The sequence below is a fragment of the Triticum dicoccoides genome, chromosome 3B (genome assembly GCF_002162155.2).
Source record: "Triticum dicoccoides isolate Atlit2015 ecotype Zavitan chromosome 3B, WEW_v2.0, whole genome shotgun sequence".
Taxonomy (NCBI): Eukaryota; Viridiplantae; Streptophyta; class Magnoliopsida; order Poales; family Poaceae; genus Triticum; species Triticum dicoccoides.
This window is the reverse complement of record NC_041385.1, coordinates 8,451,172-8,523,260: the sequence shown is the minus strand read 5'-3', so window position 1 is coordinate 8,523,260 and position 72,089 is coordinate 8,451,172. Positions and strand designations below refer to the sequence as shown.

Genomic DNA, 72,089 nt, shown 5'->3' with positions numbered 1-72,089 from the left:
ACCACCGAGACTAGATGACTGATCTCTAGATTTTAAAACGCACGAAAGGCCCTCTGCTACAAGCAAAAAGAGGTATGGTAAAATAGGATCTCCCTGACGGATTCCACGTGTAGGCTTAAATTCATCAAGCTTCTATCCGTTAAAAAGGACCGAAAGGATACAGAAGTTACCATGTCCATCACTGCGTGGAATTAACACGTCAGATGTCCTCATGGAAGGACTTAGTCGTGGAGACATCGCAACGTGTTAGCTTGAAGGGGTTAAACCGGACAAGGGACACGGGAGTTTATACTAGTTCGGCCCCTTCGATGAAGGTAAAAGCCTACGTCTATTTGTGATGGGATTGATTGGGTTTTGATGACCAGGGAGCGAAATACGCTTGCCTGAGTTTCGAGTTCTTGTCTGTGCTCCCCAAACCGCCGCCGGGTCGTCCCCTTATATACACAGGTTGACGCCCGGCTGGTCTACAGAGCCCCGAGGCCGACTCATACAAAGTGTCCGGCTCGATCTCTCCTTTGCTAACTTATATTACAAGTTTACATAGTCATGGCGGTTTACCACTATGGGCCCTAATCCGCCTTTGGGCTGCGGGCTTCTAAGCTTCGTTAATAAAACGCCATCTACTGGATCTTCATGGGCTTCAGCATAGTCGAGGGTGAACCGGGCCCTCCTGGCCGGTTTACACTCAGTAGCTATATCCTCAACATTAGGCCCCAGATTGATTTGAATTTGTTCATGTCAATCTTCAATACTTCAAAGATATCTTGTAGGCGTCCTCTTGTATTTTCGTAAACCGCCATATTGTCTTCTCCTGTAAGTTTTTTAAACCGCCGTGACGTCATCTTCTGAACACAGCAACGGTCCATCATGACATCATCTCTGTATAAGAAGATTAAAAAGATTCCCTTCACTTAATGGCTATCCCGAAAATCAAGGCGACAGGCGCACCCATTCTGCCACTTCAGGCTCCTTGATTCTGGCACCTGCCATTTATTCTTTCCTCTATAAATAAGGCCCGAGGGCCCTTCTCTCTCTTCCCCTTCTGTGCCTTCTTCTTCCTCGCGACGCACAAGCTCCGAAGCTCCGCCGCCGTCCATGACCCTTGAGAACTGCATCGACAAAGACCACTGCATCAACCTGAAAGAGATCAGAAACTCGTCGCACCCCTCCGCAGTAAATCTACAATGGTAAGTTTCCTCTTTCCTTCATCTTGAGATCTGTGTTTAGGGTTCGCGAGCTCATCTGTACAGTTCTTCATTCTTGCTCTTCGTCCTTCCTTCTGCCGCGGTAGTTTTGATCCAATAGCGGTGTAGATCTCATGCGGTAGTTATTCCGCATCCATTTTTAATGCTAGCAGATCTTCCTTTTCTTCTGTAGAATATACGACCTTCCCTGTTCTACTTAACGCCTTTAGAGATCACAGAAAAATTGCTTTACAGATGTGCGGTAGATCCAAATAAATTTGAGCATTGTGTGAAACCTGTTTCTGTCAACACTTAGTAGAAATTTTGAATCTTGGCTCTTCTGCCTACGGGCAGTTTAACCTTTGATAGCCACTCCGCCATATATCATTAGCCCTCTCTTAAACCGCCAACTGAACCTTGCATTGTATTTTTCCCTGGTTTAACACTGAATTGTACACCTTAAACCGTAAATTGTAAAATGGGCACTTGTTTTTCCTTTCAGTTCCCCCTTTCCGGAATGGCGAAACAATTCGCTGCTTGCAATTGGGTTCCATCCCGGATCACGGAAACACATATCAACGGTTATGTTACCACTGGTGTTTTAGCCTCAAAAAGGGTTCTCCACTGGCGAGTTCCGGAATCGAAATGTCCACTTGAACCTCAAGAAGGAGAGGCGATTGTTTTTATGCAACACTTAGACCGGGGATTCAGTCCGCCTGGATCAAAAATTTTCCGGGATGTCCTCGCAAGCTTCCAACTCCATCCGCAAGATATTGGTCCGAACTCTGTGTCCAATATATGCAACTTTCAAGTATTATGCAAAGTTTATCTTCAAGAAGAGCCAACCGTGGAGCTATTTCGGGACTTCTTTCATTTGAACCGCCGTACGGAATTCTCAGATGGTCCCAACACAGAGCTTGGCGGCGTTTCAATTCAGAAAAGGAAAGAAGTTGACTTCCCTCATGCGAAACATCATAGCCATCCAAAAGATTGGAATCAGACCTGGTTTTACTGCCGGAACACTGCCCCTGATGGAGAAAATCCTTTGCCGGGTTATCGCCCTCACCGGCTTAGCAACGGCCACCCATTACCTTTACGCTTAACCGCCGCAGAACGGAAGAATTTTGCACCTCAACTCGCCAAGCTCCGGGCTCTGATGGCCAATGGTTTAACTGGCATTGATCTTGTCCGCTGCTGGGTTTCTTGGGGCATTTTACCTTTAAGCCGCTGCCCCGGATTGATGCATGAATATACTGGTGATGTCAAAGACCCTCAACGATATCACGAAATAGTAATAACCTATCTTGAAGTTACTGAATCGGTGAAGAAAATGCTTGATGAACCGATCTCTGCATGTAGCCAAACCCGGTTGGCTCCGTTTTGCGTCTCCAATAAACCGCCAGCGGTAAAGTTCACCTAAATACTTTACTGATTTGCTTCCGTATTGACTGTATACTAACCTTTCCTTGTCTTAATTTCAGGCTAACAGCTCCTTTTGGAAATGGACTAAACCGGCCTGGGCTCCTCGTGCAAAGACCAAGGTGTTGGGGAACGTAGTAATTTCAAAAAATTTCCTACGCACACGCAAGATCATGGTGATGGCATAGCAACGAGAGGGGAGAGTGTTCGTCCACGTACCCTCGTAGACCGTAAGCGGAAGCGTTAGCACAACGTGGTTGATGTAGTCGTACGTCTTCATGATCCGACCGATCCAAGCACCGAACGTACGGGGCCTCCGAGTTCAGCACACGTTCAGCTCGAGGACGATCTCCGGGCTCCGATCCAGCAAAGCTCCGGAGATGAGTTTCGTCAGCACGACGGCGTGGTGACGATGATGATGCTCTACCGGCGCAGGGCTTTGCCTAAACTCCGCGACGATATGACCGAGGTGGAATATGGTGGAAGGGGGCACCGCACATGGCTAAGGAACGATCCGTAGATCAACTTGTGTGTCTATGGGGTGCCCCCCCGCCCCCGTATATAAAGGAGCCAGGGGGAGGAGGCGGCCGGCCAAGGAGGGCGTTCCAAGGGGGGAATCCTACTCCCACCGGGAGTAGAACTCCCTTCTTTCCAAGTAGGAGTAGGAGAAGGGGGGAAAGAGGAGGAAGAGAGGAAGGAAAGGGGGCGCCGCCCCCCTTCCCTTGTCCTATTCGGACTAGGAAAGGGAGGGGCGCGCGGCCCCCTCCTGGCTCCTTCCCTCTTCTCCCTCGAGGCCCATGTAGGCCCAATAACCCCCCGGGGGGGGGGGTTCCGGTAACCTCCCGGTACTCCGGTAAAATGCCGATTTCACCCGGAACGATTCCGATGTCCAAATATAGGCTTCCAATATATCGATCTTTATGTCTCGACCATTTCGAGACTCCTCGTCATGTCCGTGATCACATCCGGGACTCCGAACAAACTTCGGTACATCAAAACTTATAAACTCATAATAAAACTGTCATCGTAACGTTAAGCGTGCGGACCCTACGGGTTCGAGAACTATGTAGACATGACCTAGAACCATTCTCGGTCAATAACCAATAGCGGGACCTGGATGCCCATATTGGTTCCTACATATTCTACGAAGATCTTTATTGGTCAAACCGCATAACAACATACGTTGTTCCCTTTGTCATCGGCATGTTACTTGCCCGAGATCTGATCGTCGGTATCCAATACCTAGTTCAATCTCGTTACCAGCAAGTCTCTTTACTCGTTCTATAATGCATCATCCCGTAACCAACTCATTGGTCACATTGCTTGCAAGGCTTATAATGATGTGCATTACCGAGAGGGCCCAGAGATACCTCTCCGACGATCGGAGTGACAAAACCTAATCTCGAAATACGCCAACTCAACATGTACCTTCAGAGACACCTGTAGTACTCCTTTATAATCACCCAGTTACGTTGTGACGTTTGGTAGTACCCAAAGTGTTCCTCCGGTAAACGGGAGTTGCATAATTCTCATAGTTACAGGAACATGTATAAGTCATGAAGAAAGCAATAGCAGTATACTAAACGATCAAGTGCTAGGCTACGGAATGGGTCATGTCAATCACATCATTCTTCTAATGATGTGATCCCACTAATCAAATGACAACACATGTCTATGGTTAGGAAACATAACCATCTTTGATTAATGAGCTAGTCAAGTAGAGGCATACTAGTGACTATAGTTTTGTCTATGTATTCACACATGTATCATGTTTCCGGTTAATACAATTCTAGCATGAATAATAAACATTTATCATGATATGAGGAAATAAATAATAACTTTATTATTGCCTCTAGGGCATATTTCCTTCAGTCTCCCACTTGCACTAGAGTCAATAATCTAGATTACACACTACAAGAAATATGTCGACTTATGACCTTCTGTCAGTGACCCTCGAAGAATTGGTCATAAATTTATGACCATTTTAGACCAATTGGTCAAAAGCTGTTCAGGGGGCTTCAAACCCTAAACCATTGCGACCATTTTGGTTAGAAAGGTCGTAATTTCCTTACACGAAATGGTCACAAAGCAAACAATGCTAGTCCGCTGCCTTATTTCTAGTTGTTAATGACCAATATAGATGGTCATAACCTTGTAGATTGTGGTGGGTTGTGATGACTAGGCGCCATCTCATCAGTTTTGCCTATGTGTCATGTCCATGTGGCAGTTTTTGCCCTAGGTTGTGAAGCAAACTATATTTCTATCATTTCCAAAATTCCCAGAAAAATCTCATAAATTCTTTGGGTCATATCTTCATCAAATATGTAAAAATCTTCCTTGCCTAGTTCAAAAATAATTCAAAAATATTCATTTTCCTATTCTGTTCAGAGTAACAGTTTGTGAAGGAAGTACCACTTTGGCATGTCCAAATAGTATCCATTTTCTATAGTGCTTTCCTATGACCAAATAACGATCCTCCACCAAATGCCAGCTCAATCCATTCATTATTTTGAGCCGAGCTTCAACATTCGTATTTATGTCCAATGTGGTGGTTTGCAAAGCAAGTACCACCTAGGCTCCTCCTTTTGAGCTGAAAATTTGTGAAGACGGTCTTCTTAGTAACTGATCATCCTCATCCCAAACTCACGCCCATTAGCCATGTACATTTCCTGTACCGCTAATCAAACACTTGGCTGCTAATTCATGTTTGAGCATCGATCGGTCTCCTCATGAGAATCTTATGTTGTAATTTTCTTCCTAGCACCAACCTAGGGAGTGCCCAACCCACTAGACATGCCTAGGCCACCCAGAACACATGGCAACGCCACGGTCACGAGGTGACCATGCGGCAGGCATGCGAGTTTACGCGCTCTAGAGTTGGGGCCCTCGGCACCGCCCAAACCTCGACGTATCGCCACCAAACCATGTATTTATGATTAAATAGGTCCTTATGTAACTACAAATGATTTTTGGAAAAAATAAATAGCAAACTATGAGGCAGCTGCAGTTCAAATTTGACCCGCTTCCACCTGAATCGGCAGAAATTTGTCTTTTTCACGAGAGGTGGATCAAAAACTTTTACACCCAACCATTTTGTTAATTGTGCATCAAATATGGCCTAGTATTTTATAAAAATGATTTGGTCCAATTTTGCAACAATTATTTGGTAGTTCCTTCACAAAAAAACCTCCTTTCGGGCACTCGAAAAATGGAAAATGGTTTTTTCGTCCAAAGAAAATGAAAACTTCCTTAGGCAACATTGTTTGCCATTCCAATATGCACCCTTGTGCACAAGATGAGATCATTTGGACAAACTATGCCATGAATGTGGCCATAAGATTGATCATTTGGCTCGAAAGCCATGAATCTTTAGAGATGATAGCTCATTTCTGAGAACACTTTTTTAAAATAATTGCTGTATTACAAGTTTGTTATTTTTCCTGGGAACTTTGCCACATATAATTACACAATGCAAAGGTTTCCCAATTTTTTGATTTTTTTTGAATTTTTTATGCCCGTTTCAAAATGTGGCCAAAACGGCGGGAATGACCGTTCCTAGCTAGTGGTTGAATCTTGGAATTTTTTTGGTGTTTCTCTAATTAAATAGATACTTATGTACCTAGAAATGAATTTTGGAAAAAATAAATAGCAAACTACAAGGCAGCTGCAGTACAAATTTGACCCGCTTCCATCTAAATCGGCAGAAATTTGTCTTTTTCACGAGAGGTGGATCAAAACTTTTTGCACCCAACCGTTTGGTCAATTGTGCCTTAAATATGTCCTAGTATTTTAGAAAATTGATTTGGTACAATTTTGCAACAAATATATTGTAGGTCCTTCACAAAAAAACTCATTTTGGGCACTCGAAAAATGGAAAATGAATTTTTCGTCCAAAGAAAATGAAAACTTCCTTAGGCAACATTGTCTGTCATTCCAAGATGCATTCTTGTGCATAATATGAGATCATTTGAACAAACTATGTCATGAATGTGGCCATAAGATTGATCATTTGGCTTGAAAGCCATGAATCTTCACACTTGATAGCTCGTTTCTGAGAACATTTTTTTAAAATAATTTTCGTATTACAACTTTATAATTTTTTTTGGTAACTTGGCCACATAAAACGAAACTATGCAAAGGTTTTCCAATTTTTTGATTTTATTTTATTTTTTATGCCCGTTTCAAAATGAGGTCAAAACAGCGGGAATAACTGTTCCTAGTTAGTGGTTGAATCTTGGAATTTTTTTGGCGTTTCTCTGATTAAATAGATAATTATGTATCTAGAAATAATTTTTGGAAAAAATAAAGAGCAAACTCCGAGGTAGCTACTGTTCAAATTTGACCCGCTTCCAACTGAATCGGTGGCAAATTGTCTTTTTCACCAGAGGTGGATCAAAACTTTTTACACCCAACCATTTGTTCAATTGTGCATTAAATATGGACTAGTATTTTAGAAAAATGATTTGGTCCAATTTTGCAACAATTATTTGGGAGGTCCTTCACAAAAAAACCTCCTTTTGGGCACTCGAAAAATGGAAAATGGTTCTTTCGTCCAAAGAAAAAGAAAACTTCCTTAGGCAACATTGTTTGCCATTCCAATATGCACCCTTGTGCACAATATGAGATCATTTGAACAAACTATGCCATGAATGTGGCCATAAGATTGATCATTCGGCTTGAAAGCCATTGATCTCCACACGTGATAGCTCGTTTCTGAGAACACTTTTTAAAAATAATTGCCGTATTACAAGTTTATTATTTTTCCTGGGAACTTGGCCACATATAATGACACAATGCGAAGGTTTCCCAATTTTTTGATTTTTTTTGAATTTTTTATGCCCGTTTCAAAATGCGGTCAAAACGGCGGGAATGACCGTTCCTAGCTAGTGGTTGAATCTAGGATTTTTTTTGGTGTTTATCTGATTAAATAGATACTTATGTACCTAGAAATGATTTTTGGAAAAAATAAAGAGCAAACTACGAGGTAGCTACAGTTCAAATTTGACCCGCTTCCAGCTGAATCGACGACAATTTGTCTTTTTCACCAGAGGTGGATCAAAACTTTTTACACCCAACCGTTTGGTCAATTGTGCCTTAAATATGTCCTAGTATTTTAGAAAAAAGATTTGGTACAATTTTGCAACAAATATATTGTAGGTCCTTCACAAAAAAACTCATTTTGGGCACTCGAAAAATGGAAAATGAATTTTTCGTCCAAAGAAAATGAAAACTTCCTTAGGCAACATTGTCTGTCATTCCAAGATGCATTCTTGTGCATAATATGAGATCATTTGAACAAACTATGTCATGAATGTGGCCATAAGATTGATCATTTGGCTTGAAAGCCATGAATCTTCACACTTGATAGCTCGTTTCTGAGAACATTTTTTTAAAATAATTTTCATATTACAACTTTATAATTTTTTTGGTAACTTGGCCACATAAAACGAAACTATGCGAAGGTTTTCCAATTTTTTGATTTGATTTTATTTTTTATGCCCGTTTCAAAATGAGGTCAAAACAGCGGGAATAACTGTTCCTAGTTAGTGGTTGAATCTTGGAATTTTTTTGGCGTTTCTCTGATTAAATAGATAATTATGTATCTAGAAATAATTTTTGGAAAAAATAAAGAGCAAACTCCGAGGTAGCTACTGTTCAAATTTGACCCGCTTCCAACTGAATCGGTGGCAAATTGTCTTTTTCACCAGAGGTGGATCAAAACTTTTTACACCCAACCATTTGTTCAATTGTGCATTAAATATGGACTAGTATTTTAGAAAAATGATTTGGTCCAATTTTGCAACAATTATTTGGGAGGTCCTTCACAAAAAAACCTCCTTTTGGGCACTCGAAAAATGGAAAATGGTTCTTTCGTCCAAAGAAAAAGAAAACTTCCTTAGGCAACATTGTTTGCCATTCCAATATGCACCCTTGTGCACAATATGAGATCATTTGAACAAACTATGCCATGAATGTGGCCATAAGATTGATCATTCGGCTTGAAAGCCATTGATCTCCACACGTGATAGCTCGTTTCTGAGAACACTTTTTAAAAATAATTGCCGTATTACAAGTTTATTATTTTTCCTGGGAACTTGGCCACATATAATGACACAATGCGAAGGTTTCCCAATTTTTTGATTTTTTTTGAATTTTTTATGCCCGTTTCAAAATGCGGTCAAAACGGCGGGAATGACCGTTCCTAGCTAGTGGTTGAATCTAGGATTTTTTTTGGTGTTTATCTGATTAAATAGATACTTATGTACCTAGAAATGATTTTTGGAAAAAATAAAGAGCAAACTACGAGGTAGCTACAGTTCAAATTTGACCCGCTTCCAACTGAATCGACGACAATTTGTCTTTTTCACCAGAGGTGGATCAAAACTTTTTACACCCAACCATTTGGTCAATTGTGCACTAAATATGGACTAGTATTTTAGAAAAAAGATTTGGTCCAATTTTGCAACAATTATTTGGGAGGTCCTTCACAGAAAAACCTTCTTTTGGGCACTCGAAAAATGGAAAATGGTTCTTTCGTGCAAAGAAATGAAAACTTCCTTAGGCAACATTGTTTCGAATTCCAAGATGCACCCTTGTGCATAATATGAGATCATTTGAACAAACTATGCCATGAATGTGGCCATAAGATTGATCATTCGGCTTGAAAGCCATTGATCTCCACACGTGATAGCTCGTTTCTGAGAACACTTTTTAAAAATAATTGCCGTATTACAAGTTTATTATTTTTCCTGGGAACTTGGCCACATATAATGACACAATGCGAAGGTTTCCCAATTTTTTGATTTTTTTTTAATTTTTTATGCCCGTTTAAAAATGCGGTCAAAACGGCGGGCTTGACCGTTCCTAGCTAGTGGTTGAATCTTGGAAGTTTTTTGGTGTTTCTCTGATTAAATAGATACTTATGTACCTATAAATGATTTTTGGAAAAAATAAAGAACAAACTACGAGGTAGCTACAGTTCAAATTTGACCCGCTTCCAACTGAATCGGTGGAAAATTTTCTTTTTCACGAGAGGTGGATCAAAACTTTTTTCATCCAACCATTTGGTCAATTGTGCATTAAATATGGCCTAGTATTTTATAAAAATGATTTGGTCCAATTTTGCAACAATTATTTGGTAGGTCCTTCACAAAAAAATCTCATTTGGGGCACTCGAAAAATGGAAAATGATTTTTTGTGCAAAGAATATAAAAAATCCCTTTGTCGATACTGTTTACTATTACAAGATGTAAACTTTTGCAGAGTATAAAGAACTCATTTTGAAAAAATATAAAGAATATAAATAATATCATTTGAACAAATATTTGGTAGGTCTTTTACAAAAAAGAACTCATTTTGAGCACTAAAAAATGGAAAATGATTTTTCGTGACCTATTTAAAAGGTCATAAAGTCTTCAAATTGTTTGTTGCGTTCTGATTGGTGTATAGGCATATCACACCGTTGGATGCTCCGGGATCCTACGGCGGACCTCATCCCCTCACCCTCTCACCCACGTAGCCCTCTCACCCCACCGTTCCAACCCTAGCCCCCACGCCCCCACTCTCCCGCACCCGCACCCGGTCGCCAAACCCTAGCCGCCGCCGCCCCCGCACCATGGCCGTCAACGGCGAGGAGCCCGAATCCCCATGCCTCCCAAGCGCCCGAAACTCTAGCCCGCGGCGCAGCCATGGCGACCGAGCTTTGGATCCCATCGACTCCCCCCCATCGCACCCCTCCTCTCCTCGCTGCCGCCGCCACCTCCTCCCTCGATCCAGTCCTCTCCCCAGCCTCCTTTCCCTGATCCAGTTCTCTCCCCGCCGCTCCCACCCACTGCCAACCTCGCAGCCCTCCTCACCACCGCCGCCGAAGTCGTCCCTCCCTCCCCTCACCATCTTTCCCTACCTTATGCCCTAGATCGAGTCGAGCAGGTTGGCCGACGCGCTTGGGTTCCGTTTGGTCAGCTCCGCACCGGCTCTCCGGTTGGCCTCCCGCCCGACGATGGATCTCCCGCCGCACTCCCACCAGGCGCTCTTCGCGGCCCTCCGATCCGCGGACGCCGAGGCCGTGCGCCGCCTCCTGGCCGGCGCCGAGGAGTCCGCGCTCTACGTCCCGGCGGACGCCGAGGACGTGCGCCTCCTCCTCCCGCTCTACGACCTCGAGGCCGCCAAGCTCCGCTCCCGCCTCGACCTCGATGCCTTCCACGTCGCCGCCAAGCAAGGGCACACCGGTGAGCCCCTCTTCTCGCTCGATTAGTAGCTTCCGCTGGGTTTTTTAGAATGAGCCAAGTCGAGTGTGTTGCAGCAAGTTTAACCGATTCTCGTTGGGCTCAATTGCAGGGTTTGATGCTTCGAGGAACAGCATGGAGTTCAACATGGAGGCTCCCCACAGCTACGGCATCTTCCAAGAGGACGTCCCGGTGAGTAGTACAATCCCCTTCCCTGTTCTTTCTCTCTATCTTTCAGACTAATTCACTGCATCATTTTCTTCCCTGGCCCCTGTATGCATGCGTCTGGTAAATTATTTTGTTTCCAGAAAAAGGACCTAGAATTCCTTTTTTCTCCTTTCATTCCAGTCACATACTACTGTCCAATTTGACAGATGATATGCATTGTCCATCCGTCCTTGGCAGCTCTGCTGCTAGGTGTACTTGTACCTGACTGTTGTTGCCTGAGAAGACAACACGAAACACCTATTAATAATGCTGTCAAACAAACAGTAGACCACCATCTACTGCTGCTGGGCACAATCACGTTGCCCCTTAATTACCTGGCCATTCTCTGCATCATTGCTTACCAAGCTTTGCCTACCAATAAGTAGGAGGCCATGTTGAGTTGCTGGCATTGTTCTTCAAACTAGATTAGCACTGCTGCTTTCCTCTGCCCCTCTTCTCCCTTGACGGTGTTCTCATCCGCCACAGCAGCTTACTGACACGGTCATTGGTTCTGTCTTTGTTTTGTTGGCAGCAGGGGAAGAAGGAGGAGGAGGAGTTCAGCATGGGGCCCCTCTCCATTCTCATGCTCAGCGTCGGCGTCTTCCCCGACGGTGACTATGGCGGGACCCTCGAGCGTCGTCTTCCTAACCGGGACCCTTGGTTAGTGACAGCATTTGTTTTCCACGACATTCAGACTTTGCTATAGTTTACTAAAACTGTTGTGGTCTGAAAAACAGTTTACTGAAATTGTTCCAAGTCTGAAAAACAGTTGTCTGAATCTGTTGAAATCTGAAACTGTTAGTGTGGGGTGTCTGAAACTGTTCTAATCTTGTAGATAACCTGTGAACAAATTTACTTGTGTTGAATAACCTGTGAACAAATTTAGGACTTTGGAGTTGTCTAAAACTGCTGTAGTCTTGTAGAAAAGTAAAAGTAGTTGGATGGAAATAGATTTCTTAGTCTATGTAATAGATGGTCTGAAGCTAGTTGCAGATTTCTTTCCTTGATTCAGATAATTCAGTAAGTCCATTTCATAGCATCTGCTGCTAGTAGAAATTATGGAAGCTAAAAAGCCAAATCAAGTTCAGTCATCTCATTTCACCTTTGCAAAGAAGATACTAATTTTCTAAACTGTGAATTTGATGTTAACGTCTTATATGTGCGTCTTATATGTCCATTTCATAACATGGTGCGTCTTATATGTGTGTTTGATGTTAACGTCGCTTGTGGTTTTGCAGGGTTCTGAGGCTGCAGCCTGGGCACCATCAGGGTATGCTGTTTCCCTGTCCTGTTTCTTCAGTGCTCAATAGTTGCTTGTGCGACTGCTACTAGTCTTTTATGTAATGCTAAACTAAAATGGGTCTAGTTATACTAATCATTCCATGAAACTTCAGTCTGATTTGTTGGTACTCTAATAGAATCATTGTTTGCTCATGCTCAGAATCATTGTTTGGTCATGCTCAGAATCATTGTTTTACATATGTTACTTGTGATGTTCTGCTGGCTGAGATGTGCATGATCTGGGTGATGAAGAAAATCGTTCGGATTCCCACTGATTTTCATGATTATTACAACCAGATACTTCTGACGGATCATGCCATCTCTTGGACTACATATGTACTCCCTCCGTAAACTAATATAAGAGTGTTTAGAATACTAAACTAGTGATCTAAACACTCTTATATTAGTTTATAGAGGGAGTACTCCTTTATTATTGAGCAAATACTTTCCTTTGATTTTTTGCAAACCTCTTAGCAGTAATTTTTGTATCTTCTTTTTTGTGTTCTGCTGGCTGATGAGATGTGCATTACCTGGGTGATGAAGAAAATCGACGGGTCACGCCATCTCCTGAAGTACATTTGCACATTTTTACTGCTTTAGACTGTCTGTACATGCATTCCTTCATTGGTTATGAAACTTATTGCTCATTGTGTTCTGTTGGGTTGAACTGCATGATTCCGGGTGATGAAGAGAATTGTTCGGATTCCCACTGATATTTCATGATTAGTGTAACCAGCTACTTCTGATGGATGATGGCATCTCCTATATTACATTTGCACCGCTTTATGACTGGCTGTACATGCACTCCTTGTGTTGGTCGCAACCTTGTTGCTCTTTGTGTTATATTGGGTCTTTTGCATGCTTCTGCGTGATGAAGAAAATTGTTCGGATTCCCACTGATACTTCATGATTATCACAACCAGCTACTTCTGACAGACCATGCCATTTTGTGCTCTTTAAGAGATTTTGCTCTGTTTTGGGTTTTAATTCATTCAATAGTTTGCTGGTGTTTATTTTCCTTTGAGCTTGTGATGTTATCAAAATATTTGCTACTCTTAATGGGTTTATCCCACTTGATGATCTTAACCACCAAGATCTCTGAGGCTCTTAGTTCTAGTCTAATGTTATCAGTACAGTACATCCGCTGTTGCCAGATTTTCCATGGACTCTGTTTGTTTACTCTGCTAGTGGTTCCAGCATGGCTCTAGAGTACATCTATTCACTCAGATTTATACATTGTTAAAGTGGAGGCTTGGGAAGAACTATTTTCTTTGTAGTAATAAGTCAGGAGTTGTTTGTTGCTTCAGTAGGGTGTCATACATTATAATCATCAGCTCATGTCGTCTGGGATCAAACATAGCTTTGAATTTACAAGAGTAAAGATTTATGTGAGAATTGCAAACCATGTTCACTTAGATTTCCTGCTAGTTGCATATCTGCACTTCATTGTACATACGTCGTGTTGGATCTCCGTCCAGAATCCAGATCCATAGCTTGTACTGCAACTAATGTGTCATGCATTTTGTGGTAGCAACAGCAGCTAGCAGGAGCAATTCTCTTGCTGGTTTGCATTGAAGATATTGTATTCTATTGCTATATCATTGTTTAATAAAACCACAGCATGATTCTCACATGAGTTATCCACATGAGTTTCCTTGTCCTGGTCCTATACTGCATTTTGACTCCTATGTTTCTGTGCGCGTGTGTTTAATTGATGTTGTTTCAACTTTGAACTGCTTCTGCATATACTGCAATTGAGATTTAAATTTGTGGTTGTTCCTCTTTTACAGATGCTAAAGTGTGAAGCCGTGAAGTGTGAAGCCGTGAAGTATGAAGCAAGTGTGTAGCCGTGAAGTGTGAAGCCGTCAAGTTCTACTTAGTGAAGAGTAGCATATTGTAGCATATATGTGTTGTAAAGATTGTAATAGATTTATTTAGTGGTATATTTGATGAATCTTTTTGATTATGTATGTGATCTGAAAACTTGTGAAATGGAAACTTGACCAATGGGTCCACTTATGAAAATAATCTGTCAATTTTGTACATTTCTGACATGTGGGACCAATTTGAGAGATGATCACGACAAGTGGGACCCATCTGACTAGTGGACCAGCTTGAATATATAATGGCTGAAAATAGAAAAGCAATAAATAATAAAAGGCCACGGGTCAATAATAAAAAAGGCTACAATGTTGGGCTTGGCCCATGAAGCCGACCAGAATTAACAAGGAAAAAATAATAAAAGGCTGAATTAATGGGCTCGGCCCATGTAAAACGCTGAATTGGACCGGGCTGAATCTTGTGCCACATCAGATTGCCACACTGGATGCCTACGTGGCCTGGGGGAGGTTGCTAGTGACCAAAACGCCACAGTAGGAATATTTAGGTTGTAAACGTCTTTGACCATTCCAGAAGAAAGGTCGCTATAGTCAGTTTACGACGGCCAACTTTTGACCTTCTATTTTTGGTCACAAAATGGTCATAAATGGAAATTTGTGACCTTTCAGTGACCAATAGTCGTGGTCATAAGTTGACATATTTCTTGTAGTGACATAGTAATGATTCTAACACTGTGACACTCCAAATTTTTTTATTTGGTTTTTATCAAAAACTTTGTGGTTTTTGAGGAGAGGCCATTTTAAAATTTTTCTTTTCAGAAAAACCTTCCACTTAAAAACTTCCTTTGCTTTGGCAAGGATTTTATTTTTTTCAAACTTTGGTGTTTGATCTTTTGAAAACTTCTTCTCTATTGGTTCTCTCTCAAATTTATTTTGGGAGTTTAATTTGTTTTCTTTTAAAATGAAACTCTATGAAAATTTGGGGATTTTCATATCTTGGAACCATCCTTGACTTAGCATTTTTTTTGACCATGTGGTAAAACCTCTCCAAAACCTCCCCTACACCTTGTGATCAACCTAAGTTATCTGTCCCAACTAATCCAAACAAGTTTTGGATTTTATTCTAATTATTTTTCCTCTCAAATCAATTCTGAAAATTATTTGGAGCCTAAGTGATTTTCAAAGCAAGTACTCTTTTTTCATTTGAGTTTTGACCTCAAACCAACTCTCCTGGATAGTCCTTTGTACCCACAACTCAGAACCATCTTGATCCACTCCTTCTCTTTTCAAATTTTTCAAAATTCAGTCTCTGCAAGTTTGGACCAGATTTGCCAAATTTGATGAAATTCATATCTACACTACTCCAAAAATTCCACCAAAATTCAGGCTACCTATGTGAGCAATGAGAAGCCACTCCACCAAGTTTCAGCTCAAGGAAAAATCTGCAGAGGCCAAAAGCATTCTGTCGAACACCTGAGCTGCACTATTCCTTTGCAAATTCAGAAAGTTCAGAGATTCAGTTTTCAGTGTCGTTTTCGTCCGTCAGTTTCAGTCACGCGGCCACAGTGCGCTTGGCGCATTGCACGCGGCTTTTTCTCCCTGGCCAGCACCCCCGCACGCGCGCTTGGCGTCTTCCCGGCGTCGGTGGCGCCCTGGCCGCCGACGCCGGCGTGTCTTGCGGCGGCCGAAACCCCGTTGCAGCCGACAGGGAACAAGAACGGCGGCTCAACGCCGTTCCGCGCCGCCCATCGCTCCCTGGCTCTCCGCGTGGCCTCATGCACGCCAGTGCACCCCGGCTGCACCGTCGCCGTGGCCCGACAGCACTGGACGCGCTCTCTGCCGCCAACGGACCCGCGCCGTCCCGTTCCGACCAAAGCATGCCCTAAGCTTCTAATCCAAGTCCGGTTAGCGTCTAAACGGACCCAGTAAACTCCCACGACGGCGCTCGACTCCCTAATCACCCCCGACCGAGCACTGCGCCACCGTAACCATCGCCGGAAATCCCCGTTCACGGCCACCGCCTCGGACCGCCTATAAAAAGGGCCCCCGAGCTCACCCTCGTGCACGCATCATCACTACACCTCACCAACGCCCCGCCAGGCCACTAGGGGGACCTCGAGGAGGTCTCCTCCCCCAGCTCCGGCCGCCCCGATCCGCCTCGGCCTCCACCTCGATTCGCTCCGGTGAGGCCGTCTCCGGCGCCCAAACCCCGTCAGTTACTCCCTCTAGCTACCAGAAGCCTAACCCCCTCCTCAATTTGATCACTCCAGCTCTCTCCGACAAAGTCCGCAACCACCCGAACCACCGTCCGCCGGAGCAAAGCTCGCCGTCGACGTGGTGCTCGCCGACCGCCACCACCACCAGCAGCCGACGCGGAAGGGTGCCCTGAACACGGATGTACCCTCCGATCTCTCTGCCTCGCGGTGGATCGCCGCCGGCGACCACCGCGGCTCTCGGGCACTGGCGAACTCTGCCGCCCCGTTTGAATATTTAAACCTGACGGGCGGGACCCGCCTGTCAGCCTCTCTATCCTGTCGGAGCGAAGCATTTTCTGAAAACGTCTTCTGCCGAATGCGCTTTCCCTCTGGGCTGGCATAGTCGCTACCGAAGTGCTTTCTGTTTTTATAAACTAGCCCCTAGAAAACTTCTGTTTCATTACAGATGAGTCCCTAGACAAAAACCTTTATAACTTTTAAACAGAAAGGTATTTTTGGTTGATTCTTTTTCTGTTCTCTTTAAAATTTTGTCTAGTTTTTTATCAGATTTATTTGAAAAATATTTGGTATACTTTTTGTGCACCTCTTGGTATTTACGATAGCGCATATACTTTCTTTATACCGTAGATACCGAAGGAGGTGACAGAGCCGCGAACTTCACCGAGCTAGGCTCCGACTACTCCGAACCAGGCAAGCATGTTTGAACTTTTGCTATGATGAGTGTCTTGGCATGTTCTGCATTTAGTTAGTTTCATGGCATGTTGATGAGCATACCGATGAACGTTATTTTATGCAATGTTGAGGTAAGTGAGTTCAATGATCCATAAGTGGATGGATGTGAGTATGAATGGCCATGTGTTGTCATAAGGATGGGTAAGATGGTAGTGTTGTAGCATGCCAGACTTATGCCAGACTACGTGACTTCAATGTCAGCTCGTATCATTCCAGTTCCTTTCATTCCGCCTTCCCTGTACTACCACATGTTTTCCGCAAGGAATATGGTTTAGTAAGTTGTAAACCGCTTTCCTAGTACACACCAAAAGGAGAGGCCGGGATGATGGTTCCATGGCCCTGGATTAAAGCCAGTCATCCGGTTAGGGGGCATGGGTGTTTCCGGTTGGGACCGAGAGGGGGGCACCCCTTAGAGCGCGCGTATATAAATTTGATCCCATGCTATTCGAGATTGTGATCTCCCCGTCTCAAAAGTTTTTCTTGGACGATGTCTAGGGTGATTCCTAGCATCGAGAGGTAGGATGGGTGTGTACTGGTTAGCTGTGTTTTCTTCCGAAATACCGTAAACGGAACTAGTCCTTCGTGACTACGGAAATCCGTTGGCTATGGGAATAATTTTGTACAAACTCTGCAGAGTCTTATATTCCTCCAAATCATCTATTCCATGTCCTAGATCGATATTATCTTATCCTAATCAAATGTCAGTTTTGATGACAGAAACTCCGGTGATTCACATGAGTGCTAAATTCCGGTTAAATGATTGTTCCTGTGGATGGACTAACCCATTTATTCTTATGAATTAAATGTTTATTATGAGTATATTTACTTGTGAATAAAGCCCTTTCTGTGATGTCGCCTCGACGTCCGACTGTGGCATTTCTTTTAAAGCCCTTTCTGTGATGTCGCCCCGACGTCTGACTGTGGCATTTCTTTTAAAGCCCTTTCTGTGATGTCGCCCCGACGTCCGACTGTGGCATTTCTTTTAAAGCCCTTTCTGTGATGTCGCCTCGACGTCCGACTATGGTATTTCTTTTAAAGCCCTTTATGTGGTGTCGCTAAGACGCTTGACTGTGGCATCATTTCTTATATTTATTTGTTCACCTTTCGACGCGTCGCTTCAGACACCCGATCGGTATTTAATTGCGTTTTGTTGGGATTTCAGGCGGACTACCGCCGTTTCCCTTTTACTTACCTTGTTAAGCTAATTTTTGACTGTACATTGGTGAATTAATCATGACGCATCCATGCATGCATTTGTTATATCTTACGTCCGAACTGTCTTGCGAGTACTTTCAAAGTACTCACTGGCTTGTTGATTTGGCCAGATGCTGACGAAGGCGATCTCATGGATGAAGAGTTTGATAGTGAGTCCGACACCTAGAGGAGTCCCAGTCAGTCTCGTGTGACCCTGGATTTGGTCACTATTTTATATCCGCTTCCGCTACCAAATAAATTCATCGAGCCTCACCTCGACGCTTGATGAGATGATAGACTTAGAGTCTTGTATTTCTCTCCCCGCTGTGTTTTTCCACCACCACCCTATCCTCGAGTCAGTAGTACGCCTCCATACCACTGTGTCATGTCCGCCATTATGTATAATTATTGGCGTGCTTGTAATAATTTGGTTGAGCAACCGTAGTTCAACCCTGTAATATATTTTATGCTACTGGCTTATTGTATCAAGAAATTGTCTACCAGTGACGAGGATTTCTCTCATACTGGACTCAAAAAATTGGTTTCTCAATAAATATTTTTATTGGAAAACCAGTCGTGACAAGCTTGGTATCAGAGCCAAGCTGACTGTAGGAAGCCACTAGGTGCGATCGCTAATTGGTTATTACCATGATAGAGCTAATTTATATTTTTGCAATTGTAGTCATTTTCTGTCAGTCAGCATAAATTTATGATCTGACCATGCAGAATTTTTGCCTACTTTTGTAGATGGCCGACAACAACTGTGAGTCTCAGACCTTCGCCAACGTGCCCGATGGGTTCGTCAAGCTTCTTTCCTTCATCGTTCAGGTCGCGATGGGGCCATCTGTGCGCCCAGTCTTCACACTCTACCAGCACCGAGTCAACGACAGTCTGACCATGCACCAGGCCGCGGTGCAGTTCAAGGGAGGGCGTGGTGAGTTACGCCGCTTCCGGTTCGTGGGAAGAGCCATGCCTACGGAGAGGCATGCTACGCAGATGGCAGCCCGCGAGGCGATAGCTCGTCTCAGGGATGTCCTTCCCGTGATGAAGACTCGTCGTTACCGTTATCTTCCGTGCCATGTGCCTTACACCTGTCACTACGCATACTCCTGCCCCAGAGGAGAACGAGACGAGGCTTTTGAGATGCTCATTGAGTATCTCCGGGCCCTGGAGGCAGCCTTCGACAACCTGGTGGACGACTTCGTAGCTACCCGCATGGACTTAGTTCATGGCTGTGTTGCCAACAGGAGGGAGCTCCTACCCATCGCACCGCCACTGACTTTGGTCTCGTCCTCAGAATCTTATACGCCTACTCGTCGCCTGCCTTCTACCGAAGAATTCAACCAAGTCATTGCGCCCACTCCAGCACGCACTGCACCACCCTTCGCGCCCACTCCTGTACGTGTTGCTCCGCCCCTGGCAACCGCTCCGTCCACTCTGCGCAACACTACACGTATGGAGCCCATTAGCGAGGAGGAAGTCGAGTCCCCAACCTCGCTACGCCTCGCCCTCGGCAGGGCAAAGGAGGTCGTCAACATCTCTGCCTGAGTACGCTTAGCTGCCGTGTATTGTATCGCTTTGTAAGATATGTACATAGGTTGTGAGAAGTAGCCTGTTTGCGCATCATGTAGGATCTGGAGAAGTGCACTAGCCTAAATAACATGTCAGGATTATGTACGCATATCCTGAGTGATGTATTGTATAATTACCGCCCGCGTGTAAGATATGTAATGAGCAGTCCTTCTCCGTGCGCAAGTCGATTTGTTTTTCTTAAGTAAACTTGGATATTTAATTATATCTGCCAGCTTTATGCATTTATGGATTTGTTTTTGCGACTCTTTCCGCTTTTCTTATGAGTTTTACAAAAATATATCCCCAGAGTGAAAAATGTCTCGTCCTTGGACTCGCTCCATGCCAATTCCACCAGAGGAAAATTATGATACACAACCCAACAACGAGTTCACTCAGGGACAGTCAAGCCAGCAGGGCCGTGAATCGGCACTTTCACAAATGTGCCGCCTTTATGAGCAGAGTCAGCAACAACATCGGGAAATGATGAACCAAGTCATCAACATGGGAAATCACCATGGACAGTATGAACAACATTCCAAGTTATCTGAGCTACAGAAGACACATCCTCAAACATTTTCTCATACTGACAAGCCTCTTGAAGCCGAGGACTGGCTTCGAGATATGGAGAGAAAATTAATTATTGCAAAGTGTTCAGATCTCGAGAAAGTACTATATGCTCCACACTATCTCACAGGAGCAGCCGCATCGTGGTGGGAGAATTTTCTGCACATGCATCCCAACGAAAATGACATAACCTGGGATGATTTCAAGGAAGGTTTCCGTGGTGCACATATTCCTAAGAGTATTATGAAAATCAAGAAGAGAGAATTCGATGACCTCAAACAAAGGAACATGACAGTGTCAGATTACAACAGTCAATTTACCCTATTATCCCGCTATGCCAATGAGGAGCGTATGACTGAAATCAAGAAGATGGAGAAATTCCTTGACGGTCTGGCGCCCGCGCTTAAATGCCAACTGGTCGTGCACACTTTTCCTGATTTTAAAACACTGGTGGACAAGGCCATTACTCTGGAAAATGAGAGACACAGTCTGGAAGATATCCGCAAGCGAAAAAGGGACCAGACTAATCACGCTCACAATTACCGAAGCAAGACAGATTTTCAAAAGGGTGGGACACACAAATTCTCATCCAATGTCTCACGCCCAATCAAGAATTTTCATGCAAGGGACAAGGAATTCACCTATCGCCCCGGCGTTACTTGTTACGCTTGTGGAGAAGAAGGGCACTATGCCAAACAGTGCCCCAAGCCACGGAGTTCAACCCCAAAGCCGAACAACGGCGGCAATAATTCAGCGCCCAAGCGAAACAATTTCAATCCCAACAATAACCACAGGAAGGGTCATCTGAATCACGTAACCAAAGAGGAGGCACAAAATGCTCCGGATATCGTACTCGGTACGTTTCCTGTCAACACAATACCTGCAATGGTTTTGTTTGATTCTGGAGCTTCTCACTCTTTCATTTCGAAAAGTTTTGCTTTGCAAAATAATTTTTCGATGCTTCCTTTGGAGAAATCCATGACCATCAAGTCCCCTGGGATTCAGCAAGTTACTCAGAATTACTGTCAGAATGTGGTCATTGAGTTCGAAGGATTGGAGTTTTACTCAAATCTTATTGTGTTGGAAAATAAAGGACTGGATGTCATCCTAGGGATGGATTGGCTAACCACCAATAAGGGTTTTATCGACTGTTTCAACAGGACCGTAATTCTCACACACCACCAAGGGAAGACAATAAGAGTATCATCCAAGGAAGGAAAAATACCCCGGCAACCGAGATTAAATAAGGTGGACGTTTCTGAGCTAAACAAGGTTCCAGTAGTGTGTGAATTTCCAGATGTATTCCCTGAAGAGCTACCAGGCATGCCACCAGACCGAGAGATAGAGTTCAGCATTGAGCTCGCACCAGGAACCACCCCCATATACAAGAAACCGTACCGAATGGCACCATCCGAGTTGATCGAGTTGAAGAAACAAATAAAGGAATTACTGGAAAAGGGATACATTCGAGCCAGCTCCTCACCTTGGGGATCACCAATTTTATTTGCCAAAAAGAAGGATGGAATGCTGAGATTGTGTATTGACTATCGAGCACTTAACATGGTCACAGTCAAAAACAAATACCCGATGCCAAGGATAAACGATTTGTTTGATCAACTTGCTCAGGACAAGGTATTCTCAAAAATTGACTTAAGGTCAGGATATCATCAATTGAAGGTACGAACGGAAGATATCCCCAAAACAGCCTTCACCTCCAGATATGGACTGTACGAGTTCACAGTGATGCCATTTGGATTAACTAACGCCCCAGCATATTTTGTTCACCTCATGAACAAAGTATTTATGAAGTTTATGGACAAGTTCGTCGTGGTATTCATCGACGATATTCTGGTATACTCCAAGACACCAGAAGAGCACGCAGAACATCTCAGGATTGTGCTAGGAGAGCTAAGAAAACACCAATTGTATGCCAAGTTCAGCAAGTGCGAATTTTGGCTAAGACAAGTAGGTTTTCTAGGCCATGTGCTGACTCAAGACGGTATCGCAGTGGACCCAGAGAAATTCAAGGCCGTACTTGACTGGAAATCACCAGCCAGCGTAACGGACATACGGAGTTTCTTGGGAATGGCAGGATATTACCGCAGATTTATTGAAGGATTTTCCACCATAGCCAAGCCTATGACACAATTGCTCAAGAAAGATAAGAAGTTTGAGTGGACAGAAGCCTGCGAGAAAATTTTCCAAGAGCTAAAGCGGAAGTTAACAACAACACCAGTATTAATTGTACCCGACATACACAAGAATTTTGAAGTATATTGTGACGCGTCCAGAAAGGGTCTCGGATGCGTGTTGATGCAGGAAGGCAAGGTTGTCGCCTACGCTTCAAGGCAACTTCGCAAGCATGAGGAAAATTATCCCACTCATGACTTAGAAATGGCAGCAGTTATTCATGCACTCAAGGAATGGAGGCATTTCTTACTTGGGAATCGATGTGAAATATATACGGATCACAAAAGTCTTAAATATATTTTCACGCAGCCAGAACTAAATTTACGGCAACGACGCTGGTTGGAATTGGTAAAGGATTATGATGTTGGTATCCATTACCATCCAGGGAAAGCAAATGTAGTGGCCGATGCCCTGAGTCGGAACCCCAGCTCCGACGGAAACTATCTGCACAGCTTGAGGCCCGAATTCCATCAAGAATTTGCCAAGCTCAACTTGATAATGGTAGCAGAAGGCACCATATCAAACTTGGAAATACAACCCAACCTTGTGGAGAAAATTAAAGAAGCTCAGCCTGGTCACCCCAGCATTGAAGGAATTAAAAGAAAGTTGAGTATGGGCAAGGCCTCGGAATTCGTCATAGACAATGAAGGAATATTATGGTACAGAGAAAGGCTATGCGTGCCAAACATAGAAGACCTTAAACAGCAAATTTTAGCTGAAGCACACACCACTCCATATTCGATCCACCCTGGAGGAACCAAAATGTATAAGGATATTCAGGAAGGATTTTGGTGGCACGGTATGAAGAGGGACATAGCCACCTTCATTGCATGTTGCGACTCATGTCAACGCATAAAAGCTGAACATCAGAGACTAGCCGGACTACTGCAACTAAACAAAATACCTGAGTGGAAATGGGATGAAATAGGGATGGATTTTATTGTCGGACTACCTCGGTCACGACACGGGAATGATGCCATATGGGTCATCACTGACAGGTTGACCAAAGTGGCACACTTTATTCCAGTGAAGACGACCTACAACACTCAGAGGCTTGCCAGGATTTACCTTTCCCGCATAGTTTGTCTGCATGGTATCCCGAAGACTATAATATCCGACAGAGGCACTCAGTTCGTCTCAAGATTTTGGGAGCATTTACAACAGGCTCTGGGAACCCAACTAGCCTTCAGTACCGCATACCACCCACAGACTGATGGACAGACTGAACGTGTAAAACCAAATTTTAGAAGACATGCTGAGAGCATGTGTCCTCACATATGGAACCAGTTGGGAAGAAAGCCTGCCATACGCCGAGTTCGCGTATAACAATAGCTACCAGGCCAGCCTACAAATGGCACCATTTGAGGCCTTATACGGACGAAGGTGTCGTACCCCGTTAAATTGGTCAGAGACCGGAGACAGCCGCATCTTCGGACCAGACATGCTCAGAGAAGCCGAGGAAAAGGTCAAGCTAATCAGAGACCGACTTAAGACCGCTCAAAGTTGACAGAAGAGTTATTATGATCAGAAACATCGTAGGGTCAGCTTCGAACCCGGTGAGTTCGTATACCTGAGAGTATCCTGTATGAGAGGATTGCAACGATTCAAGATTAAAGGAAAGTTAGCACCAAGATTCATTGGACCATTCTGCATAGTGGCACGAAGAGGCACTGTAGCCTACCAGCTAGACTTACCCGAAGACTTGTCCGACACTCACGACGTGTTCCACGTCTCTCAATTAAGGAAGTGCGTAAGCAACCCAGAGAAACAAGTATCCCATGAGAACATTGACGTGCAGCCAGACCTCACTTATCGAGAACGTCCCATAAGAATATTAGAGGAGTCTGAAAGGAGGACCCGACAGAAGACCATCAAGTTTTTCAAAGTCCAGTGGAGCAATCACACCGACAGTGAAGCAACTTGGGAAAGCGAGGATTTTCTTCGGACAGAGCATCCACACTTATTTAAGGATCAGCTGAAATCTCGGGGACGAGATTTTTCCTAAGGGGGTAGGTGTTGTGACACTCCAAATTTTTTTATTTGGTTTTTATCAAAAACTTTGTGGTTTTTGAGGAGAGGCCATTTTAAAAATTTTCTTTTCAGAAAAACCTTCCACTTAAAAACTTCCTTTGCTTTGGCAAGGATTTTATTTTTTTCAAACTTTGGTGTTTGATCTTTTGAAAACTTCTTCTCTGTTGGTTCTCTCTCAAATTTATTTTGGGAGTTTAATTTGTTTTCTTTTAAAATGAAACTCTATGAAAATTTGGGGATTTTCATATCTTGGAACCATCCTTGACTTAGCATTTTTCTTTTGACCATGTGGTAAAACCTCTCCAAAACCTCCCCTACACCTTGTGATCAACCTAAGTTATCTGTCCCAACTAATCCAAACAAGTTTTGGATTTTATTCTAATTATTTTTCCTCTCAAATCAATTCTGAAAATTATTTGGAGCCTGAGTGATTTTCAAAGCAAGTACTCTTTTTTCATTTGAGTTTTGACCTCAAACCAACTCTCCTGGATAGTCCTTTGTACCCACAACTCAGAACCATCTTGATCCACTCCTTCTCTTTTCAAATTTTTCAAAATTCAGTCTCTGCAAGTTTGGACCAGATTTGCCAAATTTGATGAAATTCATATCTACACTACTCCAAAAATTCCACCAAAATTCAGGCAACCTATGTGAGCAATGAGAAGCCACTCCACCAAGTTTCAGCTCAAGGAAAAATCTGCAGAGGCCAAAAGCATTCTGTCGAACACCTGAGCTGCACTACTCCTTTGCAAATTCAGAAAGTTCAGAGATTCAGTTTTCAGTGTCGTTTTCGTCCGTCAGTTTCAGTCACGCGGCCACAGTGCGCTTGGCGCATTGCACGTGGCTTTTTCTCCCTGGCCAGCACCCCCGCACGCGCGCTTGGCGTCTTCCCGGCGTCGGTGGCGCCCTGGCTGCCCACGCCGGCGTGTCTTGCGGCGGCCGAAACCCCGTTGCAGCCGATAGGGAACAAGAACGGCGGCTCAACGCTGTTCCGCGCCGCCCATCGCTCCCTGGCTCTCCGCGTGGCCTCATGCACGCCAGCGCACCCCCGCTGCACCGTCGCCATGGCCCGACAGCACTGGACGCGCTCTCTGCCGCCAACGGACCCGCGCCGTCCTGTTCCGACCAAAGCCTGCTCTAAGCTTCTAATCCAAGTCTGGTTAGCGTCTAAACGGACCCAGTAAACTCCCACGACGGCACTCGACTCCCTAATCACCCCCGATCGAGCACTGCGCCACCGTAACCATCACCGGAAATCCCTGTTCACGGCCACCGCCTCGGACCGCCTATAAAAAGGGCCCCCGAGCTCACCCTCGTGCACGCATCATCACTACACCTCACCAACGCCCCGCCAGGCCACTAGGGGGACCTCGAGGAGGTCTCCTCCCCCAGCTCCGGCCGCCCCGATCCGCCTCGGCCTCCACCTCGATTCGCTCCGGTGAGGCCGTCTCCGGCGCCCAAACCCCGTCAGTTACTCCCTCTAGCTACCAGAAGCCTAACCCCCTCCTCAATTTGATCACTGCAGCTCTCTCCGACGAAGTCCGCAACCACCCAAACCGCCGTCCACCGGAGCAAAGCTCACCGTCGACGTGGTGCTCGCCGACCGCCACCACCACCACCAACCGACGCGGAAGGGTGCCCTGAACATGAAGGTACCCTCCGATCTCTCTGCCTCGCCGTGGATCGCCGCCGGCGACCACCGCGGCTCTCGGGCACCGGCGAACTCTGCCGCCCCGTTTGAATATTTAAACCTGACGGGCGGGACCCGCCTGTCAGCCTCTCTATCCTGTCGGAGCGAAGCGTTTTCTGAAAACGTCTTCTGCCGAATGCGCTTTCCCTCTGGGCTGGCGTAGTCGCTACCGAAGCGCTTTCTGTTTTTATAAACTAGCCCCTAGAAAACTTCTGTTTCATTACAGATGAGTCCCTGGACAAAAACCTTTATAACTTTTAAACAGAAAGGTATTTTTGGTTTATTCTTTTTCTGTTCTCTTTAAAATTTTCTCTAGTTTTTTATCAGATTTATTTGAGAAATATTTGGTATACTTTTTGTGCACCTCTTGGTATTTACGATAGCGCATATACTTTCTTTATACCGTAGATACCGAAGGAGGTGACGGAGCCGCGAACTTCACCGAGCTAGGCTCCGACTACTCCGAACCAGGCAAGCATGTTTGAACTTTTGATATGATGAGTGTCTTGGCATGTTCTGCATTTAGTTAGTTTCATGGCATGTTGATGAGCATACCGATGAACGTTATTTTATGCAATGTTGAGGTAAGTGAGTTCAGTGATCCATAAGTGGATGGATGTGAGTATGAATGGCCATGTGTTGGCATAAGGATGGGTAAGATGGCAGTGTTGTAGCATGCCAGACTTATGCCAGACTACGTGACTTCAATGTCAGCTCATATCATTCCAGTTCCTTTCATTCCGCCTTCCCTGTACTACCACATGTTTTCCGCAAGGAATATGGTTTAGTAAGTTGTAAACCGCTTTCCTGGTACACACCAAAAGGAGAGGCCGGGATGATGGTTCCATGGCCCTGGATTAAAGCCAGTCATCCGGTCAGGGGGCATGGGTGTTTCCGGTTGGGACCGAGAGGGGGGCACCCCTTAGAGCGCGCGTATATAAATTTGATCCCATGCTATTCGAGATTGTGATCTCCCCGTCTCAAAAGTTTTTCTTGGACGATGTCTAGGGTGATTCCTAGCATCGAGAGGTAGGATGGGTGTGTACTGGTTAGCTGTGTTTTCTTCCGAAATACCATAAACGGAACTAGTCCTTCGTGACTACGGAAATCCGTTGGCTGTGGGAATAATTTTGTACAAACTCTGCAGAGTCTTATGTTCCTCCAAATCATCTATTCCATGTCCTAGATCGATATTATCTTATCCTAATCAAATGTCAGTTTTGATGACAGAAACTCCGGTGATTCACATGAGTGCTAAATTCCGGTTAAATGATTGTTCCTGTGGATGGACTAACCCATTTATTCTTATGAATTAAATGTTTATTATGAGTATATTTACTTGTGAATAAATCCCTTTCTGTGATGTCGCCTCGACGTCCGACTGTGGCATTTCTTTTAAAGCCCTTTCTGTGATGTCGCCCCGACGTCCGACTATGGCATTTCTTTTAAAGCCCTTTCTGTGATGTCGCCCCGACGTCCGACTGTGGCATTTCTTTTAAAGCCCTTTCTGTGATGTCGCCTCGATGTCCGACTGTGGTATTTCTTTTAAAGCCCTTTATGTGGTGTCGCTAAGACGCTCGACTGTGGCATCATTTCTTATATTTATTTGTTCACCTTTCGAGGCGTCGCTTCAGACACCCGATCGGTATTTAATTGCGTTTTGTTGGGATTTCAGGCGGACTACCGCCGTTTCCCTTTTACTTACCTTGTTAAGCTAATTTTTGACTGTACATTGGTGAATTAATCATGACGCATCCATGCATGCATTTGTTATATCTTACGTCTGAACTGTCTTGCGAGTACTTTCAAAGTACTCACTGGCTTGTTGATTTGGCCAGATGCTGACGAAGGCGATCTCATGGATGAAGAGTTTGATAGTGAGTCCGACACCTAGAGGAGTCCCAGTCAGTCTCGTGCGACCCTAGATTTGGTCACTGTTTTATATCCGCTTCCGCTACCAAATAAATTCATCGAGCCTCACCTCGACGCTCGATGAGATGATAGACTTAGAGTCTTGTATTTCTCTCCCCGCTGTGTTTTTTCACCACCACCCTATCCTCGAGTCAGTAGTATGCCTCCATACCACTGTGTCATGTCCGCCATTATGTATAATTATTGGCGTGCTTGTAATAATTTGGTTGAGCAACCGTAGTTCAACCCTGTAATATATTTTATGCTACTGGCTTATTGTATCAAGAAATTGTCTACCAGTGAGGAGGATTTCTCTCATACTGGACTCAAAAGATTGGTTTCTCAATAAATATTTTTATTGGAAAACCGGTCGTGACAAACACCCATGGAGTCTTGGTGTTGATCATGTTTTGCTCGTGAGAGAGGCTTAGTCAACGGGTCTGCAACATTCAGATCCGTATGTATCTTGCAAATCTCTATGTCTCCCACTTGGACTTGGTCCCGAATGGAATTGAAGCGTCTCTTGATGTGCTTGGTCCTCTTGTGAAATCTGGATTCCTTTGCCAAGGCAATTGCACCAGTATTGTCACAGAAGATCTCAATTGGTTCCGATGCACTAGGTATGACACCTAGATCGGAAATGAACTCCTTCATCCAGACTCCTTCATTTGCTGCTTCAGAAGCAGCTATGTACTCCGCTTCACATGTAGATCCCGCCACGACGCTTTGTTTAGAACTGCCCCAACTTACAGCTCCACCGTTTAATAAAAACACGTATCTGGTTTGCGATTTAGAATCGTTCGGATCAGTGTCAAAGCTTGCATCGATATAACCATTTACGACTAGCTCTTTGTCACCTCCATATACGAGAAACATATCCTTAGTCCTTTTCAGGTATTTCAGGATGTTCTTGACCGCTGTCCAGTGATCCACTCCTGGATTACTTTGGTACCTTCCTGCCAAGCTTATTGCTAAGCATACGTCAGGTCTGGTACACAGCATTGCATACATGATAGAGCCTATTGCTGAAGCATAGGGAACATCTTTCATTTTCTCTCTATCTTCTGCGGTGGTCGAGCATTGAGTTTGACTCAACTTCACACCTTGTAGCACAGGCAAGAAACCTTTCTTTGCCTGATCCATTTTGAACTTTTTCAAAATTTTATCAAGCTATGTGCTTTGTGAAAGTCCTATTAAGCGTCTTGACCTATCTCTATAGATCTTGATTCCCAATATGTAAGCAGCTTCACCGAGGTCTTTCATTGAAAAACTTTTATTCAAGTATCCCTTTATGCTATCCAGAAATTCTATATCATTTCCAATTAATAATATGTCATCTACATATAAAATCAGAAATGCTACAGAGCTCCCACTCACTTTCTTGTAAATACAGGCTTCTCCAAAAGTCTGTATAAAACCATATGCTTTGATCACACTATCAAAACGTTTATTCCAACTCTGAGATGCTTGCACCAGTCCATAAATGGATCGCTGGAGGTTGCACACTTTGTTAGCACCTTTTGGATCAACAAAACCTTCCGGCTGCATCATATACAACTCTTCTTCTAGAAATCCATTCAAGAATGCAGTCTTGACATCCATTTGCCAAATTTCATAATCATGAAATGCAACAATAGCTAACATGATTCGGACAGACTTAAGCATCGCTACAGGTGAGAAAGTCTCATCGTAGTCAACCCCTTGAACTTGTCGAAAACCTTTCACAACAAGTCGAGCTTTATAGACAGTTACATTACCATCAGCGTCAGTCTTCTTCTTAAAGATCCATTTATTCTCAATGGCTTGCCGATCATCGGGCAAGTCAACCAAAGTCCATACTTTGTTTTCATACATGGATCCCATCTCAGATTTCATGGCCTCTAGCCATTTTGTGGAATCTGGGCTCATCATCGCTTCCTCATAGTTCGTAGGTTCATCATGGTCTAGTAACATGACTTCCAGAATAGGATTACCGTACCACTCCGGTGTGGATCTTACTCTGGTAGACCTACGAGGTTCAGTAGAAACTTGATCTGAAGGATCATGGTCAATATCATTAGCTTCCTCACTAATTGGTGTAGTTGTCACAGGAACCGGTTCTTGTGATGAACTACTTTCCAATAAGGGAGTAGATACAGTTATCTCATCAAGTTCTACTTTCCTCCCACTCACTTCTTTCGAGAGAAACTCCTTCTCTAGAAAGGATCCGACTTTAGCAACGAAAATCTTGCCCTCAGATCTGTGATAGAAGGTGTACCCAATAGTCTCTTTTGGGTATCCTATGAAGACACATTTCTCCGATTTGGGTTCGAGCTTATCTGGTTGAAGTTTCTTCACATAAGCATCGCAGCCCCAAACTTTAAGAAACGACAACTTTGGTTTCTTGCCAAACCACAGTTCATAAGGCGTCGTCTCAACGAATTTTGATGGTGCCCTATTTAACGCGAATGCGGCCGTCTCTAAAGCATAACCCCAAAACGATAGCGGTAAATCAGTAAGAGACATCATAGATCGCACCATATCTAGTAAAGTACGATTACGACGTTTGGACACACCATTTCGTTGTGGTGTTCCAGGTGGCGTGAGTTGCGAAACTATTCCGCATTGTTTCAAGTGTAGACCAAACTCGTAACTCAAATATTCTCCTCCACGATCAGATCGTAGAAACTTTATTTTCTTATTACGATGATTTTCCACTTCACTCTGAAATTCTTTGAACTTTTCAAATGTTTCAGACTTGTGTTTCATTAAGTAGATATACCCATATCTGCTTAAATCATCTGTGAAGGTGAGAAAATAACGATACCCGCCGCGAGCCTCCACATTCATTGGACCACAAACATCAGTATGTATGATTTCCAACAAATCAGTTGCTCGCTCCATAGTTCCGGAGAACGGCGTTTTAGTCATCTTGCCCATAAGGCACGGATCGCAAGTACCAAGTGATTCATAATCAAGTGATTCTAAAAGCCCATCAGTATGGAGTTTCTTCATGCGCTTTACACCGATATGACCCAAACGGCAGTGCCACAAATAAGTTGCACTATCATTATCAACTCTGCATCTTTTGGTTTCAACACTATGAATATGTGTATCACTACTATCGAGATTGAATAAAAATAGACCACTCTTCAAGGGTGCATGACCATAAAAGATATTACTCATATAAATAGAACAACCATTATTCTCTGATTTAAATGAATAACCGTCTCGCATCAAACAAGATCCAGATATAATGTTCATGCTCAACGCTGGCACCAAATAGCAATTATTCAGGTCTAAAACTAATCCAGATGGTAGATGTAGAGGTAGCGTGCCGACCGCGATCACATCGACTTTGGAACCATTTCCCACGCGCATCGTCACCTCGTCCTTAGCCAATCTTCGCTTAATCTGTAGTCCCTGTTTCGAGTTGCAAATATTAGCAACAGAACCAGTATCAAATACCCAGGTGCTACTGCGAGCATTAGTAAGGTACACATCAATAACATGTATATCACATATACCTTTGTTCACTTTGCCATCCTTCTTATCCGCCAAATACTCTGGGCAGTTCCGCTTCCAGTGTCCAGTCTGCTTGTAGTAGAAGCACTCAGTTTCAGGCTTAGGTCCAGACTTGGGTTTCTTCTCTTGAGCAGCAACTTGCTTGCTGTTCTTTTTGAAGTTCCCCTTCTTCTTCCCTTTGCCCTTCTTCTTGAAACTGGTGGTCTTGTTGACCATTAACACTTGATGCTCCTTCTTGATTTCTACCTCCGCAGCTTTTAGCATTGCGAAGAGCTCGGGAATAGTCTTGTTCATCCCTTGCATATTATAGTTCATCACGAAGCTCTTGTAGCTTGGTGGCAGTGATTGGAGAATTCTGTCAATGACACTATCATCAGGAAGATTAACTCCCAGTTGAATCAAGTGATTATTATACCCAGACATTTTGAGTATGTGTTCACTGACAGAACTATTCTCCTCCATCTTGCAGCAATAGAACTTATTGGAGACTTCATATCTCTCAATCCGGGCATTTGCTTGAAATATTAACTTCAACTCCTGGAACATCTCATATGCTCCATGACGTTCAAAACGTCGTTGAAGACCCGGTTCTAAGCCGTAAAGCATGTCACACTGAACTATCGAGTAGTCATCAGCTTTGCTCTGCCAGACGTTCTTAACGTCGTCAGTTGCATCAGCAGCAGGCCTGGCACCCAGCGGTGCTTCCAGGATGTAACTTTTCTGTGCAGCAATGAGGATAATCCTCAGGTTACGGACCCAGTCCGTGTAATTGCTACCATCATCTTTCAACTTTGCTTTCTCAAGGAACGCATTAAAATTCAATGGAACAACAGACGAGCCATCTATCTACAAACAAACATAGACAAGCAAAATACTATCAGGTACTAAGTTCATGATAAATTTAAGTTCAATTAATCATATTACTTAAGAACTCCCACTTAGACAGACATCTCTCTAGTCATCTAATTGATCACGTGATCTAAATCAACTAAACCATGTCCGATCATCACGTGAGATGGAGTAGTTTCAATGGTGAACATCACTATGTTGATCATATCTACTATATGATTCACGCTCGACCTTTTGGTCTCTGTGTTCCGAGGCCATATCTGTATATGCTAGGCTCGTCAAGTATGACCTGAGTATTCCGCGTGTGCAACTGTTTTGCACCCATTGTATTTGAACGTAGAGCCTATCACACCCGATCATCACGTGGTGTCTCAGCACGAAGAACTTTCGCAACGGTGCATACTCAGGGAGAACACTTCTTGATTATTAAGTGAGAGATCATCTTAAAATGCTACCGTCAATCAAAGCAAGATAAGATGCATAAAGGATAAACATCACATGCAATCAATATAAGTGATATGATATGGCCATCATCATCTTGTGCTTGTGATCTCCATCGTAGCATCGTTGTTGTTACGCCATCTATTGCTTCTATGACTATCGCTACCGCTTAGTGATAAAGTAAAGCAATTACAGGGCGTTTGCATTTCATACAATAAAGCGACAACCATATGGCTCCTGCCAGTTGCCGATAACTTCGGTTACAAAACATGATCATCTCATACAATAAAATATAGCATCACGTCTTGACCATATCACATCACAACATGCCCTGCAAAAAGAAGTTAGACGTCCTCTACTTTGTTGTTGCAAATTTTACGTGGCTGCTATGGGCTTAGAAAGAACCGTTCTTACCTACGCATCAAAAACCACAACGATAGTTCGTCAAGTTGGTGCCGTTTTAACCTTCGCAAGGACCAGGCGTAGCCACACTCGATTCAGCTAAAGTGAGAGAGACAGACACCCGCCAGCCACCTTTAAGCATGAGTGCTCGTAACGGTGAAACCAGTCTCGCGTAAGCGTATGCGTAATGTCGGTCCGGGCCGCTTCATCTCACAATACCGCCGAACCAAAGTATGACATGCTGGTAAGCAGTATGACTTGTATCGCCCACAACTCACTTGTGTTCTACTCGTGCATATAACATCAATGCATAAAACCTAGGCTCGGATGCCACTGTTGGGGAACGTAGTAATTTCAAAAAATTTCCTACGCACACGCAAGATCATGGTGATGGCATAGCAACAAGAGGGGAGAGTGTTCGTCCACGTACCCTCGTAGACCGTAAGCGGAAGCGTTAGCACAACGCGGTTGATGTAGTCGTACGTCTTCACGATCCAACCGATCCAAGCACCGAACGTACGGGGCCTCCGAGTTCAGCACACGTTCGGCTGGATGATGATCTCTGGGCTCCGATCCAGCAAAGCTCCAGAGATGAGTTCCGTCAGCACGACAGCGTGGTGACGATGATGATGCTCTACCGGTGCATAGCTTTGCCTAATCTCCGCGACGATATGACCGAGGTGGAATCTGGTGGAAGGGGGCACCGCACACGGCTAAGGAGCGATCCGTAGATCAACTTATGTGTCTATGGGGTGCCCCCCCCGCCCCCGTATATAAAGGAGCCATGGGGGAGGAGGCGGCCAGCCAAGGAGGGCGCGCCAAGGGGGGAGTCCTACTCCCACCGGGAGTAGGACTCCCTTCTTTCGAAGTAGGAGTAGGAGAAGGGGGGAAAGAGGAGGAAGAGAGGAAGGAAAGGGGGGCGCCGCCCCCCTTCCCTTGTCCTATTCGGACTAGGAAGGGGAGGGGTGCGCGGCCCCCTCCTGGCTCCTTCCCTATTCTCCCTCGAGGCCCATGTAGGCCCAATAACCCCCCGAGGGGGTTACGGTAACCTCCTGGTACTCCGGTAAAATGCCGATTTCACCCGGAACGATTCCGATGTCCAAATATAGGCTTCCAATATATAGATCTTTATGTCTCGACCATTTTGAGACTCCTCATCATGTCCGTGATCACATCCGGGACTCCGAACAAACTTCGGTACATCAAAACTTATAAACTCATAATAAAACTGTCATCGTAACGTTAAGCGTGCGGACCCTACGGGTTCGAGAACTATGTAGACATGACCTAGAACCATTCTCGGTCAATAACCAATAGCGGGACCTGGATGCCCATATTGGTTCCTACATATTCTACGAAGATCTTTATCGGTCAAACCGCATAACAACATACGTTGTTCCCTTTGTCATCAGTATGTTACTTGCCCGAGATCTGATCGTCGGTATCCAATACCTAGTTCAATCTCATTACCGGCAAGTCTCTTTACTCGTTCTGTAATGCATCATCTCGTAACCAACTCATTGGTCACAGTGCTTGCAAGGCTTATAATGATGTGCATTACCGAGAGGGCCCAGAGATACCTCTCCGACGATCGGAGTGACAAAACCTAATCTCGAAAGACGCCAACTCAACATGTACCTTCGGAGACACCTGTAGTACTCCTTTATAATCACCCTGTTACGTTGTGACGTTTGGTAGTACCCAAAGTGTTCCTCCGGTAAACGGGAGTTGCATAATTCTCATAGTTACAGGAACATGTATAAGTCATGAAGAAAGCAATAGTAGTATACTAAACGATCAAGTGCTAGGCTAACGGAATGGGTCATGTCAATCACATCATTCTTCTAATGATGTGATCCCACTAATCAAATGACAACACATGTCTATGGTTAGGAAACATAACCATCTTTGATTAATGAGCTAGTCAAGTAGAGGCATACTAGTGACTATAGTTTTGTCTATGTATTCACACATGTATCATGTTTCCAGTTAATACAATTCTAGCATGAATAATAAACATTTATCATGATATGAGGAAATAAATAATAACTTTATTATTGCCTCTAGGGCATATTTCCTTCACAAGGCCACCAAGAAAACTGGCAAGAAGAAAACCACCGAGTCTTCTGATCCGCCAGAAGATGAAGAATCAGACGGTGAGGTAGAACTTGACTCACTTGGTTCCTTTTTCGTTCATCTTATTGACAATTACTATTCCCAGGATGATGCTGAGGCCAGCCATGCAGAACATGTTGAGGTAATCCTTCTTTCTTCCGATTCAGATCTTGTACCGGTTCAAAGAATTTGCCGCACAGTCCGGAAAGTAAAACAATCTCACCCCCTTGCTTATTTGGATCCAAAATTTTCTTTGGAGACACAGCAAGTTGAAGAACGTCGTACAACCCGGCATAGTGGCCAACAAATCACGTCGTCTGGTTTAGCTGGTACACCAACCCGGAAACGTCGTCCAGAGGTGACTTGTTCTCCTGAAAAACGTTATCCTTTGAAAGGTTTCTTCCGATGCCCTCTCAATCCGTCTGACCCGAATTACCAGGCTTCTTCCAACTCGTCTGACGATTCATCAACCACTCAGCTGCCTCCTCTCAAAGTCGTCGCTGGGTAAGTATATTACTCCTTAATTTGTTTCTTTATTTGTTGGTTTACCATATTCTAACCTTTGATGCTGTAGTGCCAAGGCTCGATTAAGTAAGAAAGCCAAGACCAGTGACCATATTGTTGATGTTGATCCGGAGAAGACTCCAGAGCATCATGGCAATGACCCTGAAGTTGCTATAGACAGCTCTGCTGGGAAAAACCAAGATGCTGATGCTAACTTGCCAGAGGTTGAACCGAATGTAGAGGTTGATACTTCACATCCTCCTGCTCCTCCAAGTCCAACAGTGGAACAGCGGGGCTCAACTGCTGATCCGCCAAGCCCGGCTAACAAACCGCCAAGCCCTGTTAAAAATGTCAATTCATCCAGTCCGGCCAAAAATGATGACGTTGTTGTTACTGGTACTGCATATACCGCCCCTGGTAATCCGGTTGCTCTATCAAAGCACACTGCCAAGGATGAATATTTGCTGCTATAAGCAAGGGGAAGGAGAAAACTGATTTGTCAGCTTATGTCAATCTTTCTGCGCAAGACCTTCACTCCGGCTTCTTGAACCGGCTTTACACAAGCCGTGATTATGAAGCCGGTTTAGTAAATCTGATGAAGGAGCGCTATGAGGTAAACAATTTTGCTCTTTGCTCTGTACCTTCATTGCATTGTAGCCCCCAAGGGCCGGTTTGTCTTTAGAAAGTCAAACCGGGACTTCGTATATTCCATACTGTACTTTATGAAATTACCTTGTGTCTTTCTGATCAAACACACATTAGCCCCCAAGTGCCATGATTAAAACTTGTATTAATCCTTGGGACTTCAATAATCAGCATAAAAATGATCCGCATTAGCCCCCAAGTGCCAAGTGTATAACTGGTTAGATGCTTGGGACTTTAACAAAGATATTAACATGCTCTCTTACTGTTGCAGAGTGAGATAAGCCAACAAGTCTCACAAATTGCTGACCTTCAAGAAAATCTGAAATCCCAACAAGCAGAAACCAGCAAGGCCGAAGATGAGTTGAAAACCGCCTTAACCACCATGGAGCAGATCAAGGAATGGTTCAAGTCTAAGCAGGCCAACTGGGATACTGAAAAGGCTGGATTGCTGAAGCGGGCGGAAGACGCTGAATCAGCTCTTAAACCGGTGACGGAAGAGCTTACTGGATTAAAGTGCCAAGTCAATGCCATGACCTCTGCAATATTTGGTAAGCACTATTTACCAAGGCTTTATGAATATTCCGCTTTGAAATTTTCTCCAGTTTAACATGAACTTCTTAAACTGCTATAGGTAGGCGCATTGCTCATCTGGGTTCTGATATGTGGGAGAAACTCAAGGCCGCGTATACGCTGATTGAACAGCTGTATACCGGCGTCCAACGGGTTATCTGCGCCACTTCTTATGACAATGCGGCTCCAACACTGATCAAGGACACGCTGGACCGGCTATCTATGATGCCAGTGCAGATAGAAGAGTTGAAGCGATCCGCTGCCCGGGCTGGCGCTTTACTAGCACTGACTCGAGCCAAGGCATGGATAGCTGATCTTGATCCGGCTGATATAGCCAAGGGCTTCCCCAGTGCACAAGAAAGCGACGAAGTATTTGACAACGACGCCCTCAAACGGGTAACAAGGGAGATGCGTCCTCTGACGAGTCAGTTGGCAGAAGAGGCTAACCTGACGGTTCCCCGATCCTTCTATGACGCAAACAACAAACAGGTTGAAGCTGTTATCCCTGAAGTGCAGAACCTTGTTCCACCAATCCGTAAGCACACTTACGCTCCTGACGTTGATCCGGCTGAGCTTATAAGTGAAGAGGTTGTCTTTCAGGCTTTAACCCGGATTGACTAGACCACCAATGACTTCCGGCCATTGGATGGGGAGGATGAGGCTGAACCAACGCCAGATGACCCATCTACTTCACATCAACCCGGCGATGAAGCTTAATCTATCAAGTCGGTTGATACGTCAGAAACTACCCGTTGTGAAACAATTCCATATTTTGGGCCTCTGAATGCCTTGTAATAGGGTAGTAAAAACTATTTTGATCTGCTGCCATTGTGCGGGAGATACTTTACGTGATCCGCCATGTCAATGCCAATTTTGGTTTAGATATCATAATATGCAACTCCTGTGTGTGCATAAAAATAAACAGGGTCCTGGCGGTTTACCGCCGGACGGTTCATAATGCCCAAGAAAAGGGCTGATTGATAATCAAACCGTAAAAATATGAAATGATTCATACCAGTGATGTAATTGGCTGGTTAACTTTGATTGTAATAAGGGTGAAAACCCAAATCTGAAATTCTTTGTATAATCCCATCATGTACTGATGTTGTATAGTAAGTCATACCGGGTGATGATGCACACCAGATGATCAAAGCTGGTGACTGGTAGTCAACGCCAGGCCAGGTTAACAAACTCCGGTTTAAGAATAAGGTCTGTCAACGTGTAGTTGCAAACCAAGCCGGTTTAAAGAATACCGGGCTAATAAAATGACTGACCAGATCAAGAAAATCGGTTTAACATAAAATTCAGCAAAACACAAATAAAACCGTGTAGTCGAGGCTTTTTGAGGGCTGCCAGGCCCAAATTCGAGGCTTTTTGTGGGCTGCCAGGCCGCTGAGTTGAACCATTTAACAAAGCCTTTTAAGATGGACCTCCAGCTAACCAATCACCGTTTTAACTTTGACAAGTGCAGGGTCTCAGTGAGAGTAACTGTCAAACATTCGGAGGGCCGTGCCAGGATGACCTGGATAGGAGTGTCTTACTTGATGAAGGCAGGTTAACCCGGGGTTTTAGGTAAATATACCAGGCTTCCAAGCCGTGGGTCGATACCCAGCTACAAGGGTCCATTCAAACTCCTTGGTATTTGACACAAGAAGCCCCCTATAGGACCAAATAAAATGTAACCTTTTCCCAATTTTAGTGTTTGGCAGATTTTAGCTAACTTAGGACAAGTCAAGCAATAATCACACAAATCAAGCAAGCATGCAAAGAGTATATAGGCAGCGGAAATTAAAGCATGCAACTTGCAAGAAGGTAAAGGGGAAGGGTTTGGAGAATTCAAACACAATTGGAGACACAGATGTTTTTGGCGTGGTTCGGATAGGTGGTGCTATCCTACTTCCACGTTGATGGAGACTTCAACCCACGAAGGGTAACGGTTGCGCGAGTCCACGGAGGGCTCCACCCACGAAGGGTCCACGAAGAAGCAACCTTGTCTATCCCACCATGGTCGTCACCCACGAAGGACTTGCCTCACTAGCGGTTGATCTTCACGAAGTAGGCGATCTACTTGACCTTACAAACTCCTTGGTTCAACTCCACAATCTTGTCGGAGGCTCCCAAGTGACACCTAGCCAATCTAGGAGACACCACTCTCCAAGAAGTAACAAATGGTGTGTTGATGATGAACTCCTTGCTCTTGTGCTTCAAATGATAGTCTCCCAAACACTCAACTCTCTCTCATAGGTTTTGGATCTGGTGAAAAGAAGATTTGAGTGGAAAGCAACTTGGGAAAGGCTAGAGATCAAGATTCATATGGTAGGAATGGAATATCTTGGCCTCAACACATGAGTAGGTGGTTCTCTCTCAGAAATGGCAAGTTGGAAGTGTAGGTTTAGTCTGATGGCTCTCTCCATGAATGAAGAGGAGGTGGAGGGGTATATATAGCCTCCACACAAAATCTAACCGTTACACACAATTTACCAATCTCGGTGAGACCGAATCAACAAACTCGGTCAGACCGATTTTAGTAAACCTAGTGACTGTTAGGGTTTTCGGTGGGACTGACATGCATCTCGGTAGGACCGATATGGTTAGGGTTAGGGCATAACGTAATCTCGGTGAGACCGATTACACAAACTCGGTGAGACCGATTTTGCTAATTAGCTAACCAGAGAGTTGGTCAGGTGAACTTGGTGGGACCGATTTGCTCTTTTCGGTGAGACCGAAATGTTACAAAAAGGAAACAGAGTGTTCACATTGCAATCTCGGTGGGACCGATCCGCTCTTGCGGTGAGACCGAAAAGTTACGAAAAGGAAATAGAGAGATTACAATCCCATCTCGGTGAGACCGAGATCCCTATCGGTAGAACCGATTTGCCTAGGGTTTGTGGCAGTGGCTATGACTATTGAACTCGGTGGCGCCGGATTGAAAGAATCGGTGTGACCGAATTTGGCTTTGGGTTTAGGTCATATGTGGATGTGGGAAAGGAGTTCAGTGTTTTGGAGCATATCACTAAGCACATGAAGCAAAAGGCTCATTAAGCAACACCTCATCCCTCCTTGATAGTATTGGCTTTTCCTATAGACTCAATGTGATCTTGGATCACTAAAATATAAAATGAAGAGTGTTGAACTTTTGAGCTTGAGCCAATCCTTTGTCATTAGCATTTTGAGGGGTCCACTTTCGTCATCCATGCCATGCCATTCATTGAGCTTTCCTGAGATAGTAGTCTTGGAATAGCATTAGCTCAATGAGCTATATGTTGTTATGAATTACCAAAACCACCTAGGGATCGTTGCACTTTCAATCTCCCCCTTTTGGTAATTGATGACAACATATAGATCAAAGCTTCGATAAAAGATAATAAGATTAAGAACATCGTCGCTTCGAGAAGTATGTGATAAGCACGAGCTCCCCCTAAATTTGTGCATATATTAAGATTTGCTTTGGACTGCAAATGCACAAGAGATTAGGCTCATGGGTTACTCTTCCATGTCACATACATCTTGGTGGAGCGCTCAGAATAATAACAATGAATACATGCACTCATCACCAAGCAAAGTGAATGATCACATAGGATAGATAAGATAAGATAATATCATCGAACATGCATAAGTGTAGCTTATGAGCAAACACATGATCATCAATGTCTCACAAACATATGATAGTATCTCAAGCACTCAAAAGCAAACAAGTTTAAAAAACCACCAAATCAAGAGAGAACAAAAGCAACACTCTCTCTCTCGAAGCCTATGATCTATACATTTTTCTCCCCCTTCGGCAACAAGTTACCAAAAAGTTCCTAGAAAATGCATAGTGCTAGATCGACTCGCAGGCTTGATCTTCTGGTGGAGGTGGAGTCTGGATCACTCCAAGGATGAAGGCTTCTGTTGAAGTGGATGGAGCTGGAGCTGAAGTAGATGCTGGAGCTGGTTGGGCTGGTGCTGTAGCTGGAGCTGAGGTGGTGGCTCTGGTGTCTGGAGTTGGCACTGCGGCTGACCTCTGAGCTCGTGGCACTCTGGCAAATGCATCAGTAGTCGTTTTGCCCTTCCTTTCCTGCATGTCATCTTGAAGTTGCTCTACTGCAGACTGAATCTCTGTTACTTTTACATCCAAGTCATAGAACTTTTGTTCCATGATTCTCTCTAAGCTCTCCTGATTTTGAGTGAGGGTGGCCAGTCCTTTCTCAATCCTCAGTGTAGATGCAATCAAGTAACCCAGCTGTTCTTGCTTGTTCTTCAAGAGATATTCAGATGCCTCCTCTTGAGTTGGCATCCTGGCAGCTTTCTCCTTCCTTGCCTTCTCCTTCCTTTCTTGTGCTCGAACAGATGAAGGATCATTCTCATTCATGACAACCTTGTTGTCCTCAGAGTCTGGATAAAGTGGAAAATGCTCCTTATCCAGCAGATATTTGCCCTTGCCCATCTTTGAGTTTATCAATTCTTGGATCTGAGGGTCATATCCACAGCTCCTCTTCTGGTCTGCTGCAGTTCTCTTAATGGTTTCAACCATTAGGCTCATGACTTTGAACTTTTGTGGCACATCAAACAAATGCAACATGTTGATAGCATGCCCTCTGACCATATTATGATCTCCAGACTTAGGGAATAGAGTGTGCCTCAAAATCCAGTTGATGGTTGGCAGCCCTGACAGAAGAAAGTGGATTGACCCAAGCTTGTGAGTCTCTAGGGCATCATCTGGAATTTCCTTGTACATGTGTGCCATGGTGTTATGATCCATCTTCTTCTTTGCATAGACATCTAGGTCATCTTCATGTTCCACTGGGGCATTTATCATCTTTGCCCACTCCTCAACAGTAGGTTGGTACCTCGTACCTTCTGACATCCACACTATCCTTCCATCCGGATAAAAGTGTGCTGTGGAGTAGAATTGCATGATGAGTTCATCGCTCCAGTTTGTGAGCTTTTTCCCTACAAAGTCTGCTACTCCAACAGCAACAAAGCTGTCTTGCACTCCAGGATAGTGCTCTTCATTCTCCTTGATGTAGATCCAGTCGACCCACCTCATGTCACAGACAATTGGCTTCTTGTCAAGCAGAATGGTCTCATAGAAATCTTGCTGCTCCTTGGTGTGGAACCTGTAATCCACTGTTGTTCTTCTCCTCGTGGCATATGGATCTGACATCCTCGATAGCCTTAGACCATTGTCTCTTCTGATCTTCATATCTTCAGCCACAGGATGAGCATCATTGTGGTCTGGTATCTGGGGCTTAAGTTTCCTCAGAACTTGTCCTTCTTCATCTTCCTCCTCTGCAGCCTCAGGCATAGGAGCCTTGTTTTTCTCAGCAGCTGGAATACTCCTAGTATTCCTCTTTGGTGCTGACTTGGCCTTGGAGGCAGCTTTGGGTGCTTCCTTGGGCTTGGATGTGGCAGCCCCAGATCTGATTGCATCACCCATAAGCTTAGGTGCCTTTGGTGCTGGTGCAGCAACCTCTTCCTCATCTTCCATCATGGAAGGTCTCCCTATGACTCTGACTGTGGTCTTCTTGACCCTCTCTTTCCTCTTTTTTCCTTTAGCAGCAACTGGCTCTTTGGGTGCAGGCTTTTCAGGAATCTGAGTTGAAGCTCTGGCCTTTGGCATAGGCTGCCTGCCTGCTGGCCTTTTGACTTTCAGGCCTGGCTTGGTGCTCTGAGCTGAGCCATATTCCTTCTTGAGCACTACTTTCTTGGAAGTAGCTTCATCTTCTTCTGCTATGTAATCTTTATCCTCAGAATCTGAGGTTCTCTTCTTCCTTTGCCTCGTTGCAGCTTTTGGCAAATTGCTTGGGGTACTCCTGCTGCCCTCATCTGAAGAGCTGGAGGGACTAGTGCCCTCACTCATCTGCACTTTCTCTTCTGACCTGTTCTGGCTATCACTCTGATCAGACATGATGCAAACTGTGATTGCTGACCCTGTGAAGAGTTTATAGATGAGGTAGAGTAGATGAGCATCACAAAATGCAGAGTTTTTGCCAAAAGATTGACTTGAAAATTCAGTTTTAGTTTTCCATAGAAAGCATTTCGGATCTACCGATTTTCAAACTCGGTGATACCGAAGCTGTTTTGGAACCTAAACTGATGAACTCGGTTGGACCGAGTCATAGTTCGATGGCACCGAGGCAGCTAGGGTTTCACAGAATCCTAAAATCGGTCTCACCGATTAGTAATTCTTGGTCAGACCAAGTCTCACTTGTGCAATGGCATAAGCCAAATCGGTGGGACCGAGTTTTTCAACTCGGTGGGTCCGAGATGGTTTCGGTGGAAACCAAACCCTAAATTTTCGAATCAAAACTATTCTATGGATTGTATTGATTGGACAGGAGTGTTTCAAACATGGCTAGAATCAATAGGACTACAATGTGCTAGGAATCAGATGGGGAAAAGCACAATGATCGAGTCCATACCCTAGTTCGGCGGAGACTCACTACGGCGGCAACGGCGAGGTTGAATCCCGTTGACGGCGATGGAGACCAGCGACTGGAGGCGGCTGGCGGCGAGGATACGATCCGGAGACCACGGAGGTAGAGCGATCTATTTGCGTGGGCGAAGGGGTTCGGAGAAATTTCCGAATTTTTGCCCGTGACTATATATAGCCTGACCCTGTCGGTGTGACCGAGTGGAACAACTCGGTGGCACCGAGATGCAAAACTGTGTACAGTTATTGCAACTCGGTGAGACCGAACGGTTCAAATTGGTTGCACCGAGATCGAAAACATAGATCAACTTCATGATCTCAGTAGGACCGAAAGGGAGAAATCGGTCAGACTGAGAATCACAAAGAGGTTTTGGAAGTTTAAGTCTGTGACGAATCGGGGACTCCGAGTGCTCCTCACACAGAGTGGTTCGAATCTGACTTGATCAAATTTTGTGATGTAGCATGAATAGAGTTTGGGAAGAGAAAAGCGTAGATAGCTAGAGAAGGTTCTTAGGCATTCTTGTCCATCCACTTGGCAAAAAAAAGAGAAACCAATAAATCAAAACAACAAGTGGATGTCCTCGAATGAGTAAAGTATGCAACCAACATGCTCACACAATAAGATGGCAAATGAAATATGTGACAAAGCATGCACAACCAATACTAGCATCTATCAAACAATTGGCGATGACTAGGTCATCTATATATGAGTATATTGACTTAGGAGTCAAATGATAGACATTTGATCATAGGTCATACTCATCGTTTAAGCTCAAGTGGGGTTACCACTTTTACATAAAGCATTGATATGTTCACACCATTGGAGTTGCTTTAACTCAATCCTTAGACTTAAGCTCCCCCTAGATGTGAGATCTCCCCTTAGAGGGATGAACTAACCTTGGGTTTTGTCGATGATGACTTCATGTAGGTGTTGAAGATGTGAATGCTCAATGTTGATGTAGATCTCTTGGAGCAATCCTTTGGAGTGAGTTGCACTTTCAACTTACCTACATGGGTTAGTCCCACAAGGAACAAACAAGAATATCCATAGACATAGAGTGATGTACACACAAAATGATGTCCATGAAAACATTAGTTTACCTTGTCCCTTGCCTTACCAACATGAGGGTTTGTGACTCCTTGAACTTATGCAAAATATGGAAGTTGATTGCACTTGTTCTTGCCTTAATGATATGAGTGAAGAATGTTGGTGGAGTCACCCTCAAGAACTCTCTAGTTCTTCTTCTTCAGGATTCACATCATGTTGATGGGAATCCTTGGAGTTGTAGTTGTACTTGATGAGGTAGAACTTGACGTAGTCTTGGGAATCCACTTGACCGAGACCTTGGGTGCTTCTTCAAATGCATCAATCTCTTCTTGAAGCTTGTATTTGCCCTTGTTCTTGTGGTCTTGTGGGGGAAGATCATCTTGTGATTGTGTTCCCTTGAAGGAAGTAGGATCATACTTCTCTTGTTGAGGAACAAACTTTGTCTTGGGGTATTGTTCTTCTTCCCACTCAACTCCATTGGCATTGAACTTCCGTTCAAAACCAACACCTTGATTCTTCCGGTGTCTTCCTTGCTTGCGTACAATTTCCTCGAATTGCTTACTCCCAGCAAGACTCTTGTATACACCTTTCTCTATAATTCCCTTCAATAAGCTATTTTCTTGCTCAAGTGTAACTTGGCTAAGAGAATCATTAGTGGAATCAAGAGAACTACTAGAAGCAACAATATTGGATTTGACATTGTTATTGTTACTACTAGAGAAAGAATCTTTCTTGTTCTTGTTACTAGATTTGACTTGAGGCATGTAAGTAGATAAGAGTAAACGCTTGGCAATGTAAGAAGAACTTTTCTTGCGGAGATCATCATTGATTGCCTTTAAGAACTCATGCTCTTGCTCAAGATTGAGCTTTTCAAAGCGTAACTTCTCATGAGCTCTTAAAAGTTCTCGATGATCTTCGAAGATAGTTTCATGAGCTAACTTAAGAGTGTTTAGTTCTTTAGTTAGACGCTCAATTTTCTCCTTATCATTGTCACTCGTTTCAGCATGATTAATTGATGTTTCATCATAGTATTCATCACTAGAGTTGTCAACAAGTAAATCATCATCACCTAGCAAGTCATCTTCATCAACATCAAAATCAACATACTCGGGGTGTGTTACCTTAGGACCTTTGGCCATGAAGCATCTTCCAATTCCTTCATTTGGTGATTCAAATATGTCGTAGGAGTTGGTTGACACAAGTGCTAGACCAGCAACACCTTCATCTTGAGTGTATTCGGAGTCGGAATGATAGCTTCTCTCGGAGTGATGGTCGGAGTCGGAGCCAGATACCCATTCACCAACATGAGCTTGATGTCTTTGTTTTGTGTAGCTTTTCGATGACTTATCCTTTCTTTCCGAATCCTTGCTTCTCCGTTAGGATCTTCGTTCATATCGATCATCTCTACTCCTCCTCTCTCTTGGTGGTGATTCTTCTCTTTTGCTTCTTCTTCTTAGAGAATCTTCTCTTCTTTTGTAGGGTCTCGTACATTCATTGGAGTAGTGTCCGGGTCTCCCACAATTGTAACAATTGCTCTCTCGACTAGACGATCTTTTGTCATGGTAGGATCTTGACTTGGAGCTTCTTCTTTTGCTTCTACTCTTGTAGAATTTGTTAAAGTTCTTCACCATTAAGCTCAATTCTTCATTGAAGGTTTGTTTCTCACTTGATGATGTGGGGGCTTCACTTGAGACTTTGTAAGCACCACTCGACTTGTTGTGAAGTTCCTCCTTATCCTTAAGTGACATCTCATGAGCAACAATTCTTCCAATGACTTCCGTTGGATTGAGATCTTTGTAGTTTGGCATCATTTGGATCAATGTGCACACGGTATCATATTTTCCATCCAATGCTCTTAGGATCTTCTTGATGATGAATTTGTCGGTCATTTCTTCACTCCCTAAGCCAGCAATCTCATTTGTGATAAGAGCAAGCCTAGAGTATATTTCAGCGACACCTTCACCATCCTTCATTTTGAACTTGTCAAGCTGACTTTGGAGCACATCCAACTTGGATTCCTTGACGGAGTCGGTACCTTCATGCATATCAATCAAAGTATCCCAAATTTCCTTTGCGTTCTCAAGACGGTTGATTTTGCTGAATTCTTCGGGGCACAATCCGTTGAAGAGGATATCACAAGCTTGAGCGTTGTATTGCAGCATCTTCAACTCTTCCGCACTAGCTTCACGGTTCGGTTCTCTCCCATCAAAGAATTCACCTTGCAAACCAACACACACAATAGCCCAAACGACGGGGTTATGTCCGAGAATATGCATTTTCATCTTATGCTTCCAACTAGCAAAATTTGTACCATCAAAGTAAGGACCTCTACGGTGATAGTTTCCCTCGCTAGATGCCATACTATCCTAGGTTGTGAAACCAAGGCTATGACCACCAAAAGCTATGGAAATCAAAGCAAATGGAGACCAAAGCTCTGATACCACTTGTAGGACCTTGAAGTATGTCTAGAGGGGGGGTGATTAGACTACTTGACCAAATAAAAACTTATACTTTTCCCAGTTTTAGTGTTTGGTAGATTTTAGCTAACTTAGGACAAGTCAAGCAATAATCACACAAATCAAGCAAGCATGCAAAGAGTATATAGGCAGTGGAAATTAAAGCATGCAACTTGCAAGAAGGTAAAGGGGAAGGGTTTGGAGAATTCAAACACAATCGGAGACACGGATGTTTTTTGCGTGGTTCGGATTGGTGGTGCTATCCTACTTCCACGTTGATGGAGACTTCAACCCGCGAAGGGTAATGGTTGCGCGAGTCCACGGAGGGCTCCACCCACGAAGAGTCCACGAAGAAGCAACCTTGTCTATCCCACCATGGCCGTCACCCACGAAGGACTTGCCTCACTAGCGGTAGATCTTCATGAAGTAGGCGATCTCCTTGCCCTTACAAACTCCTTGGTTCAAGTCCACAATCTTGTCGGAGGCTCCCAAGTGACACCTAGCCAATCTAGGAGACACCACTCTCCAAGAAGTAACAAATGGTGTGTTGATGATGAACTCCTTGCTCTTGTGCTTCAAATGATAGTCTCCCCAACACTCAACTCTCTCTCATAGGTTTTGGATCTGGTGGAAAGAAGATTTGAGTATAAAGAAACTTGGGAAAGGCTAGAGATCAAGATTCATATGGTAGGAATGGAATATCTTGGCCTCAACACATGAGTAGGTGGTTCTCTCTCAGAAATGGCAAGTTGGAAGTGTAGGTTTAGTCTGATGGCTCTCTCCATGAATGAAGAGGAGGTGGAGGGGTATATATAGCCTCCACACAAAATCTAACCGTTACACACAATTTACCAATCTCGGTGAGACCGAATCAACAAACTCGGTCAGACCGATTTTGGTAAACCTAGTGACCGTTAGGGTTTTCGGTGGGACTGACATGCATCTCGGTAGGACTGATATGGTTAGGGTTAGGGCATAACGTAATCTCGGTGAGACCGATTACACAAACTCGGTGAGACCGATTTTGGTAATTAGCTAACCAGAGAGTTGGTCAGGTGAACTCGGTGGGACCGATTCGCTGTTTTCGGTGAGACCGAAATGTTACAAAAAGGAAACAGAGAGTTTACATTGCAATCTCGGTGGGACCGATCCGCTCTTTCGGTGAGACCGAAAAGTTATGAAAAGGAAACAGAGAGATTCCAATCCCATCTCGGTGAGACCGAGATCCCTATCGGTAGAACTGATTTGCCTAGGGTTTGTGGCAGTGGCTATGACTATTGAACTCGGTGGCGCCGGATTGAAAGAATCGGTGTGACCAAATTTGGCTTTGGGTTTAGGTCATATGTGGATGTGGGAAAGCAGCTGAGTGTTTTGGAGCATATCACTAAGCACATGAAGCAAAAGGCTCATTAAGCAACACCTCATCCCTCCTTGATAGTATTGGCTTTTCCTATAGACTCAATGTGATCTTGGATCACTAAAATACAAAATGAAGAGTCTTGAGCTTTTGAGCTTGAGCCAATCCTTTGTCATTAGCATTTTGAGGGGTCCACTTTCATCATCCATGCCATGCCATTCATTGAGCTTTCCTGAGATAGTAGTCTTGGAATAGCATTAGCTCAATGAGCTATATGTTGTGATGAATTACCAAAACCACTTAGGGATCGTTGCACTTTCACCCCCAAGTAACGTGATGAGATGTGCTCATTGGGTGCCTATGTTTGAGTTGTGCATAGCATCCAAACTCTCTTTGGCCCCTTGGGTGTGAAGCTCCCAAGCTTTGTGGCTTGATAGCCGGTTTAACAGGTAGTACTCCGCTTTGTCAGCTGAAGCCCCCATGTAACTCAAAGGATATTTGAGAAAAAATAGCAGAGGCCCCACTTAGAGCAAGGATGCTAATTTATTTATTGATCATAATATATACATTGTCGAAATATGCACATAAGAAGAGCCTATGGCCCAAGTGTAATAAGGCCGGAGGAGAGCTATGTTCCATGGCCGCCGGGTCTCCTCCTCAGAGTTGCGTGAGTTGTCTCGAACGTCAATGAGGTAGTATGATCTGTTGTGCAGGTTCTTGCTGGCCACAAAGGGTCCTTCCCAAGGTGGGGATAACTTGTGCATGTCGGTCTGATCCTGGATGAGTCGGAGCACCAAGTCACCTTCTTGAAAGGTTCATGTCCTAACCCGGCGGCTGTGATAACGCCGTAGATCTTGTTGATAAACCGCCGATCGAGCCAGAGCCATATCCCGTTTTTCATCTAACAGGTCCAGTGCCTCTTGGTGAGCTTGCTCGTTGTCCGCTTGATTGTTGATACTCCACAACATAGAAGGTAATTCTTCCACCCAACAACCCGGCGTCCGCTTCAAGGGAATCAAGAGCCGGGGTTTAAGACCCTTTAAAATTTCTTGATTAGCTCGCTCCGCTTGACCGTTGGATTGAGGGTGTGCCACATATGCTAGGTCAAGCCGGATGTGCTCTCTCTCACAGAAATCCTCCATCTCACCTTTGGAAAGGTTGGTACCATTATCCGTGATGATACTGTGTGAAAAGCCAAAACGGAAGATAATCTTTTTGAGAAATTGAACCACCGTAGCTGCATCACACTTGCTAACAGGCTCCGCTTCAACCCACTTGGTGAATTTATCAACTGCCACCAACAGGTGGGTCTTCTTGTCCTGGGAACGTTTAAAGGGTCCCACCATATCAAGCCCCCAAGTAGCAAAAGGCCAAGTAATAGGAATCATCCGTAGTTCCTGAGCCGGAACATGAGCTCTGCGTGAAACTTTTTGACAAGCATCACATCGCTTTACCAGATCCTCCGCATCAGCATGAGCTGTCAACCAGTAAAACCCATGACGAAAAGCTTTTGCAACCAGGGGCTTTGAATGGGCATGATGACCACAATCCCCTTCATGAATTTCCCGTAGGATCTCTTGGCCTTCTTCCGGAGAAACACAACGCTGAAATACGCCCAAAACGCTATAGCGGTGTAACTCGCCATTGTGAATAATCATGGATTTAGACCACCGGACTATCTGTCGAGCCAGGACTTTATTATTTGGTAGCTCGCCCCGACTCATATATGCCAGATATGGAACCGTCCAATCCGGTACAACGTGTAAAGCGGCCACCAACTGAGCCTCCGGATCAGGAACAGCCAAATCCTCTTCTGTAGGCACCTTAACAGACGGGTTATGCAAGATATCTAAAAAGGTGTTAGGAGGTACCGGTTTACGCTGAGATCCAAGCCGGCTCAAAGCGTCTGCTGCTTCGTTTTTGTGCCGATCAATATGCTCAACCTGATACCCTTTGAAATGACCCGCCACAATATCCACCTCACGCCTGTAAGCCGCCATGAGTGGATCCTTAGAGTCCCAAGTACCAGAAACTTGCTGAGCCACCGAATCAGAATCTCCGAAACAACGAACTCGACTTAAGTTCATCTCTTTGGCCACACGGAGACCATGGAGTAAAGCTTCGTACTCAGCTGCGTTGTTAGTACAGGGAAACATCAAGCAGAGGACATAGCAAATTTTATCCCCTCAAGGGGAAGTAAGGACAACTCCAGCCCCCTAGCCTTCCAACTGCATGGATCCATCAAAATGAATGGTCCAGTACGTATTATCCGGTTTATCTTCCGGTGCTTGCAGCTCGGTCCAGTCATTGATAAAATCCACAAGAGCCTGAGACTTGATGGCTGTTCGAGGTACATACTTTAAACTGTGTGGTCCAAGCTCGATTGCCCACTTTGCAACCCGGCCAGTTGCTTCCCTGTTTTGAATTATATCGCCCAAAGGAGCAGAACTAACCACTGCGATTGGATGGCCTTGAAAATATTGCTTGAGTTTTTGACTGGCCATAAAGACCCCGTACACCAACTTCTGCCAATGTGGATAGCGTTGTTTTGACTCGATCGGGACTTCACTGATGTAGTATACAGGTCGTTGAACCGGATACTCCTTCCCAGCTTCTTTACGCTCAACCACAATTGCCACATTGACCGCTCGGGCATTGGCAGCCACGTATAACAGCAAAGGCTCATGATCAACTGGGGCTGCAAGAACCGGCGGTTCAACCAACTGCCGCTTTAGCTCCTCAAAGGCCGCATTGGCTGCGTCACTCCAGACGAAATCATCCGTCTTTTTCAACATCTGATACAAAGGAATTGCCTTCTCTCCCAACCGACTGATAAACCGGCTAAGGGCTGCAATCCGACCTGCGAGATGCTGAACATCATTGATACACTTCGGTTTAGCCAAGGATGTGATTGCCTTAATTTTTTCTGGTTTAGCCTCAATGCCCCTGTTGGATACCAGAAACCCGAGAAGCTTGCTTGCCGGACCACCAAAAACACATTTATCCGGATTCAGCATCATCTTGTAAATCCGAAGATTGTCAAACGTCTCCTTGAGGTCATCGATCAGTGTTTCCTTCTTCCTGGATTTTACCACAATGTCATCCACATAAGCATGATGGCACATCCCTAGCTTTGGCCTTGCTTGTCATTACATCATCATCTTGCATCATGTTTAAATTTCTCAGAAACTTGAAATGGGGGTGTTCAAACCCAAGCACCAAATGAAATGCAACTAGGATCAAAATAAAAATATTTTCAATGAACCTGAAATACCCTTCTAAAATGTCCATCATTTTTGTCCTGGGTTAGAACCTCTGGAAAAGTTGGTTCACATTTTTCCAGGACAACATTAGGTCACTGAATTAAATCATACCTTATTTGCATTTGGGCATTTAAATTTAATATATTATATTAAATGTCCAAATATTCATGAACTAAAATTCTGGTTATTGGAAATAATCCAAATGGTGGCCACAAGCAGTCTCATGATTTTTGGAAGTGCATAGGTATTATTAATAAAGCCCTTAAAATTTACAGAATAGTATAAAACTGAAATAAATAGAAAAAGGAGAGAGAGAAAGGATCCAGCCACTTACCTGACGGCCCATCTACTCTGGCCCAGCTGACTAGCGCTGCCAGCCGTCGTCTCCATCGCGCCAGAAGGACGCCGAGCGCGTGCTCGCCGTGCGCACACACGCGCCCATGCCACCTCCTGCCTGCTAGCTTGCGTGGCGCCACGGACAGAACCGCGAGAGCCGTCTGGATCGCTATGACCGCCCCGCACTCTCCCCCTCGTCTCCCTCTCGCCCTCTCCACCATGGCCGAGACGCCCGCGAGCTCGCTGCCGCCATAGCCGCGGCCACCGCCTCTCCCTCCTCCCCTTGAGCAGTCCAGGAGCTCCGAATCATCGCCGTATCCCTCTCCGTCGACTCAGGCGACCGGAAGAGCGCCGACGCGTCGTCCTTGACCTCATCTTCTTCCTCGGCCACGGGAGATCGCAGTCGGTATACCGCCGCCATCAAGCCTTCCTCGAGCACGCTGACCCTCTCCCCGTCCTCCCTCTGAGCTACTGCGTCTTCCCCCCTCTCCTCTCTCTTCTTTTTGCGCCCCCAGCTAGTTTCACCGCCGTGCCCGAATCTCGCCGCCGCCGTGCCATGTCGCTGTCGCGGCCAGAGCTGCCCCCGCCCGCTTCTGAGCGTGTCGCCGTTCTCACCGTGCTCCCAGGAGCCGAACCCATGCACCATCTCCTCCTGTCGTGCTCCCTAACACCGAACCCGAGCTCGCCCGAACTCCGGCCGCCGCAAAAGTTGCCGCCATCATCGATTTAGTCCACTCTAGCGCGAGCTGTTGCCTCTGTTGGATGCGCGAGGCTCTCAGCTTTCTGTAGCCGCAAACCGCGTCCAAAACCGAGCCCTGTGGGCGTTTTCCGAAGCCCTCCGCCGCGTCTGGACTCACCGGCGGCTAAACGCCGGCGACCGCTGACCGTTGAGCGGCATGGGTTGACCCCACTGCCCGGTTTGACTTCCCCCTCTCTCTCACTGACGAGTGGGCCCAGGCCCCTGCTTAATTAGTGTTAGGTTTAATTAGTGCTAGTTAACTAGTTAATTAGATGATCCACCTCAAAGAGTTACATTGCAGTCGTAGTTCAGGATAGCCACTGAGTCAAAGCTGGCTTGCTGCAGTTAAACCCCACTATCCCTTTGTTGATAATGATGCATATGTAGCTAGTTCTGATGTAAGTCTTGCTGGGTACATTTGTACTCATGTTTGCCTATTTTATGTTTTGCAGAGAGACTTCAGTCTCACTAGTAGTTCCGCTTGGACTTTGACGTTTAGCTTGATACCTCAGCTACGATCTTGTGCCCTCGGCAGGATCTGGTAGATGGTCAGGCTTCTTAGCCTTTTTCATTTATAGTTGTCTGTACTCAGACATGTTAAGCTTCCGCTTGTGCTTTGATTTGTGTGCTCTGAATGTTGGGTCATGAGACCCATGTTTGTAATATCTCGCTCCTCGGAGCCTATTGAATAAAATACTTGAGTTGTAGAGTCATGTTGTGATGCCATGTTGTATTTGCACATATCGAGCATATTGTGTGTATGTTATTGAAATGCTTGGTATGTGTGGGATCCGACTATCTAGTTGTTTATCCTTAGTAGCCTCTCTTACCGGGAAATGTCTCCTAGTGCTTCCACTGAGCCATGGTAGCTTGCTACTGCTCCGGAACACTTAGGCTGGCCGGCATGTGTCCTTCTTCGTTCATGTGTCTGTCCCTTCGGGGAAATGTCACACAATGAATACCGGAGTCCTGTTAGCTCGTTACAGCCCGGTTCACCGGAGTCTTGCTAGCCCAGTGCTACAGCCTGGATTCACTCGCTGATGACCGACACGTTCGATGCTGGGTCATGGATGCCTGTCCCTGTAAGTTTGTGCCACTTTGGGTTTACGACTAGCCATGTTAGCCCGGGCTCCTTATTATATGGATGCTAGCAACACTATCATATACATGGGCCAAAAGGCGCAAACTGTCCCGGGCAAAGGTAAGGCGACACCCATGGGAATACCATGCGTGAGGCCGCAAAGTGTTATGAGGTGTTACATGCTAGATCGTTGTGGCATTGAGTCGGGTCCTGACAGCTTTAGTATCAGAGCTTAACTGCCTATAGGATTACCAAGCCAAACTGGTCGAAGTTGAGTCTAGAAATTCTTTAGTTATATAAGGGAATTGATTGTGGGATTGAACGTAAGGCTCTTTTTACTCCTTATACCTCATGGCCTTCCGATCTGAGTCATCCTCTTCTCTTCCTACGGGGTTAAGGAACTAGGCCTTCTCATCTATCTATTAGGATGACGTGTTACTAATCCATAGACTTATAGAATTGATAGTTTCAAGCCTCAGTTCAGTTTCTACTACTTTTAGTGTGTTCTCAGTTGATCTCAGAACCTTGTTGTTATGTTGTTGAGTGGTTATGCCACCATTTTGCAAGATGTCTTAAATCATTTTAAGCATTTGCAGCCGTTATGCTGTCCAAGTCATCCCAGGTTTCTAAATAGTCTGATGCATTTGCAAATCCCCCTTTCCATTCCTGATGTTTCTTTGGGCCAGGTAAATCACACTAATTGTTGAGTTGAGGTATTCCATTGCCTCTACATATATGTTGGAATTATTATTATGACCCTAGGTGTCTTAGAGTACCACCTAGTAAGCTAGCCATGATTTGTGTTTCCAGTGTGATGACTCTGGCCATCATTCCCGAAAGCATCTCGTGATGCCATTTAGTTAGTAGGCATTCTATTCCTGGGTTCTTAAACCCGAGATTCACCCTACCTGCTTCATGTTGATAGTGTTTGCTAGTTCCTTTAGGATATTAGTAACCTTTGTGGTAGTCCTCGAGGTCCGTGGTATTTCCTTCTTCCAAATACCATGAACTATTTATGGCAGAAGTTCCTCGTTGAACCAAAGGATCACAACCGGAGTGCTCTTGATGAGTTCTAGACTCTATGATGTGAGACTGCCAGTTCTACCTTTCTGCATGTGTTATCCGGAAGAAATATGTTGAATTTGGTTCGCCATGCTAATCCATGCATCCACAACTCAGAAATCATATGTTCTTTTGAGTTGTCCCTCTTTAGTTGTATTTTGATCCTCGTCTATCAATTGATAGTCAGGAGTAATTGTGCATTCGTATTATCGATGCTTATTATTCTTGTGGTCCGCCAAGCCATTCTATTCTGGAATGACTAGGAGAAACAAACTTCAGTACCTCATCCATATCTAGGATTGGGTCAAAGAAGTTGTATTCCATAGATCAAAATGCCAATCCAGCTTCTGGTCTGTTCTACCTTGAAGTATTACCTTCTTTATGTCAGGATTGTCATGAGAATTGCACCACCTCTTATGAATTCTTGACACAGTGATACTTCTCGCCATCATTTTCATTTCTCGGTTCCGTGTTGTTGCAACCGGAATGCCGACAGGTGAATCATGATGTGTGAAATCAATACTCCTAGCAACCTTGTTGGTTGGTAGTTAATGGACAATATTATCATTCTTAGCGTGTTGGTTAATGAATCATCATCCTGAGATTGATTGTGCTACCTAGTCCTTATTCCCGGTGCACTCCTCGATCAATGAGTTAGGATAGTGCCAGTCCTTGCTTATTCAGTCATATCGTCTTGCTCTGAAAAGCAAGGTTGCTCTCAAGCTTAGTAACATACCGGTGGTTCGTGATTTTCCGAATATCTTCTCGAAAGTATTACCAGGTTGTCACCCGACCGCTATGTTGAGTTCGTGATCATGTTGGTTTTCCTCCAAACCACCCATTCTCCAAGAATATGTGTTGGATATCCCTGAGCTAGTTGGTTAAGCCAAACAACAACTTGGAGAGTTGGAAGATAAATGCTTGTCCAACTTAGTTCATTTTAAGGGATATCTTGTATGTGTGTTGAAGAAAGTTGATATTTTCATCGACTGACCCTCGTGATCAGTTAATGGACCTATCATTTTATCCAACCTTTGATTTGAGTATGGGCTATCATCAAATCAGACCAGAACCAACGATATTCGTAATGTTGTCTTACTCGTGGTTGATCCCTCGGGCATACACCATTACATCCTTTAGTCTGACCAATACTACCACCTTGTTCACATAATGGCGGAATTCCAGTGATATGGAAATTTTGGTGAGTTGTTGTTGAGCCCATCAGCAACATTTTATCTCCTCCATGATTCATCTTGAACATGGAGCTAGTGTTGGAAACTTTGTAAACATTGCCGTCGTGTTCCGCTCATGAGGTATATGTTTGGTGAAAGAAGTGACTTTCTCCAAGTTCGCATGCATTAGGTGTAAGTTGCCGCCATGAATTTGGGAAAGGTTTGTTTTTTCCCCTGGAATCATCCCAAATCAGTCATGCATACGTGCGAAGTATACTGTGGTTTGGTAGATTAATTACCTCCATTCCATATGTATTCCCTAGCACACCAAGCCACTGATTGAGTTGTTCAAGGAGAAGAAGTTTCTTCTTAAGAGCATGCCTTATGCAAGGACTTCGATATCCTCAATGATGATTCCCAACCAGAACTCGGTAGTGTTTTATAGTAAGACTACCACGTGGTCATGCTTGTCTGGGACATCGTGTCACATGTGTGTACCAGAACTAGCTCATGCCTTGGAGTTTGCTATCGTAGTTCATTTCTTGAGAATCTCGCAACATCGTCTTGTCGATTTGTGTTGCAAAATTTCTTTTCCAGACATGATGTCTGAAATGTCCTGTTATCGACCAGATCTGAATCTCATGCAGATATGATGGTTGGAACTATTCTAAGATCTATGATGTAGGTCCCGACAAGGTTGATGTTGGCCAACACACCTAGCCGAAGATCTATTATTGTAGCATCTTAACTGAGCAAGTTGACCATCCTCTCCATAAGGATGTTGTGCGACTTATTTTAGAAGTTGTTCCTTATGGATCCTTTGTTCTCCCAAAGTCAGACCTTTACTTGATGTTCCAGATACCGACTGGTATTAGGTTAGGCTGGTACATCAAGGAGAACATTAGAAGCGGAGTGCTAAATGTCTCTCGGTCGATCATCCAGGTTTTGTTTCTTGGCATTGTTAAGGACAAATCTGAGGAAGTGTTGTCTTCCTTTGCATCTGCATCGTCCATCACTATTCATCATGGTAGTATGAGGTGTTGCCAGGATCCTCGGCACGGATGTTGGTAAAACCCTGATGAATTTGGAAATGCTCAAGTTCTTGAAGGCATGCTCAGGCACTAGGTTACATCCTCGGTGTCAATTGGAAGGTGCCTCCCATTCGCCGAATTGCCCTATAACCATAGTTTCCTTACCAAACTGTGTATGCCATTTCTTCGAATTCCTTCAAACGATCGTTTGTGAATTGCCATTAGCCTGGTATGAAGAGCTTCAATAATCCTTTTCGATAGAGTTTCCTTCTATCGTCGTCGTGTTAGATGAAGATCTCGCAAGCAAAGATGTCAAGATCAATTTGGAGCAATAAATCAATATCAACGATGAGGGCACTTGGATCATGAAGATCGTGCTAGCTTTGTATCCCCTCTGTCTTCTAACCTCATGTCTTGAATCTCAGGTCGAGATTCTTGTTTAGTGGGGGTGAGTTGTCACAGCCCTAGCTTTGGCCTTGCTTGTCATTACATCATCATCTTGCATCATGTTTAAATTTCTCAGAAACTTGAAATGGGGGTGTTCAAACCCTAGCACCAAATGAAATGCAACTAGGATCAAAATAAAAATATTTTCAATGAACCTGAAATACCCTTCTAAAATGTCCATCATTTTTGTCCTGGGTTAGAACCTCTGGAAAAATTGGTTCACATTTTTCCAGGACAGCATTAGGTCACTGAATTAAATCATACCTTATTTGCATTTGGGCATTTAAATTTAATATATTATATTAAATGTCCAAATATTCATGAACTGAAATTCTGGTTATTGGAACTAATCCAAATGGTGTCCACAAGCAGTCTCATGATTTTTGGAAGTGCATAGGTATTATTAATAAAGCCCTTAAAATTTACAGAATAATAGAAAACTGAAATAAATAGAAAAAGGAGAGAGAGAAAGGATCCAGCCACTTACCTGGCGGCCCATCTACTCTGGCCCAGCTGACTGGCGCTGCCAGCCGTCGTCTCCACCGCGCCAGAAGGACGCCGAGCGCGTGCTCGCCGTGCGCACACACGTGCACATGCCACCTCCTGCCTGCTAGCTTGCGTGGCGCCATAGACAGACCCGCGAGAGCCGTCTGGATTGCTCTGACCGCCCCGCACTCTCCCCCTCGTCTCCCTCTCGCCCTCTCCACCATGGCCGAGACGCCCGCGAGCTCGCTGCCGCCATAGCCGCGGCCACCGCCTCTCCCTCCTTCCCTTGAGCAGTCCAGGAGCTCCGAATCATCGCCGTATCCCTCTCCGTCGACTCAGGCGACTAGAAGAACACCGACGCGTCGTCCTCGACCTCATCTTCTTCCTCGGCCACGGGAGATCGCAGCCGGTATTCCGCCGCCGTCAAGCCTTCCTCGAGCACGCTGACCCTCTCCCCGTCCTCCCTGTGAGCTACTGCGTCTTCCCCCCTCTCCTCTCTTTTCTTTTTGCACCCCCAGCTAGTTTCACCGCCGTGCCCGAATCTCGCTGCCGCCGTGCCATGTCGCTGCCGCGGCCAGAGCTGCCCCCGCCCGCTTCTGAGCGTGTCGCCGTTCTCACCGTGCTCCCAGGAGCCGAACGCATGCACCATCTCCTCCTGTCGTGCTCCCTAACACCGAACCCGAGCTCGCGCGAACTCCGGCCGCCGCAAAAGTTGCCGCCGTCGTCGATTTAGTCCACTCTAGCACGAGCTGTTGCCTCTGTTGGATGCGCGAGGCTCTCAGCTTTCTGTAGCCGCAAACCGCGTCCAAAACCGAGCCCTGTGGGCGTTTTCCGAGGCCCTCCGCCGCGTCTGGACTCGCCGACGGCTAAAGGCCGGCGACCGCTGACCGTTGACCAGCGTGGGTTGACCCCACTGCCCGGTTTGACTTCCCCCTCTCTCTCACTGACGAGTGGGCCCAGGCCCCTGTTTAATTAGTGTTAGGTTTAATTAGTGCTAGTTAACTAGTTAATTAGATGATCCACTAACACGCGGGACCTACAGGTTAGAGTTGACCTGGACCGTGCCTTTGACCTGATTATGTCACCCTGACGTCATGCTGACGCAATAATTATTTACTGGAATTATTCTTATTCAGGAAATTTCAGAAAATACCCCAAACTTCTAAAAATCATATAAATTCAACCGTAGCTCAGAATGAGATAAATTATATATGAAAAATCATCAGAAAAATCCAATCTATCCATTTGTACTGTTTTCATGCATGTTAGAACAACTTATAGTTGCTGAATTGGGCAAAACAAATAATGGCATTTGAATATCCACATATGGAGTTTGAATTTGAACCTAGGGTTCAAACCAACTTCATTTAATCTGTTGCTAGCTGCATTAGCACAAACCACAGCATATTGCCATGTCACATTCATGCATCATATTGTTGCATTGCATTGATGGTGTTTCCTTCTGTGTTGCCGGTGTTTGTCCCCTCTCAGTAGACGACGTACCGACGATGAGTTCGATGACACCGATGAAGAACTATATTATCTTCAGAAGTGCCAGGCAAGCAAAACCACCTTGTTCATTCCGATACAATCCCACTTTCTCGCTGCTGCTCTATTTTACTGCATTAGGACAACAACGATACAACTGTTACTTGCTGCGGTAGCTGAACCCCTTTATCCTCTGCATGACCTGTCATTGCCACAGTAAATAGATGAAACCCACTAGCATGAGTAGGAGTTGTTTGAGCCCTGATGTGCCTACTCATTCATGCTTGTTTGTCATGCCTGCCGTTGCTTAGAGTTGTGTCAGGTCTGATTCATCAGGGATGAATTGGAGGTGTGTAAACATGTCCTACTGAGTGTGAGCTAAGTGTGTGAACACGATTTGATAAAGGTAGCGGTGAGAGGCCATGTAGGAGTACATGGTGGGTTGTCTCATTGCAGCCGTCTTCAGGAACTGAGTTCTGTGTTTGTGATCCATGAACATCTACTACCACACATTGGGTTCCGGTAACTCGGCCCCTCGCGACTTATTAATCAACCTGATCTCTGTCCAGGAGTTGCAACTAGTTTCTGGTGTTTGTAGGTAGTGTTAGTAGTCTACCAAGTGGCACCCGGTACAGGTGGGCTTGGGACAGACTAGGCACAGTGGCCCGGTGTACCAAGCGGCACCCGGATGGTGGACTTGGGAACCCTGCACACATTGTTTGGGGCCGTGAGCGACACCCCGGCCGGATCTCCTTGCGGATAGAACCCGAATAGGCGATAAACCTGGACTAGAGACTTGTGTGGTTAGTCAGGTCGTGGCCGACACCCTCGCCAGGCTTCCACTTGAAGGTTGCCGAGATACATGACGTGTACATGGCGGTAAGTGGCGAGAGTGTGTGTGAAGAAGTACACCCCTGCAGGGTTAACATTATCTATTCGAATAGCCGTGTCCGCGGTAAAGGACTTCTGGGTTGCCTGTACAGTTCATAGACAAGTGAAAGTGGATACTCTAAAATACGCAAGATAAGCGTGAGTGCTATGGATGGCGTTCTCATAGGGAGACGGGAGGGGATCCATAGTGGTGTATTGATATGGTGAATATGTGGACTCGTGTGCGCCACCTCAAAGAGTTACATTGCAGTCGTAGTTCAGGATAGCCACTGAGTCAAAGCTGGCTTGCTGCAGTTAAACCCCACTATCCCTTTGTTGATAATGATGTATATGTAGCTAGTTCTGATGTAAATCTTGCTGGGTACATTTGTACTCACGTTTGCCTATTTTGTGTTTTGCAGAGAGACTTCAGTCTCACTAGTAGTTCCGCTTGGACTTCGACGTTTAGCTTGATACCTCAGCTACGATCTTGTGCCCTCGGCAGGATCTGGTAGATGGTCAGGCTTCTCAGCCTTTTTCATTTATAGTTGTCTGTACTCAGACATGTTAAGCTTCCGCTTGTGCTTTGATTTGTGTGCTCTGAATGTTGGGTCATGAGACCCATGTTTGTAATATCTCGCTCCTCGGAGCCTATTGAATAAAATACTTGAGTTGTAGAGTCATGTTGTGATGCCATGTTGTATTTGCACATATCGAGCATATTGTGTGTATGTTATTGAAATGCTTGGTATGTGTGGGATCTGACTATCTAGTTGTTTATCCTTAGTAGCCTCTCTTACCGGGAAATGTCTCCTAGTGCTTCCACTGAGCCATGGTAGCTTGCTACTGCTCCGGAACACTTAAGCTGGCCGGCATGTGTCCTTCTTCGTTCCTGTGTCTGTCCCTTCGGGGAAATGTCACACGATGAATACCGGAGTCCTGTTAGCCCGTTACAGCCCGGTTCACCGGAGTCCTGCTAGCCCAGTGCTATAGCCTGGATTCACTTGCTGATGACCGACACGTTCGATGCTGGGTCATGGATGCCTGTCCCTGTAAGTTTGTGCCACTTTGGGTTTACGACTAGCCATGTCAGCCTGGGCTCCTTATCATATGGATGCTAGCAACACTATCATATACATGGGCCAAAAGGCGCAAACGGTCCCGGGCAAAGGTAAGGCGACACCCATGGGAATACCATGCGTGAGACCGCAAAGTGATATGAGGTGTTACATGCTAGATCGATGCGGCATTGAGTCGGGGTCCTGACAGCTTTAGTATCAGAGCTTAACTGCCTGTAGGATTACCAAGCCAAACTGGTCGAAGTTGAGTCTAGAAATTCTTTAGTTATATAAGGGAATTGATTGTGGGATCGAACATAAGGCTCTTTTTACTCCTTATACCTCATGGCCTTCTGATCTGAGTCATCCTCTTCTCTTCCTACGGGGTTAAGGAACTAGGCCTTCTCATCTATCTATTAGGATGACGTGTTACTAATCCATAGACTTATAGAATTGATAGTTTCAAGCCTCAGTTCAGTTTCTACTACTTTTAGTGTGTTCTCAGTTGATCTCAGAACCTTCTTGTTATGTTGTTGAGTGGTTATGCCACCATTTTGCAAGATGTCTTAAATCATTTTAAGCATTTGCAGCCGTTATGCTGTCCAAGTCATCCCAGGTTTCTAAATAGTCTGATGCATTTGCAAATCCCCCTTTCCATTCCTTATGTTTCTTTCGGCCAGGTTAATCACACTAATTGTTGAGTTGAGGTATTCCATTGCCTCTACATATATGTTGGAATTATTATTATGACCCTAGGTGTCTTAGAGTACCACCTAGTAAGCTAGCCATGATTTGTGTTTCCAGTGTGATGACTCTGGCCATCATTCCCGAAAGCATCTCGTGATGCCACTTAGTTAGTAGGCATTCTATTCCTGAGTTCTTAAACCCGAGATTCACCCTACCTGCTTCATGTTGATAGTGTTTGCTAGTTCCTTTAGGATATTAGTAACCTTTGTGGTAGTCCTCGAGGTCCGTGGTATTTCCTTCTTCCAAATACCATGAACTATTTATGGCAGAAGTTCCTCGTTATACCAAAGGATCACAACCGGAGTGCTCTTGATGAGTTCTCGACTCTATGATGTGAGACTGCCAGTTCTACCTTTCTGCATGTGTTATCCGGAAGAAATATGTTGAATTTGGTTCGACATGCTAATCCATGCATCCACAACTCAGAAATCATATGTTCTTTTGAGTTGTCCCTCTTTAGTTGTATTCTGATCCTCGTCTATCAATTGATAGTCAGGAGAAATTGTGCATTCGTGTTATCGATGCTTATTATTCTTGTGGTCCGTCAAGCCATTCTATTCTGGAATGACTAGGAGAAACAAACTTCAGTACCTCATCCATATCTAGGATTGGGTCAAAGAAGTTGTATTCCATAGATCAAAATGCCAATCCAGCTTCTGGTCTGTTCTACCTTGAAGTATTACCTTCTTTATGTCAGGATTGTCATGAGAATTGCACCACCTCTTATGAATTCTTGACGCAGTGATACTTCTCGCCATCATTTTCATTTCTCGGTTCCGTGTTGTTGCAACCAGAATGTCGACAGGTGAATCATGATGTGTGAAATCAATACTCCTGGCAACCTTGTTGGTTGGTAGTTAATGGACAATATTCTCATTCTTAGCGTGTTGGTTAATGAATCATCATCCTGAGATTGATTGTGCTACCTAGTCCTTATTCCCGGTGCACTCCTCAATCAATGAGTCAGGATAGTGCCAGTCCTTGCTTATTCAGTCATACCCTCTTGCTCTGAAAAGCAAGGTTGCTCTCAAGCTTAGTAACATAACGGTGGTTCGTGATTTTCCGAATATCTTCTCGGAAGTATTACCAGGTTGTCACCCGACCACTATGTTGATTTCGTGATCATGTTGGTTTTCCTCCAAACCACCCATTCTCCAAGAATATGTGTTGGATACCCCTGAGCTAGTTGGTTAAGCCAAACAACAACTTGGAGAGTTGGAAGATAAATGCTTGTCCAACTTAGTTCATTTTAAGGGATATCTTGTATGTGTGTTGAAGAAAGTTGATATTTTCATCGACTGACCCTCGTGATCAGTTAATGGACCTATCATTTTATCCAACCTTTGATTTGAGTATGGGCTATCATCAAATCAGACCAGAACCAACGATATTCGTAATGTTGTCTTACTCGTGGTTGATCCCTCGGGCATACACCATTACATCCTTTGGTCTGACCAATACTACCACCTTGTTCACATAATGGCGGAATTCCAGTGATATGGAAATTTTGGTGAGTTGTTGTTGAGCCCATCAGCAACATTTTATCTCCTCCATGATTCATCTTGAACATTGAGCTAGTGTTGGAAACTTTGTAAACATTGCCGTCGTGTTCCGCTCATGAGGTATATGTTTGGTGAAAGAAGTGACTTTCTCCAAGTTCGCATGCATTAGGTGTAAGTTGCCGCCATGAATTTGAGAAAGGTTTGTTTTTTCCCCTGGAATCATCCCAAATCAGTCATGCATACGTGCGAAGTATACTGTGGTTTGGTAGATTAATTACCTCCATTCCATATGCAGGGTTAACATTATCTATTCGAATAGCCGTGTCCGCGGTAAAGGACTTCTGGGTTGCCTGTACAGTTCATAGACAAGTGAAAGTGGATACTCTAAAATACGCAAGATAAGCGTGAGTGCTATGGATGGCGTTCTCATAGGGAGACGGGAGGGGATCCATAGTGGTGTATTGATATGGTGAATATGTGGACTCGTGTGCGCCACCTCAAAGAGTTACATTGCAGTCGTAGTTCAGGATAGCCACTGAGTCAAAGCTGGCTTGCTGCAGTTAAACCCCACTATCCCTTTGTTGATAATGATGCATATGTAGCTAGTTCTGATGTAAGTCTTGCTGGGTACATTTGTACTCACGTTTGCCTATTTTATGTTTTGCAGAGAGACTTCAGTCTCACTAGTAGTTCCGCTTGGACTTCGACGTTTAGCTTGATACCTCAGCTACGATCTTGTGCCCTCGGCAGGATCTGGTAGATGGTCAGGCTTCTCAGCCTTTTTCATTTATAGTTGTCTGTACTCAGACATGTTAAGCTTCCACTTGTGCTTTGATTTGTGTGCTCTGAATGTTGGGTCATGAGACCCATGTTTGTAATATCTCGCTCCTCGGAGCCTATTGAATAAAATACTTGAGTTGTAGAGTCATGTTGTGATGCCATGTTGTATTTGCACAATTCGAGCATATTGTGTGTATGTTATTGAAATGCTTGGTATGTGTGGGATCTGACTATCTAGTTGTTTATCCTTAGTAGCCTCTCTTACCGGGAAATGTCTCCTAGTGCTTCCACTGAGCCATGGTAGCTTGCTACTGCTCCGGAACACTTAGGCTGGCCAGCATGTGTCCTTCTTCGTTCCTGTGTCTGTCCCTTCGGGGAAATGTCACACGATGAATACCGGAGTCCTGTTAGCCCGCTACAGCCCGGTTCACCGGAGTCCTGCTAGCCAAGAGCTACAGCCTGGATTCACTCGCTGATGACCGACACGTTCGATGCTGGGTCATGGATGCATATCCCTGTAGGTTTGTGCCACTTTGGGTTTACGACTAGCCATGTCAGTCCGGGCTCCTTATCATATGGATGCTAGCGACACTATCATATACGTGTGCCAAAAGGCGCAAACGGTCCCGGGCAAAGGTAAGGCGACACCCATGGGAATATCGTGCGTGAGGCCGCAAAGTGATATGAGGTGTTACATGCTAGATCGATGTGGCATTGAGTCGGGGTCCTGACACATGAACATTACGCCCAATCTGCGTGTGAAGACAATTTTGCACACAACGCTGATAAGTCCTGAGCACGCTTGAGCTGTCACGCCCAAGATGCAGCCCTATCCTAAAGAAACTCGTAGGTCCCACCAAGGATAGAAGCGCATCTTGAAGACGCTTTTGCAAGGTGGATATCATTACATCAAGATTACATGATAGTGGGGATACAACCAAGATATACAAAGGCACATGAATACAACAATACATCATACATAAGATCAACATCCGACTACGGATGAAACAGAAAGAGAAACTCAAACAATATCCACCCTGCTAGCCCAGGCTACGACCAGGAACCTATCCCCTGATCGACGACGAAGAAGAAGAACTCCAAAACAAGTAAACATCGCTCTCGCGTCATGATCATCGCATAACCTGTACCTGCAACTGTTGGTGTAGTAATCTGTGAGCCACGAGGATTCAGCAATCCCATTACCATGGGCATCAAGACTATCAAAGCATAAAGGGGTAAGGAAGGGGTATAGTGGTGAGGTTGCAGTAGCGACTAAGCATGTATGGTGGCTAAATTACAAAACAAGAGCGAGAAGAGGAGCTAAGCAAGCGGTCGTCAACTAGTAATGATTAAGAAGTGATCCTGAACTCCTACTTACGTCAGACATAACCCAAGAACCGTGTTCTCCTCTCGATCAGCCCCGAAAAGAGACACTCACGGTTACCTACACGGTTGGTGTATTTTAGAAGAGTTTACTTCAAGTTTACTACAACCGGATATTAACAAATTCCCATCTGCCACATAACCGCGGGCACGGCTCTCGAAAGTTTAAACCCTGCAGGGGTGTCCCAACTTAGCCCATGATAAGCTCTCGCGATCAACGAAGGATATTCCTTCTCCCGGGAAGACCCGATCAGTCTCGGAATCCCGGTTTACAAGACATTTCGACAATGGTAAAATAAGACCAGCAAAGCCGCCCGATGCGCCGACAATCCCGTTAGGAGCTGCACATATCTCGTTCTCAGGGCAACACCGGATAAGCGAAGCGTACAACTACCGACGTAACCCAAGTTGCCAAGGGATGGTCCCGCACGGTGCTCTAGTTTGGACCAACACTTAGACAAGCATTGGCCCGGGGGGGGGGGCTGAAATAAAGATGACCCTCGAGAGAGACCGACTCCCAAGGGAAAAGTAGGAGGTGGTGAGGCAAATGGTAAAACCAAGGTTGGGCCTTGCTGGAGGAGTTCTATTCAAAGCGAACTGTCAAGGGGGTCCCATAAATCACCCAACCGCGTTAGGGACGCAAAATCCAAGGGATCAACTACCTGCATCAGGGGTGCGAAATGCAGATTCTGCACTTCGACATCAAGCCACACAACATCCTTCTTGACAGCAATTTTGTCCCAAAAGTTGCTGATTTTGGACTTGCCAAACTGTACCCAAGGGACAACAGTTTTGTGCCATCTAATGCCTTACGTGGGACTGTTGGGTACATAGCTCTGGAGATGATATCCCGGAGCTTCGATGCCATATCAAGCAAGTCAGATGTTTACAGCTTTGGGATGTTGTTGCTGGAGATGGCTGGAGGAAGAAGGAATGCTGATCCAAATGCGGCGAACTCAAGCCAGTCTTACTACCCATCATGGGTGTATGACAAACTAGCTGCTCCAGTGGTGGATGCGATATCTCCGGTTGCTGGCATGCATGAATTTGAGAGGAGGCTGTGCATCATTGGGTTATGGTGCATTCAGATGAAGTCGCATGATAGGCCGACAATGAGCGAGGTCATAGAGATGCTGGAAGGTGGCTTTGATGGCCTGCTGATGCCTTCCAGGCCATTCTTGTGCGACGATGAGCACACCGCTGTTCTAGATTCTTACCCTTTGTTATCCGAGCTGACCGAGATCTCGGAGGAGGATGAGATCTCGGATTCTTATGTATCCCGTGTCCTGTGAACTTTTATGTGGAAATATGTAATAAATCTAGCAGTTAAAGAGGAGGTAGAACTCTAACTGCTTAATTGGCTGAATGTAATCATCTTTCTGGAAGGCAGATATTATCCGAATATATGAATAATAGCTCGTGAAAACTGAAGTGTTATTTGGGATTTGTGTTGAAACATTGTTAGCACGAATACATGGTTGAAAGAATGCATTATGGTGATTTATGTGATGACAAACAAAACATAATGTAAGAAATGCAGAGAAATCCATTTTCTACAGCTGCTGGTGGTGATCTTTTTCTGGTGTTTTCTTAATCATAAATGTGATTGTAGACTTGTTGCCATCCCGGTCCAGGTTAGTGTGTCATCAAGTAAATTGCTACAAAAATTATGAGTCCTTCGGACCATTACAAATCAGTGGACAACAGTAGCAACCTCAGCCTCAGGGTAAGAAATTGAGTTGTGGAATTTCAGTCGAGTTGTGATGGACATTATCTCTGGAATTTCAGTCACCTGCAGTCCAGTGTCGCATATATAAAGTACTGGACAGCAACATTGACCTCACTGTCAGCTCAGGGTAAGCAAAATTAAGCTGATTTCTTGCTGTCACACACATTACGATTTAATCGGCGGTAATTTCAGCCATATAAGAAACACTCAAATGACCTCAAAGTTCAGCACAAAACTACAAGCCAAGAATGAAACGTCCTGCCATGCGTGTTCCTGCAATTACGAGTGCGATTGTAGACTCGCTGCCGTCCAGTCTCGCATCTTCAGAAGTAAACAACCGCTGCGAGGACGACGAGTCCTCTGGCTCATATGAACCACTACAAATAAGTGGACAGCAGAAGCAACCTCGTTCCCACGGCACCTCACTCTCAGGGCAATGAAAGTCCCTGACTCCGTGAAGTTTTATGTCTCAAGTCTTACGAAATAACCTACTATTATGTTTTCCCAGTCATGTGAAGTTTTATGTGGAAAGATGTCATAATATTTAGCAGTTAGAGGATGTCGATCTCCATCTGTTAATTGAAATGTAATTATCTTCGTGGAAGACACATACTATTCGACTACATCAGTACATTTGCACTTGGTATTAAACTATTGTTAGCACCAGCAACTGTAAAAAATAGATTTCTCTGCATTTCTTACGTTATGTTTTGTTTTGTCATAACATAAATCACCATAATACATTCTTTCAACCATGTATTACGTGCTAACAATGTTTCAACACAAATCCCAAATAACACTTCAGTTTTCACGAGATATACCATTGCTTGCAGATAACTTATTCCTCACCTCTTTCCTATCAGCCCCCGCGTCGTCCTCCCCCTAGGGCGACTCGGGCGGAGCCAGAAACCTAGCCGCCGCCGCCGCAAACTCCCTCCTCCTCTCCCTCCGCCGCCGCCGGATGATGCCGCCGGGCTAAGCCCGGGGGCCGATGGCGGTGGCAGGGGATCTCCTCTCTCGCGCGTCTCCGGGGTGGGGCGGACCCCAAGGCGTGTGGTGGCGCGATCGATCTGGGATCTGCGGCGCGGCGGATGGCTGCAGGCGGCGGGAGGCCGGCCCGTCCTCAGATGGCGACAGCTTGGCGCGGCGGAGGCCAGGGCAGCGGGCGCTACGGATGGCCCTTCGGACGGCGGCGGCGGCTGCGGTCGGCGGCGGCCGGCTTGGCTGCGGTGGCGTGCATGCTGCCTTCAGATCGGCGACGGCGGCGTGGAGGTCCTGGTGGTCTCATCGGCGGCACCTCCGATCAAATCTGCTCTGACCGGTGCAGCCGGCGGTGGTGGTCATCTCTTCCGTCAGAGGTGGTCGGCCTGAGGCTGGGTGTTCGGATCTCGGGATCCGTCATCTGGCACCAGCTGTGAGTCGGGGAGACGCGGTGAAAACTGAGCTGACGGCAGACGATGGCGGCGTTCCACGTCGTTACCTTGATGAAGCCATCATCATCTGACTGCCATCGACCCACTCGTATTGCTCCGGGGGAAACCCTAGGATATGGTTTCCAGACCGGACGATGGCGGCACTGCGGTGTTGTTTCTCTCTTGGGAACATCGTTTTGTGGAGCAACGCTGGAAGTCAGAGGCAGGAGGTGGAGCGGCTTCATCTTGCACGGAGCTTCGGTGGAGATGTCAAGTCTTGCCTGACTGACAGGTGCTACGCTTGGTCATGCCTGGTCGGCAGGTGCTACGCACGACAGATCCACCAAGGGCTTCAAGCTGTGTCGGCTGGTGGTACTTGGCAGCATGGCGCTGAGGTGTATCAGTGGCGACCGTGACGTGTTCAGCTGTTTACGCGCAGGGGGGAGGTGCCGTTGGGCGCCGTGGTGGCGTCGACGATAGCTGGACCGAGCAAGGTTTATGCATCAGTACAGTTCTGAAGATGGAGCGGTGGCAGTTGGCAGCGGCGGCCTCTGAGAGCACGCCAGACCAGTGTGTGCCTCAGACCCGGCAAGTGGCTAGGTTGGGGTCTCAGGTCTTAGATGTTAGGCTTGGCTGCGATGTCTATTTGGTATTAGGCCCAGGCTATCTGCGCCCCTTCATCGACTGGATAGGTGTAGCGACAGTTTGTTGCTTAGACGGCGGCTTTAGTCTTACTGTTGTATGACTTTTTAAGGTCTTGTGAAAATAATTAATAAAGTGGCCATATGCATCGCCCAGATGCAGAGGCCGGGGGTCATCCTCCTTTTCTAAAAAAAGCATGAATACAATGTTGAAAAAATGTAATAAACTTCAGGTGGACACACACAAAAAGCATGGTGTAAAAAATATAGAGTACTCTGTTTTCTTCAGCTGCTTATGATTGCCGCTGAATGTCACCACATCACTTGATGAATGAAATCCTATTTCCCGGGAAAAAACCAGTATGAACCCTTGTGACTGATTAAAAGCTTGGGCTCAGTGTATGGAGACCATGATGATTGCAGAGGAATTTGTGTCGACGGCGGTGTTCACACTTCTATCTTTTTGCTAAGACTAAGTTCTTGTAACCATGAATGTGAGTGTGTACCTGCAGTCTAGTGTCGCATATGGACCAAAGTACTCCCTCCGTTCGGAATTACTTGTCTCGGAAATGGATGTATCTAGAACTAAAATACATCTAGATACATCCATTTCTACGGCAAGTAATTCCGAACGGAGGGAGTAGTTGAGAGCAGCAGCAACCTCACCGTCAGCTCAAGGTTAAGAAAAATAAGTTGGTTTTCTCGCTGTCACACGCATTCCGATTTAATCGGCGGTAATTTCAGCAGTATAAAGATCATTCAAATTACTTCAAAGTTCAGCAGAAAACTGTTCTACAAGCCAAGAATGCAACCTCCTGCCGTACGCGTTCCTGCAATAACGAGTGCAGTAATCAAGTCGTTGTGGTAAGCAGCCGCTGCGAGGACGACAAGTCATGTGGCTCGTATAAACCACTAAAAATAACTGGACAGCAGCAGCAACCTCGTTCCCAGGGCACCTCGCTCTCAGGGCAAGGAAAGTCCAGTCTTTGTCATCCAAATTTCTACAACAATAATTTCAGACGTGTATACGTAGAAACGACTTCTAGACCGAGAACAGATTGCTACGGCATTCTGATTTAATCAGCGTTAATTTTGGCATATAAATAGCATTCAAATACTTTTGCAACGAAAAGAAAACATTCAAATGACTTGGAAGTCCTGCAAAAAACTACAAGCTAAGAATGTGACCTCCTGCCGTATGTGTTCTTCCGAGTACCAGTACAGCTGCGGACTCAGCTGCCGTATGTGTCCCGCATCTTCAGCAGAGAATTCCAGGCCCAGTATCATCAACATCAAGTAAATTGCTGCAAAACTGACGAGTCCTTATATTGCAAATTCACTGGACATCACTGTACCAGCGTCAGTCTCAGGGTATGTTGGAAACAAAACAAAAACTTCCATCAAGTCCAGTCTTATAAGCGTTGCAACGACTTGGAATTCCATCCGAGATGCAATGCGTGCATAGTCCAGCTGAGCATAACTTGGGATTTCAGTCAGGAATTGCGGCTGAGATCCATCCAAAACTCGTGTGGTGTTGGTGTGGCCTCATATCGACCATTGCAAAAGCAATGGACGGCAGTAGCAACCCCAGCCAGTCTCTGTGGACAGCAGGGAATTACAGCAGCTAAGAATTCCTGCAATTTCGACTGTGATTGTAGACTCGCTGTCAGCCTTCACCTGGAAACATTTGTCCTATAAGCAGAGCCATATATAGGACAAATGTTTCCTACAAGCAGTGGTAGTTACCACCACTTGCGTCTCAGGGCAGGATAATATAATGGACGGCAGTAGCAACCCCAGTCCGTCTCAGGGCAGGAGAACACGCTTGGAATGACTTGGAAGCCCAGCAGGGAATTACAGCAGCTAAGAATTCCTGCAGTTTGAACTGTGATTGTAGACTCGCTGACAACTTTCAGCTGCAAACACTCGGGCTCGTATGAAAGTGAAAGCTCTCAGTTGTGTAAACACCAAAAGCGAAAGCGTGCTTGCGAGGCTCCATTTGGCATCGCAAAAGGGCACGGCTCCCTTCCATACAGATACAAACAACGATTCAACATGTGAAACAATAAACGCGTGGAATTTGTCAATCCAGCACTTCTTGCTTTAAAAAATATATATGTAGGGTGCAGCAATTATTTCCATCAGCACTGCACTTCTATCGCTTATTAATTTCCTGCTACTAATCTTAAAGCAAATAAAAAAAAAGAGGGAGCAGGGGTGGATCATGATCACATTAGATCGATTGCACTGGCATGCTTTCCAAACCACACCTGCCAAGCACACTCAATCCCGCATGTTTTGG

General features: G+C 45.0%; 1 non-coding gene and 4 pseudogenes across 1 annotated transcript; all 5 read left to right on the top strand.

The window, feature by feature from the left end:
• Positions 1 to 12,553: 12,553 nt before the first annotated feature.
• LOC119282931 lies at positions 12,554 to 12,628 on the top strand (annotated as a pseudogene).
• A 363-nt stretch (positions 12,629 to 12,991) lies between these two features.
• Positions 12,992 to 13,067, top strand: LOC119282939 (annotated as a pseudogene).
• Positions 13,068 to 13,178: 111 nt separating this feature from the next.
• LOC119282936 lies at positions 13,179 to 13,254 on the top strand (annotated as a pseudogene).
• An 85-nt stretch (positions 13,255 to 13,339) lies between these two features.
• LOC119282895 lies at positions 13,340 to 13,422 on the top strand. The gene has a single exon (XR_005138926.1). It is a non-coding gene; the product is annotated as a small nucleolar RNA SNORD24 (small nucleolar RNA).
• Positions 13,423 to 37,509: 24,087 nt separating this feature from the next.
• On the top strand, positions 37,510 to 67,441 carry LOC119279058 (annotated as a pseudogene).
• Positions 67,442 to 72,089: the final 4,648 nt, after the last annotated feature.